This window comes from Rhinichthys klamathensis, unplaced genomic scaffold, assembly GCF_029890125.1.
Source record: "Rhinichthys klamathensis goyatoka isolate OS25496 unplaced genomic scaffold, OSU_Roscu_1.1 h1tg000111l_1, whole genome shotgun sequence".
Taxonomy (NCBI): Eukaryota; Metazoa; Chordata; class Actinopteri; order Cypriniformes; family Leuciscidae; genus Rhinichthys; species Rhinichthys klamathensis.
Window position 1 is genome coordinate 3,832,301 of NW_026606649.1, and position 72,089 is coordinate 3,904,389.

Sequence of the window (72,089 nt, forward strand, 5' to 3'; positions counted from 1 at the left end):
CTTATTTGTTTCTTTCCTTTTTTCTTCCTCCCATCCCCCACCTCCATTAAATGAAAAAGAAATGCAGGCAGGTCAAACCAACAGGGAATCATTTACTATGAAGGTGGAAAAACTTAATTCCTCCACAGCTCTGGAGCCAGCTGTAGGCCTGCATTTAATCAGTGGGGCCTACTATGAATCCTCTTGTGTTTGGATAGAAGTGCTGCAATGCATTACAACAATAAATAGAAGTTATGTTATTTAATTCACAATGATGCTGGATGTTATCGTGACACTATGAGAAAGATGTACTGAAAATAATCATGAAGACTTCTGATCATGTCATAAATCCAGCACTGACTACCTTAGATATATAAATGACCTGCATATCAGAGGTCATTTTACATGCTGAGAATGCGACTGAATGCCTGCCTTTCACTGACAGGCTTTGTTACAAATAGGTTATGAGAAAATCAGTCAAATAGAAAAATCTGAATAAACTGTGTCACTCTCTTCCTTTCATCTCTCACACACACTCAACAGAGTCTTTCCTCACCCTCTTCGCTGCTCTTTCTCTGTTTTTCTCTCTCTCCTTTTCTCCGTATTTCACTCTTCTCTCGGAGTGAAGTAACTAATTCTGACATGTCTAATAACTCACTGATCAGACAAGATACAGACGAGGGAGGGGAAAAGGAGACGTGCAGACTGTTGTGAAATCTGGAGGAGGAGGGGAGACATCATCCCGTTTAGAGAACAAAGTGTCTGAAAGAATGTAAGATTTGACACTTATACTAATGACAAATATTAATGCATACTGAATAAATAAAGGGCCTTAAAGATACCGATTGAGACTGATATAGAAAAAATTATTTTTTTCTGACCCAGTGCAAATACACCCTCCTTTTCTGAACGTTGCTATATATCAGTGCACCTGATCACAATGTTTTACTACCAGGCAATTAACCCGGCTTCAGAAAAGTAAACATCCCATCCTCCCTGTGTTTTGTCATTTTTTGTTAGTGGAAGACTGTTATGGGTGGAGCACATGTACTTATGTTTGCTCGAAACTCACATCTCACAGTCTGCACAGTTTACAATGTATGTTCTCTTACGAGAGGTTCTCTCGTATTGCGTAAGCTAGCTTACGCTACGGGAAAGATTCATCTTTTATGAGATATTGAAGCCAAAAAATTATCCTTAATTTTGTATCCATTGTCAACGCAGTGCAGCAGCTGCAGACCTTGAGCGGGATAGCTAGCGAGCTCATTGGTTGCTCTGCAGCAAACTGCTGCAGCCTATAGACGAACTTGAGTGAACTCGCGTCCAATGAGTGGCCCTCGTGCCTTCATCGCATCATGGCCCGCCAGAATGGGCGTGGCTAGAGTGTAAGCGAGGTTCGTAGGCTGCATCCCTGGATTTTCATCTCTTCAGCGAAGCTCTTCGCATCTCTGAACTGCAGAAGCCGTGTCGCCGTTCGAGGGGCATCTAGCAAGCTTGGACAGCGCTTGAAGAAGCCGGCCGTCTTCACCACCTTCAGCCATCCGGCGAGCTACGCTATCCGGCGACATATCCTTTTAAGCTCTATATTCTGTATTCTGTGTTCTACACTTCCTAAAAGAGCAGTGAGACGTCTTTTTCAAGATGTCTCGCACTTCCTGTGGCTCGTGCAGAGCCGCTCAGCGTTGGAGACCGTCATCTGCGCTCTCTGCCTGGGCCAGGAACACGCAGCCCTCGCCCTCTCGTGGAGGATGCGAGCACTGCGAGGAACTTCCGATGTCGACCCTGCTGGCTCGAATCCAAGTCTTTAACCACACCACCATGTGGCTAGCTCTCTTTACGTTACAAGAGAGCTACCCCGCCCTCACGCCCCCGTTTCGCGCGTCATGCAGAGCCCTCTCGAGCTCTCTGCATGACCCGGACGGGCATCATCTGTGTCACATGTAGGTCCCGTGCCCACTACTAGTGCGCGCGCCCTCATACAAACACTATTCCCAGTAACTGCTCGACCAACGGGCACGCGGCTAGCTCTCTTTACGTTACAAGAGAGCTACACCGCCCTCGCGTCCCCGTTTCGCGCGTCATGCAGAGCCCTCTCGAGCTCTCTGCATGACCCGGATGGGCTTGCGCGCCGCCGTCGAAATGTCTCGCCCCGTCAGTCCCCTTAGAAAAGGCTACTGCAGCGGTGTATTCGGCAGCCAACGAGCCGGTAATGCAACCCGCTCGCCTGCACACATCCGCCGTTTTCGCGGCGACCCAGAGAAATCTCAAAGTGAGTATAATGTCTGGTTATCCGGCTCACGCCGTTGGTGTCTTGAGTGTAGAAAATGTGCCCACATCTCGGTGTTCACCCCTACACACAAGCACGATACCCCCCGTGTCTCTCGCAGAGCCCACTCTCATAAAGCTGGCAAATGCCGCTCGAGTTCTAGATGTAGGAAACGTGCCCACCACTCTGTGCTCACGCCTATTTTCTGCCCGCTCTGTCACGGCCAGAACAGCCTCATACATGTCAGGTTAAGAATGTAAGTCACGTGCCCGCTCACGAGCGCACACGCTTACTAACAGACACATCGCCTTCGGCGCTGCTCGCACATTACAATGTTTTCACAAAACGTTCCCAGTTCAAGCAACCGGGACGTCACATGTAAAACAGCCAGCTGTCGCTGTCAGCGAGCCGCCGTACTCAAGTGCTCATAACTGGTCGGGCTGTGAATGTAAGTCACGTGTCCGCTCACGAGCGCGCACGCTTACTGGCAACGCTCACACGGCCATTAAAGACTCATATCAGTCAAGTTAAGAATGTAAGTCACGTGCCCGCCCACGAGCGTTCACGCTTACTAACACATACCTCTCCCCGAGCGCCTTTTATCTAGGAGTGACTATAAAACGCCGCCCATCCCAAGCGATAACTGTCACTTATAACTGTAAGTCCTGTGCCCGCTCAGAAGCACTCACGCTTACTAGTAAACACTCTGCCCATAGCGCCGCGCTCGCGTCTCAAGGCGATCATAAAAAACGCTCCCCATCCAAAGCGATCGGGGCGTCACACTCATATGTAAGTCTCGTGCCCGCACACAAGCGCTCACGCTTACTAATAGACAATTACACTCCCCGTGTCCCTATCAGAGCCCACTCCCATAAAGCGGGCACAGCCCGCTCGAGTGTTAGAGTCAATAAACGCGCCCACGAGCCCGTGCGCGCGCCCCTTCTCTGCCCGCTCTGTCACACGGCCAGCAATCAACTCTCTGTATGTAAGTCCCGTGCCCGTGACTATGCTCGCGCATCACTTAACAGATGTGACTCTTTCCCCATTCACTTCAATCGGGAAGTCACTCACAGAACAGCCTGTCCATGCTGTTTGCGAGCCATCATGCATAAGCACAGTAAGCGCGCTCACACATTCTGTTCAGCTCGCTGTGTGCGGCAATCAGGGCGTTTTGGCCATTCACCCTCTAGCGTTACGCTTCAAAGCGTGGGAAGCTATCCCAGGGATATCCAAATGGATGTTAAGCACGATAAAACAGGGCTATTTGCTACAGTTCGATCGCCGCCCTCCCCGCTTCCGAGCACAGCTCGAAACTACAGTGAACACGGAAGCAGCCTGCATGCTTCGTTCAGAAATAGCAAACCTCATGTGCAAAAGGGCCATAGAGAGAGTGCCGCCTTCTCTGAGCGAGTCGGGGTTTTACAGCCGTTATTTTCTTGTCCCCAAGAAAGACGGCGGCCTCAGACCAATTTTGGATCTCCGATTTTTGAACAAAGTGCTTGCAAAAAGACTTACAGTCAGGAAACTCCTCGCGCACGTGCGCCAGGGGGACTGGTTTATTTCTCTCGATCTGAAAGATGCCTACTTTCAGATTCAGATAAATCCCCGTCACAGGCCATTCTTGAGATTCGCCTTCGACGGCCAGGTTTATCAATACACCGTCCTTCCGTTCGGCCTGTCCCTAGCACCCCGTACTTTCACGAAGTGCATGGATGCGGCGCTCGCACCCCTGCCGAAAAGTCATCTCGACAGACGCGTCCAACACGGGTTTAGGGCGCGGTCTGTGAGGGCTCGCCGGTTTTTGGCCTATGGTCAGTTCAGGAAAAGCTCCTTCACATAAATTGTCTGGAAATGATAGCGGTCGAGTACGCGCTCGTGCGCTTCCTCCCGATCATTCAGGGTCACCACGTCCTGGTCGGCTCGGACAACAGATCTGTGGTATCCTAACTAAACCGTCAGGGCGGTGTCAGATCCAGGAAACTCTTCCATCTGACAGAACGCATACTGAGTTGGTCCCAGTGCCATCTGCGCTCGCTGAGGGCGACGCACGTGCCAGGCCACCTGAACGACGGTCCAGACAGACTGTCCAGAGACAATATTCCCCCAAGGGAATGGTCCCTGCACGCTCAAACAGTCCAGAAGTTATGGCGCATATTCGGCAGAGCAGAGATAGACCTCTTTGCGTCAGAGGAGAACTCTCACTGCCCAGTATTTTTCTCGAAAAGCGAGGACGCGCTGGCCCAGGACTGGCCCAACCGCCCGCTTTAAGCCTTCCCTCCCGTCTCGCTATTGCCACAGGTAATACAGAGGATCAGGGAAACGCGCCACTCGGTGCTCCTCATAGCCCCACGCTGGGAGAATCAGACATGGTTCCCGGAGCTCACGCAGCTGTCACTGACAGCCCCGTGGCCCATTCCAGTGAGAGCAGATCTCCTCTCTCAAGCTCGCGGCACGATCTGGCATCCCCACCCAGAGCGCTGGGCGCTGCACGCGTGGGTGATCAACGACTACCCGTCGCTTTGCCAGAAGGAGTAATAAACACTATCATACACGCTAGAGCTCCTTCCACAAGAAGACTCTACGCGTCCAAATGGTCTGTGTTTTCTAAATGGTGCACCGACAGAGATCTGGACCCACGGACATGTAGGGTGTCATCACTGCTCGTGTTTTTACAAGAGCTGTTGGATAAGGGCAGGTCCCCATCCACGCTCAAAGTATATGTGGCGGCCGTCGCGCCGTTCGCTGAACCCCTGCACGGCCAGTCACGGGGAAAAAACGAGCTGGTCATCCGCTTCCTCAGGGGAGCTAGAAGGATGAACCCCCGCGCCCCCCATCGGTTCCTATCTGGGATCTTTATATAGTTCTCGAAGCTATGGAAGCCCCCCCTTTCGAACTGCTTCAATCCGTGGACCTTAAATACCTTTCACTCAAAACCGTTTTTCTGACTGCCCGGTCATCAGTTAAACGTGTGGGAGACCTTCACGCGCTGTCTGTCAGCGCTGCGTGTCTTGAGTTTGGACCAAATGACTCCAAGGTCATTTTAAAGCCTAGACACGGCTATGTCCCCAAAGTGATTGGTACTCTTTTCAGAGCACAGATCCTTTCCCTATCGGCTCTGCCAGCATCCGATAGTGAATGCGACGCCAATCTCCTCTGCCCAGTTAGAGCACTGAGATTGTATACTGCGCGCTCTGCCTCTTTCAGACGCTCTGAGCAGCTTTTCGTTTTGTTCGGAGGGCGCACTAAGGGTATCGCCGCCTCGAAACAGACACTGTCTAAATGGATAGCGTATTGCTGCTGCGTACGCGTCAAAAGACCTGCCATGCCCGTTAGGCATTAGGGCTCACTCCTCTAGAGGCATGGCCATTCACGACATATGTGTGGCAGCGGGCTGGGCTTTCCCCTCCACCTTTGTCAGATTTTACAATCTGGAAGTGCCCGCCCTGCAGGCAAAATTACTAGCGGTTTAATACGCTACAGCTCTCCTGGTGAGCTGCACTGATGGGACACATTCCACACAGACCGGCACCGCCGCTCTGTCTTCTCTTCCCACTATGTGCTTATGTATTACATACACACTGGCCCGCACTCTTGCCGGCCAAATATTATTCCCCCACTCATAGGGCTCCCCGGGGTCCCCCCGGGGCTCATGCAGTGGATGCTTGGCGCGCACGGCGTTGACAATGGGTTCCCGTAGCGTAAGCTAGCTCACGCAATACGAGAGAACCTCTCGTAAGAGAACAAATCGGTTACCTAACGTAACCTCGGTTCTCTCTAGATGAGGGAACGAGTATTGCGTAGCCGGCCGTGCTCGCGCCACAAGCGCCTTTCGCTTCATTCAATGAAAACCAGGGATGCAGCCTACGAACCTCGCTTATATACACTCTAGCCACGCCCATTCTGGCGGGCTATGATGCGATGAAGGCGCGAGCGCCTCTCATTGGACGCGAGTTCACTCAAGTTCGTCTATAGGCTGCAGCAGTTTGCCGCAGAGCAACCAATGAGCTCACTAGCTATCCCGCTCAAGGTCTGCAGCTGCTGCACTGCGTTGACAATGGATACAAAATTAAGGATAATTTTAGGATTTTTGGCTTCAATATCTCAGAAAAGATTAATCTTTCCCGTAGCGTAAGCTAGCTTACGCAATACTCGTTAGGCAACCGATTCGTTATCATGTACCTAAACTATTGCTATTTTCTATTATATAAATAATCTTGTAAATAAACGATTATGTGATAAACATGAAACAATATAGCATAATTCTACAGATTACAGAACCCAAAAATAAGTATATTTTGGATGCAATACCCCTTACAAGATGTAAGCAAAATAAAAACATGCAAATAGCCTTAAAAGAGAAATAATGGATAACATGCTGAATAATGACAACCGTGGAATTAACATGAAATATTTGCACCAAATTTTGTGATTGCTCAATTCCCTATCAACCCAACCTAAACAAGACTTGTTCCAGTCAAAACAAACAGGGTTTTCCCTTGGTGAGGGTTAAGACTGAATGTTCATTTGGAAGAATGCGTTAATGTTTTTGTCAGATGTTTTGTTTTTCTGCAGGATACAAGCATGGACAACCATTTGAGATACACCTTTATAGAGGCAGGGAATGGTATCATAAACCATACGAGTATCAGAGTACAAATATCAGGCTAACAGTAGCCAACAGTTATTGTCATTCACTGGGCCCAAAGCCTGAGCAATGAGTTGAGTAACTTTCAGCATTTTTTTTCTCTTTCACTCAAGATCACGCTCAAAGTAGCAGGGCTTCAGCCCACCCCTCCCCCCTCCGCCTGCAGAGAGTAACCCTTTCTCATTCCGTCCGCTGTGCAGAGTCTTACGCTGTCTCACTTTATCTGCCTGCGAGAGTCTAACCTTGTCTCACTCTGTCTGCCTGAAGGAGCAGAAGCCTGTCTCTATGTGTCTGCCTGTGAAGATTTTTAAACCACATTGTCTTCCTCATGGCCCTGTCTTGCTCTCACTTAAAGGGACAGTTCACCCAAAAATAAAATTTCTGTCATCATTTACTTACCGTCATGTCATTACAAACCTGTATGCATTTATTTCTTCAGGTACACTTTATTTTGAGATGTTCTTGTTACAGTGTAATTACACAAATGAGTAGCCTACTGGCTGAGTAATATTAATTAACAACATGTACTTACTATAAGATTAGGGTTTGGGCTAATTATGCATAATTTACTTTTATTACTATGTAATATGTGTAACAAGGACACTGTAAAATGAAGTGTTACCCTTTCTTCTTTGAAAAAAAATATATATATATTTTGAAGAATGTTGGTAACCAAAAAGTGTTGGTGACCATTTATTTGATAAACATTTTTGCCATTTGGAAAAGAGGCTGTGGAACGTTGATGTTGTAATCTGTGACACTGATTCTAATGGTAAGAGGGGTATCCATGTTCTCACACTTAACAGCATCAACTACAACAATGGATTTTCCCTGGTCTTAATCAGGGACAAAATCTAGGGCTAACTATGGGATAAATTAGTCTTATCTCAGTTAATAAGTTTAAAGTCCACAGCATTTTTCCACCACATAGATGTGTAAGCACACTCTTATAGTCATTTATAATATTGGGACAGAGACATAAAATACACCTAAACTGTGTAATACAAAACTAGTAATTGGTCACGTTATTTGTTTATGGCATCATATTTAGAACAAGATGAGTAGAATATCATAACAAATAACAAAAAGGCAGTGTTCTTACATTTCTCATAAATATTTGAGGTTATAAAAAAAAAAAAAAAAAGGAAATGTTCATCAAAGACCCATATAGCTAGACCCAGGAGGAAATGAGACCAGTGTTAAAATAATCTGCAGGAAATAAATGGTGTGCTCTTTTGTCTGAAGATTGCTGCAGAATGTAACTCAAGCGGAAAGGTCATGCCATTTCATAGCTGTACGAATATATGTACTTCTGCAAGTGCAGGCGTGTCAATACATGCTACCCTTTGTAGTGGAATGTACAACAGCTTTGTTGATATCAGCATAGAATTTAGTTTGTAGACATCTGTTCCTAGATCACTTATAAACCAACCTCTGCCTGGAATACCACATGAGAGCAAGCAGGAAATGACAGTATTTATTTTATTTCCTTCTGATTCTGAACACAGAACCATGGACAAAAGCTAAGGTTTGATCCCCCTCTTGTGGTATATGAACTAAATAACAGAACAAAGCTCTGTAAATTTCCATTCAGTCTCTAGAAATCAAAGTTGAGTTTAAGTAAATAAATACCAACAACAGTGGGACCCCATTTTGCAATCTGTTAAGGAACCTCAGACTTAAGAAGACTCTCCCTCTCTAGGCAGATTTGGAATGCCTGGGAGTTGGTGCAGCCCCACCCAAAAGTCTAAATAGATAGGAACACTGGGTGGGAAGTAACAAAGAAAACAAGTTTGAAAGACTTCAAATTCTTCGTTTTAAAGCTTTGTACTCTCAGGTTACACCTGTTGTAGGAATAATTTGTGGCTATGAACCAAAAGACTGTCCTATCCTATTACGTGAGCATCCAGTTCTGAGCCATTCCGGATATCACAAAACTCCTGTGAGAGTTTTCATTACTTTTTTTTTTTTGGTGGCCTGTGACCATTTTGTGAAAAGAATACGCTCAATCATATATAAGGTGAATGGTGTCAAAGAAAATGTGCATTCCACATCTCGTTTAGACGGAGCCACAAGTTAAAATCTTGTTAGTTAATCTATTTTAATAAAAGGGGTGAAAATGACCCTGTAAAGAGTAAAATCCTGTGTAGCTGTTCCATCAGATCTAAGCCAGTCATTAAGCCTCCATCTTGATTATACAAGCGCAAGGTGGTGAGAATTTTTTGGAACACCCAATTTATGATAAACTTGGACTAGCAAATTACCGTTTTAGACTAGCTTAAACCAGATAACATATTACATACATATGAGACACAAATACTGGTGTGGGACCATGGATGAGAGTAACTGTCACCGTCCTGCTATCGGGACGCTTGTCACATTTTCTTTATTGCCTTTTTTTTTTCGTATTCAAATAGGCCTGTTTTAGTATTCATCAAAATTAGATATCATTCAAAAGCTTAAACACTCTATAAATCATGTGAAAATCGTTATGAAAATGGAAATTGCATTACCATGGAAAGTGTAGGCCTACTGTAAAAAAAACTATTTAGCGGGCTAACACAGCTGTTTTGTGATAGAAGTGATGTTGTGACAGAAATGTATTAATTTGTTACAGGAGAACACATCAAAAAAACATTCAATGGAATGTAGATGACACTAGGTGGCTATTTTTGGTATGGCGCCTAAATAAAATCTCATAGGAGCTTTAATTTTTGTGATTTCAACTTCAGATTTGGGCACACCTTGGTTAGACATATGTCTTTGATTTTATAGCAATGTTTTGTATAAAATATAAAATGTTTAGTACAGGATATTTGCTTAACAGTAAACATAAACTTCTATAACTTTTTTACACCTTTATATTTTTCATATTGTTTTTCTTCAGCAATAATCTGCTGAGTGTCTTCTATGAAAAGAGACCAGGTTTGTAGTCCAAAGCATTCATGAATTACTTACAACCGTTTAATTTTGGATAGTGCATTTTCAGGTCATTCAGGCATTATGCAACTCCCGGAAATGAGAATAAACTTGCAGTCCAAACAGCATCAAAGGCCCGACTTTCATCTGAGAAATATCTGCATTCATTGATTTGTTATCTATTCCTATATACAAAGGTCATTTATCAGAAACATAGATAGCCTAATCCAAGCATATTTGTTTTTAAATGTAATCTTCTTTTAACTTTACAGTACGTGAGAGGTAGGTCTACAGCAGACATGATTTTTTACGTTACCATTTGCTCCTATAGCAGAAAAATAAAAACAGCATTTACAGAATTTTCCAAAAGAGGGGGCAAACCAAACAAATAGATTGCGGTAATGAGAAAAGAGAAATATAAATCCATCAAAAACCCTCAGCTTTGTTTTAGAAACTCCCTTGCAGGCAGCACTGAGTTTTTTAATTAGCTACCTTTGTAATTGAATGCGAATGTAGCCTACAATACATAGTGTTATAAATGTAGCTACGTTTAAAAAATGAAAATATACTTTAAAAGTTTTTTGTTTTTTTTTAAATACGACGTTAATAACTGTGGGAAAGTGTCCACTGAATGTGTTTCATGACTGCAGTTTAAACGGCAAAATGTTATATTGAAAAAAGTTGAGCAATTACGCCCTCTTTAGGACGGTTTTGCTATGTGTACAATCATGTTATTGGATTATTTCAGACATGGCGGAAGGAGTGCGAATTCTCCATTTTAAAAGGCTTTTACTGCTGAATATTTTACCAAGAAGATACTTGTTTGGTTGAAGGTGAATGCGTTGCGTTTGTCTACGATTTAGAAATTGATTACTGTATTCATATTTTGCAGCAGTTTATTCTTCGAATGCGTGCATGTAGGCTAAATGCTGTTGAAGCCAACATTTTTTTTTTTGCACTAGTTTTAAGTAATTTCCATTGCTTAGGCTACTTGTTAGTTCAATAGTATATAAGAGACCATGAATACTAAAGAGATAATTCATTATGCTATACAAATAGAAAAGTTGCACAATGATGGCAGCTATGAAGATATTGTATCATTACTGACAGATCTGAATAACATTCCTGTCACTTTAGAGCAGATTCAGACTACAGAAATTGTGAAGGTTCTTTATAAGCTACTTAATTTCTGTCCAACTGTGAGTGCTAAAACAATAGCAAAGAGCTTGCTCTCAAAATGGAAGAAGTTGTACAAGCTGTCACCTATGCTGAAAAATAATAACAAAGACCCACAGGAGAACAAGGAACTAGAGACACATAACCTGCCTAATGTTGAGGAGTGTTTGGAAATTCCCTCTGTTACCAGTGGATCTGAGCACTTAAATGAAAGGGGGAATGAGAATCAAGCATGTACATGCAACACAGAGCAACATGACATAACAAAGGATGTAAAACAAGACAAATGTGAAGACAGTAGTGTGTGCTCAGATAAGTTGTCTTCAGAAAAGCCTTGTCCAGCAAATGACACTGCAGAATATGTTCAGTTACAACATGAGGAAGAAAGATCTGTCCGAGAGGAAGATTTTAGAACCTCAGTTCCTCAAAACACAAATCAGCCCAGCACTTCCTCTGAGTCCACGGCATTGAGATGCAAATGTATCTTGCTGATTCTCCAGGCTCTTACCCCAAATCAGCAAAAAGACTCAGATCATATGGACAAACACAAAGCCCTTGCTCAAGACATTGAAGCACATGTTCATGCTCTTTATGGAAGAACCCAGCTTAAGTACAAGTCCTGCATCAGGAGCAAGGTGGCCAACCTAAAGAACCCAAAGAACTCTCATCTACGCCAAGGTCTTATGTCAGGACACCTGACTCCAGAGGCATTTGCCCAGATGTCTGCAGAGGAAATGGCAGGGGCAGAACTTCGACAGCTCAGGGAAGGTTACACCACTTTGGGCATCAGTGAGCATCAGTTACCAGAGGTGGTGGAAGGGACACCCACCAGTAAAGTTCGCTGCAGGCGCTGTGGCAGTTTGGACTGCAGGGTAACACAGATCTCACGAGGGATGCTGTTCTTGCCCTCGTGGGTACGGAGTGGCAGTGCAGATAATGATTCAATGACTTTTATGACCTGTGCTAATTGTGGAGAGCAGTGGTACCACAGCAACTGGGTTTGCCTTTGAGCAAGTGTATATGTATTGATAACTGCAATAATGATGAATAGCAGTATTGTTCTGCACTATTTGAGCTTTCAGTGGACAGTTAAATCAAGTAAAGATTTTTCAGTCAGATTAACTTGCTTGTGGCTTTCAGTTTGGTGCAATGAATCCTCATAATGCATTTTGTTCGGAAATGCATTTGGTCCGTTTTGATTTGGAAAAGATTTTTTGAAAAGGTTAAGAAATATTAGCCATTAAAACAAAGTAATTGCATGTCCATTTTGACCCTGGCTTTATTTACTTTTTTCTCAAAAACACTTTTGGGTCATTCCGTGTCAGCTCAACCAGAGGTCCTCGGCTAAAAAAAAATGTTGATTTTGAAAAAAATAAATAATCTGCTATAAGAAATACATAAATGTCATGGATGCATATTAACTAAGTAATCTGATGTTTTGCGGGGGGGGGGGGGGGGGGGGGGGGGGGGGGGGTGGTGTTCACCTGATATTTGGAGCCAGATTACAGGGGTGTAAAATTACTTTAGAAAGATGACAGTATCATTATTTTATTTTTCCACAGAGAGATTTGTAGGTCTGTTAGTAAATCCTGTTGACTTTAGCAATCTTTGTTGCATCATATGCCAACATATTCTTGTTCCTATATGAAACTTTTTTTGTGGAATCTTAATTTTTATGGCCCTATATGGTTCAGTCACAGAGAAATTGGGATGTCAATGCGGTAACATGTAGTTACGACACTACGTATTGGAACTCTTGGCAGCTTCAAAAGCTATTAAAATGAACAAAATCCCTTCTTTCAAATAGGCCTATTCCTGAAACTACGGAGCCCCCCTAGTCCCACTTTGTCAAAAAAATGTATTATAACTATCTCGTGGCCTCAAGATAAGTAACTCGTGGCCTCAAGATAAGTAACTCGTGGCCTCAAGATACTATCTCGTGGCCTCAAGATACTATCTCGTGGCCTCAAGATAGTAACTCGTGGCCTCAAGATAGTATCTCTATCTTGAGGCCACGAGATAGTATCTTGAGGCCACGAGTAGTATAGTATCTCTATCTTGAGGCCACAAGATAGTATCTTGAGGCCACGAGTTACTATCTTGAGGCCACGAGTTATTATCTTGAGGCCACGAGATACTATCTTGAGGCCACGAGTTATTATCTTGAGGCCACGAGATACTATCTTGAGGCCACGAGATAGTATCTTGAGGCCACGAGTAGTATAGTATCTCTATCTTGAGGCCACAAGATAGTATCTTGAGGCCACGAGATACTATCTTGAGGCCACGACATATTATCTTGAGGCCACGAGTTACTATCTTGAGGCCACGAGATACTATCTTGAGGCCACGAGATAGTATCTTGAGGCCACGAGATACTATCTTGAGGCCACAAGATAGTATCTTGAGGCCACGAGTTACTCTCTTGAGGTCACGAGATACTATCTTGAGGCCACGAGATAGTATCTTGAGGCCACGAGTTACTATCTTGAGGCCACGACATAGTATCTTGAGGTCACGAGATACTATCTTGAGGCCACGAGATAGTATCTTGAGGCCACGAGTTACTATCTTGAGGCCACGAGATACTATCTTGAGGCCACGAGTTACTATCTTGAGGCCACGAGATAGTATCTTGAGGCCACGAGTTACTCTCTTGAGGCCACGAGTTACTTATCTTGAGGCCACAAGATAGTTATAATAAATTTTTTTGACAAAGTGGGACTAGGGGGGCTCCGTATTCAAGTGACTCACATTTGGTTTTCGTCCATTGAATAAAGGTAAAATTCAACAATTTTAAAATGGACCCGCATTGAGATCTCCATATCAATGGAATTGAACCATAACAGGGCCTTGAAATTTAAGATTTCAAAATAAATGTTTGTTAATAACCAGAATCTAAAATCATATTAAGATATCTTTGATACCTTTTGAGTTACAGGCACACAAACTTTGGAAAAACAACAGATATGTTATTTACAATTGTTTTGATAGAAAAACCAGATACATTTTCAACATTATTTGTTCTTCAGCAATTGTCCAGTTTACAATTAGAGCCATATTGAGATCCCAATATCTCTGGAATTGAACCATAGGCCTTGAAAATATGGATACCAAAAGAAAAGTTTGTTAAAAAACTTTTTAACAAACTATTATTAAGAGATATTTGAGTTACAGGCATGCAAACTTTAGGCAAAAAAACACAAGAAGTGCTTTTTCTAATTTTTTTAACTGTATCTGTTGGCATATAATGCAACAAAGATTGCTAAAGTCAACAGATTTTACTTATAAACCTACTAATCTTTGTGTGAAAAATAAAATAATGATGCATCTTTTTAAAGTCATTTTTACAACCCTGCAATTTGGGTCTAAATCTTCAAATGTTAGCGAAATCTAAAATTTGAGCTGGGTAAGTTTCTGAAATTTGGATAATTTGACACAGAATGACCCTTTTGTAAAATATATTCAGCCTCTTATACGTATGCACACCTGTTGATGAACCATTGCATGAAATAATGTATGTTTTTTATCTGAAAGTGAAGGTTTATGCAGGTAAAATAAATATATATTCTAAAGTAATATTTATGATGTTTTGTTAGGAAAAGTAAGCCTGTTTTCCCCCTCAATCATCTATTTCAGAGGTCAGGAGTTTGGTCTTTGCTTCTCTAATGACTTTGACCACAGTTTTAAACTAAATTAATGCATCTGAAACAGATCGCCAAAAAAAGGAGAAGCACAATGAATGCAGTATTCTAAATGTGTTCTTGTGTCTAAGCTCAGCAAACATGTGACAGAAAGTGTGCCGCATGCAGAGAGCATGTGACCTGTTAATCTGCCCAAGATAGGGTCCAAAGGCTAAAGGCTGAATGTTTCAGTCAAAAAAAGAAGAAGAAAAAAGCAGTCAGATGTCTCACTTAAAAACATTGTTAATCTATGTGTTGTTTTCTGGTTTAATGTGCACATTTAATTAAATAGACAGGTCTTGAATGTGGAAAGATTCACATGGAAATTATATTTTTTAGCCTGTATATTATGTTGTTAGCCCTTTTTTTCTTTTCTTTCTTTTTTACAGCTATTTATCAACAGGAATTGACTCTTGATTATGTTTTAAGAGCTAATTACAAATTTAACCTCATCTTAAACTTTCTATTTGGTTTTGTGATTCAAACAAGTTAGACATTTAACTTAGGGTAAACTGTTATCAAGGTAGCCTATGTGTAAAGCTGTTCATCGCAACATTCCATGATGTGGCAAACATTGATTGTAATCTTTAAGATTACGTTATGTAGGCCTACTCTTGCATAAGTTCTAACGAGATCAAAAAGCTCCAAGCTTGATGATGTAATCTGACATATGTTGATTTAATATTGCTGTGCGTTTGTGTTTGTGATCAAGTGACATCAGATCATGTGTGCTGTAGAACTAGCAGGGATAGTATTTGGTTAGTGACTCGCTGATAATGCTGTCGTCAATCAAAGACAGTTAATAATTAATGTCCTATGCCAACCAAATATTAGAGGAATAAGGCACTTCAAAGAGAATATTTTACACAGAAGGATGTTTACTGTGTCAGGCTGGCCTCAGTTATGAAACCAATTCAATTCATTTCCGTGTTGTTTTATTAATTGATTTCATGTTAACTTAAATGTCTTATAAATGAGCACTCGGTCATATGAGCTTCAGCAGCTTGTTTGGCCAGCCTAGGGGCGCCATGTCTTGAGACGCTCCATACAGTGGAGGATGCTGCTTCTACTTTAAGGAATGGCGCTGCTAACACAGCACTTCACTCATTGCTGAATTCTCAACGGTATGTATCCTAACTGTCTGTTCCTCGCGCAACACATGTTTTAAATGTACGAAATGCCAAGTGTATAATTTGACAGGACCTTTAAAGCAATGGTGGCGTAGAGCGTCCCAATCTGCCGGTTTGATCATGCGATTGAATGGAATGCCACCACTTAAATTTATCTTACACTAAAGCGACGTCTTGCCACAATATTACGTTTCCTTTGATCATTTGCTTTATTACGATAAAACAGTCGCTTGTAACAGTCCTTCAGTTTGCCATTGATTAACTTCGATATCGAGTAAAAATGGGCTTGACTTCTAGAACCTACGTCGTATTCTAAGAGGTTTTCTGTTGTAAATGCATGAGCAGCGCTGTCGGGGTTTTTAAATGATTGCTATGAAAACACGTCACGAATAGCCCAGGCTTGCCTTTCGTTTAGCTTTACACTGTAAATATTTATTTGCTACAATTCTTCAAAATGTTCAGACTTGTTCGTTTTCAGACTCATGTGATCTGTTATCAAAAGTATACGGTTATATGTAACCTTGCATTAGCCTATGAGTTAGATTTTAGTTTTCTTCTATTTATTTTTCATATAGCACTAGGCTAAGTTATGAGGACAGGACGATCCGTGAAGATCTGTCTCACATGATCGGCGCTTCCGGGGCTCAGATGAATGCACTCCTGTCACAGGACAGTTAAGACTAGTAGCCTACGAACTCTATTTTTTGACGAACAATGTCTTGGGCTAAGGGGTTCATCAGAACTTCAAATTAAAGATACCATTATTTATGACTCGAGCTGTGCTGATTTTAAGTCACACTGGCTTTCAAATGTATTTCTATTTGAGCCAGAAGTCTGCTCTGAAACTGAGGCAGAACTATACCTCACCTCTCACAAAAAAATATCTATTATATCAGTATATCTATTTATGGGTCATTCCTGGTATGCGGTGACTTTTCCTGTCCCAATGATTTATTTACTCATATTTTCTCTAAAATGAGTCGCATATTTATAGTAAATGGCTTAAATTGTAGATTTAAGTATTCTTTACCATTTAAACAGAGATAATAGACATTAAAAATACTATTTTGTATTTTACACAATTTTAATTGATGTATGCATTCAATTATATCATGTCCTCAGTGCACAGTAATCAACTTCTGCAAGAAATATAAACTATGAAATGACAAAAACCCTCAAAATATTTTTTTATTATGTTATAGACTAGGCTAAATTGCCTCTAGTCATACATATAAACCATGTGAAAATATAGGTCTTTTTCTTAAAATTTTCTTCAATTACTGCGTCCCTGAAGTAGTCTTCCACCCTGTTAGTATGTACTTTTTTGCCTTCCAAATCCGACTGCAATTTCATTGAGACCATTTTCAAGAAGTGACTTAATTTCTTTTACCTGCTGGAATTCAACTGTACAAACTGAAGTAAGCTTCAACTCTCACGCCTAACTTTTTTTTTTAGTTTTTGAAATGTTATCCTGCTTGTCCCACCCTTAAAGTTCCACCCTGTTAGGCTATGTTATGGAGAATGTTTGTCCTATCAAAAAAATGTAAAAACAAATCTGACATAGTTATAAAAGTTATATTTATCTGTAGAAGGTTAGCTAGCTAAATGTTGATCACTCAAAGAGCTATGGCTAATTTAGCTCAAAATTGTCCACCCTGTTAGATTCCACCCTGTTAGGTCTATAAACCTAACAGGGTGGAATGTGAAACATATTCTATTCATCAAAAATTGTTTTGCTTGTTTCAAGAAGAAAAGGAAAATCTAAGATGGCATAAGGGACATATACTATCCAAGAAAAGCTCATTATTGTTTAACATTTACATTATTAACATGTTGTGATAACTATGTATATGTCCCTAACAGGGTGGAATATTTTCATGGACAGTGTCTGAACAAACTACCCATAATTATTATTATAGAGTCCCTGAGCTTGACCAATATGTATTCCTTCTAGTTAAACATGTCACTATTTTGGTAGAATGCTAAAAACATGAAAATCATGTTCTTCTTTTTTTCAACACTTATGAAGCCGAAATGTCACCGCATACCAGGAATGACCCTTATACTGGCTTTTTATTGGCCTACTACCACCTTTAACAAAAACTGATCTATTCAGACTGTCAACTTCAATATGTTACATATTGAAAGTGAGAAGTTGTGCTTTTTTTTATTTTTTAAACTTGCTAATTCTGATTTTCATTTTAGGTCTGTAGGTGAGGTAACCTATGAAAGTTCTTGATAATGACCACCAAATCATCTTTGCTGAAGGTGATTCTGCTGGGGGATGGTGGCGTAGGAAAGTCATCCCTCATGAACCGCTATGTCTCTAACAAGTTTGATTCACACCTATTCCACACAATCGGTGTGGAGTTTCTTAACAAAGAGCTGGAGGTGGATGGTCACATGGTTACCCTACAGATCTGGGACACAGCAGGCCAGGAGAGGTTCCGAAGTCTCCGAACGCCCTTTTACCGTGGCTCTGACTGCTGTCTGCTTACATTTAGCGTGGACGATAATCAAAGTTTCCTGAACCTCAACAACTGGACGAAAGAGTTTGCATTTTATGCAGATGTCAGGAACCCAGAGAAATTTCCTTTTGTTGTTCTAGGAAATAAAGTAGATGTGACGGAGCGTCAGGTGTCAATGGAAGAAGCTCAAAAGTGGTGTCAAGAGAATGGTGGATATCCATACTTTGAAACAAGCGCAAAAGATGCCACTAATGTCTCAGCTGCTTTTGAGGAAGCAGTTAGGCATGTGCTCGCATCTGAAGATCGCGCAGAACATCTGCTGCCCACAGACACCGTTGACATACGCAGAAAGCCGCGTTCTAACGGCTTGTGCTGTTGATGCTTTTTAATGAAATGGACACAACTGAAGTACTCCTTGTTATGTGCTAGCAAATAAATGTATACTCTTCAACTCAAAACAGCAGATGCCAGAAATAACTTCTTGTGTGCTGTGCAATATGCTTACTTTGATACAGCAGAGCTATATAATCTCAAACACTTGTCCAGCTCTGAATAATTAACATGAATGAAGAGACTTTTAGAATTACATGTCTTGTTTAGTTTAAAATAATCTCTTTGATTCACATTCATTTGTCATCCCTTCAAAGCACTGGATTACCTTCCTGTGTGATTTAGGTGGTCTAAATTATCAATGTTGGTAAACCAAACCGGGATCAGTGAGATCCTCCAGGCAACAAATTCTAATGCAGTTTACAGTTGAGAAATAAACATCAGCTATTACATTTATGAACACTAGAATGTGTTTTTATCTCATTTTCCTTGTGCACTATGTAATGTACAAGCTGTGTTACTTTAAGTGCCTTTAGCACAGGTTTGTTTGTTTGTTTGTCTTATTTTAACAATCGTTCATCATAAGACGTTTTAGAATGTTTTAAGAGTCATGAAGTGTGATTTTTGTAAATGTATTTTGTATAATAAACGGAGCAATTCCAATAGGGTCCTCACACCATCGGTGATCGGGCCCTAATTAATTATCACTTTAGTTTGAATGGGCTAACAATTTATTTTTTGAATATGCCTGAATGTGAAAACTTATACCATTCCAAGACATTTAGTTGTGAATTTCCTTTTACATAGACATCTGTGCATAATTTCTGTCACAAAATGATTCTCATAATGATCCTGCATGCTCATCCGAGTTTGCAAATAATATTTCACTGAACTATTACTGAATTAAAAGTATTTGATTATAGATTATAGGTTTTTATTGTCTTTTACCATGTTTTTTTTTTTTTTTTCAATCAAAAGTTCAGGGTAAAGTTGAGATGTTTTTAATAATAAAAATAAGGGCACAATGTTCTCATTTCTACACCAGGTGGCGCAAAATACACATTTTATATGCACAAACTGCAGGAGGACTAAATAGAAATGATGATAGTTACCTTGCAATGCAGTGAAGTTATAAGACAGTATGGCAAATAAGGTGCTCCTCTATCTTTTGCACAGGTTTTTTTTTTAATAACACAAAACAGTTCATATAGATCATAGAAATTTTTTTACTAGAGAAGGTTACAAAAATCACTATACAGGATTCATAAAACATCTGACTTCAAATAAAATCGACTATGAAACATCTAAGACTACAATTTCCATCAAGATACAGTGAATTGTTTTGGGGGGAGGACACTGTGAATTGTAGTTCATTAGAACAATGGACTACACATCACTTAAAGTACTGCAAAACAAAACAAAATATCTTTCCTTCATGCAATAATGAGGGAACAATAGAACATCCAGGCACACCTTTTCTTTTTCAAAACCAGGGTAAATAGATTAATGGACATTAATGGATCTATTAATAAATAATGGACATTAATAGATTAATTCCTGAAAGCTCACTTTAACAGAATTTAACATACAGCAAGAAATGGCATATAATTGGTAGTAAAACAATTGTATATGTGGACAATACTAACATGCTTATATTTACATTACAGAGAGTAATTATTTCAGTTAAAAGAGAGATCAATAAAAAGAGAGTCATATTGTAAAAGTAGTAATAGAAAGAGAGAGAAACCAGTTAGGAAAAGATACACTGCAAAAACAAGGCGGCGTTATTTGACTGTAAATTCAAACTATTTTCAGAGTTCCACATCCACATAGCAATAACTCACACAGAGGAGTCACTACCATTTCATAAATCTCATGGTAAACATTGATCTTGCCATATTATCAAATTCTAGAAGACTGAAAAATACCTAGATTTAGCAACGAAACTGAAGGAAAGTATTAAACCTGTATGGCTGACGATGGCAGTTTCTGTTATACATTAATAGGAAATCATTTTTTCTTTTTTTTTTCTTTCATAAAACAAATACATATAAATTGTTCTGCCTCACAGATATATATCAGTCAAATGCTGTTTTCTGGATATAATTTTGAGGGTTGAGTACTAGATAATACCCAAGACTGACAGGTTTGAGAAAATGTCCTGTAAAGAGAAATATTTTGACGGGTGTGTGTGTGTGTGTGTGTGTGTTAATATATCTGCTTTCTATTACAAGATTAGTGTAATTTGTCAAGTACCGGCATTATTCCCCCAACCCTCAAAAAAAAAAATAAAAAAAATAAGAGAGTTGGAAAAAGAGGTGAATTCAGATATCTAAGATAGAGAGAGCCCAGAGAAAGATTCTAAATAAACAGACATTTTCAATACACAACCTGGCACCCATAATAATAATTAAAAAAAACAACAACATTCATTCACTTTCACACATTTATATATATTTATATATGTATAAAACACCAAAAAGGAAGTTCCTGCAAAATGTTTGTGAGGAGTTAGTGCAGACAATCTATCATGTAAGCAGCGCTTCACCAAGACAATGCATCATAATTCCAAATATAACCCAGTTGTAACCATGACTACACTTGAACATACAGTTTCTACCAATTCGAAAAATTGTCAATGCAAAATGACAGTACAATACTAGTATACATACACTTTTATACCAGTGGTCTTTTATACCATGAAGTGGATGAGCAAAACACATCATATCACTATTAACTGTATCATGGATGATTCCACTTATCATTTGTTACAGATGTTAAACAACTTGCCTGAACGTGTTTCATCATGATTATAGCCAACTTATACCACTGTTATGATGTATAGTCAGGATAGCGCACCGCTTAGCAGTGTTAGTTTGTGCAATGTTCCATCTGAAAGTGGCAGGTCATTGCAGCGGCTGTGTGTTTGTGTATGGGTGTTTTTGGTGTGGTCTAGAGAGCAGGTTAGGTAGAGGTGGGGTAGAACAGAGTAGAGCAGAGAGAACTGTTTATGAGTACGAGTTTAGACCCTCCTTGGAGCGTGACTGCACATCCTGCAATTCTTGATCATCCCTGGTCTTGATGTCCTGGTAGTCATGAGTCTGCTGACATGCTCCCTTTAGGTAGGCCCAGTTCGCTGCCAGGATCATCAGGTAGTGGATCTGTGAACAGTAGAGATGGGAAAGAAGACAAACAAAATAGACAGAGAGATGGAGAGGTAGAAAGACAGAGGAAGAAACAGGTGGAGGGAAGGATTAGTCATAGTGGGTTAGTTAGCCAAAGCCAGCTATAAGAGTAAAGACAGTATTAATTGGTTGCTCTAAGAACCTATTAACTTAATCTCAGTGAATTATTATAGCTGCACCACACAGAAATCAATATTAGTTGATCAGAATACACTGAAAAAATATCTTTTTATTGTGTCACTGTAACGTGTAGTTCTGTGTCTGTTTTGTTTCATTGTGTTTTGTTTCTGTTTTCCCTGTTCTGGTTTGCCTGAGTTCCCTGTGGTTATTAGTTTTCATATTTCCTTATTTTCCTTCATTACTCAGTCTATTTAAGCCTTCAGGTCATTCAAGTTCTTTGTTCGGTCTCGTTTACGTCTTTGTGTGGTTGTTATACTATACTCCTGAAATCTCTTGTTGGATTATTATTAAATACTGTTTTTGTTGTTTGCTCTGTCGTGCGCTTTATTGCAGCCACTTCACCCATTGAAGTTACATCCAAATTTGTATTTTTTTCCTCAAATTATATTTATATATATTTTTTATGTAATATTAGAGCTGCATGATTCTGGATAAACTGAAAATCTTTTTTTAAATTTTTTTTTAAAGAGAGATCATGATTCTCCCAGAATTCTGAATAGGCAACTAAACAAAATAACATGTTATGTACTAGAGGTTCTGACAAAATGTTAATTGCAGCATAAAAATATTTAATTATTATTAATAAAAAAAATGTAATCTGTTTAAAAAATGAATGATTCAATGACTAACTCTAAAAGACTTGACTTGTTTTATTGCTGGATGAATCAGCGTTTTTGAACAAATCTCTTGAATGACTGATTCAATGACAAAGTCACTTGTTGCCACTTACTGATGTAATGATGTAATTGTGCATTATTGTAACAAATAATGATATTGTGCATTTGAAAAGAATGAAGCTGTTTCATACCTATACATGACAGACAACTGTTCTCTCTGGGTCAGCAACAGCGTCAACGCAGATTTAAATGTTTCGCTGTGATCATACTTGTCAAAGGTTTAATAGCCTGGGAGTTTAAATCGAGATTACGATCTTTTAACGATAAAACGTGCAGCTCTATTTATTATTATTATAATATGAAAGTAAAATTTTCACTTGAGATGAAACTAAAAACATTTTGTTAGTTCATGTTTAATTTAGTTTACTATTATGTCTTTTTAAAATATGCATCATATTTTCTGTTATGCACCTGCAAAAATGAATAAAACCCACAATAATTTCAGCAGTCAGTAAAGCTAGCCAATATGTTTTCTGCACATCAATACACGAAAATACTATTTAAACAAAATTGTGTCTTTTAATTGTTTTATGGGTAGTGTTATTTGCTTTTAGACAAACTGAACGAAACAGGTTTAAACCCAGAAACCATGATTTTCGATTAGACCAATATTGAAATGCACTTTAAATAAATGACAGTCATTTAACTTTTTTCAGTGTATCCAGCATCACATGAATTATTATTATTTCAGGTGTTAGCATTTAGCAAATAAAAGATGATGTAAAAACTACTGGTGGTATCCAAAGAAAGGTAAAAAAAAGATGAGCTGATCTATCAAATAAAAAGAAATGAACTTCTCAACAATTCTTGTTTATTTCTTCTTTCAGAAAACAGGAACTATCCTGGTTTGAGAATGATACAAAAGGCACAGAATCTATATACTGTTTTAATTCTATAATAAACAGAATACTAAAGTAAGTAGTAGTTGGATGAATCTAACAATAAAGGCTCTGAAAGATATTGTAATTTTTTTGTCATTTCCATGAATGCAAAACATCACACGAGGAGTTAAAAAGTACAGTCACACCCTTCACAGGTACATGAAGCATAAGTAAATGTTTCATTTTTGAGCATTAACACAACATTCATATTAGCTTTCATAGCAGCAATAACTATGCTCTTCTCATCTACTGTACTTGCCTTGTCTTTTCTATCTGACTGAATTATGGACTATTGGTGCCTCAGAGCGAATATAATCCAATGGAGACATAATTATCAAATACTATGTTTTTTCTAGTTTTAATCCTGTCCATTAGGTGTTGTTGGACTGAGAGAAGAGTTACATTCTCACTAAGCCTACTTAAATGTAATTTTCTCATTAACTGTAAATAAAATCCATTATTGTACTTGATGAATTTGGTCCTAGTAACACAGGTAAAAATGTATGGAAAACATTAAGTGAGTGAAATATTGTACTTGTTTTGTCAAAAGATCACACTTTGTCAAACTAGTACAGAAACATTAGACCATAACATTATGCACTACATTGTCTATACAATAAGTCCAATGCTATTAGAATTAACAATTCTCTATTTATTCTCTACCTTACCTTTTTCCTGACCTCTTTTACACTCTATCTCTTTTTCTCTCTATCTTTGAGAACAACTTTCACAGACTTTGCAGTTGCCCTCGTACAAAAAGCTCAAAATTTAGTGGTGTGACTGTGGTCGTAGCTCTTAAACTTCAACACAGCAAAGTTATACGTTGTGGCCATCACATAGATGAGCTGAATGGAAGAGAGACAAACCAGTGGGTGAGACCAAACATTGTTTTATATGTACAGTAGCAACTTTACAACAGAAGTTGCACCACTTCCCCATAAAAGCATGTACGGCTAGGTCAATCTGTGCCTAAAGATCCTGAACTGATGACAGAATATTGCAAAATAGCACCATAGCACTATATTGTACCATTTTCTCTACACATAAACGCAATTCTTTACTAAGCAATTTTAGACTATTTTCAACTATTATTCTTGATATAAACAAGTTACTTAAGAAAACAATTAGAAGAACATTTAACATGAAATCTTACCAGTGCGATCACAGTGGCACCAGCTCCAGCACAGGCAACAATATAAAGATGGTAGGACAGATAGAACTGCAATGAAATGTTATGAAATCCATTACTAGCATTACTATGAAAAAACATAACTAACACAAGACTACAGACCTATAGCCACACAAAATGTGATATTACTCATTTAAAATAAAACGACATTGCCGGAGAAATTTGAAACATATTCCTTAAGGCAGCACACAAATGTCAGGCTTTTACACTTTACTATGAATCCTACTTTATAGTCTCTTTTTGCTGTGAAAAATGTGATAATAAACAACTTCATGTTACAAATGTATACTGTATCAAATGATTCAACAGGCTTCTAAGGAATGTACATTCCTCCTGTACATATATCATTTTTACATCTCTTAAACATTGTTGTATTGTATTGTATTATATGTTTTGGCCCCACAATAAAAATGACAGAGCTTTGATCTTAAAACTAAGCATTTCAATATCATCTTACTAAGATGTATTATTGGGAGATATTAGAGCTGCACAATTCTGGATAAATTGAGAATCACAATTTTTTTTGTTTCAAACAGAGATCACGATTCTTCTGAACAGACAATTAAACAAAATAACATGTAATTTACTAGAGGTTCTGACAAAATGTTAATTGCTGCAGTCTATTTAGAATGTTTAATCTGAATGAATTTTTTTAAATACGTTTGAATGAATGATTCAATGACTCACTCATAAATACTTAGTTTTCAGAGTTTTTGAACAAATCTCTTGAATGAATGATTCAATGACAAATACATTTGTTTAGAAGTCCTGTAACAATGTAATCTATACAACTGCTGAAGCGTCAAGTTACTTTCAAAAGGTGATTTGCTGTATTTTTATCGCTTCCGTAGATATCAGTGTTTATATCCGAACTATAATCTTGTATCTTTTATCCTAGTACTTTTGTGATAATAAAAATATTTATAACACAGAAATAATACTGTGTTGTTGAAAAGAAAAATGGAGAAACATCCTGGAGTGTTTTCCTCAAAAACCTTAATTTATTTTCGACTGAAGAAAGAAAGACATGAATATCTTGGATGACGTGGGGGTGAATAAATTATCAGGACATTTTCACTAATCCTTTAATAGAGACAGGCTAATCGTTGTCATTTAGGAATGAGATCATGATTTTTTTTAACGATGAATCGTGCAGCTCTAGGAGATAAACAGTAGTGACAACTGATATTTACATGCATTTTATGTCAATAGTCTGCTATACTGTTATAAAAATGTACTGTTATTAATTTACATTACAATCAATCAGAATTTCATCTTATTTTTTGGCCATAGCCTATAAATAACATCAACTGCATTTTTTTGTTTGTTTTTTTGTTCAGTAAACAGTTTTCTGACTATTATTTCATGTCAGGCTTCACAGGGTAAATAACGTCCTTCCAGTACATACTGTATGTGATGATCTTCAGGGACAAATGAGGTAAATCTTTACCTCACTAGTATTGCAGATGTCGCTTAGTGTGGACCCACAGGCTTTACCAGGGCTCGCGTTCCATGGAATGATTCCTGAAAATGATTACATGTATTAGATACATTCATCTAAAAGTTATAAAGAATACCAAAGCAATACACTTGAATAATTACATATTATTAAATGGAACGAATGGTTACATAGTTTGCCACTGGTAGGGCTTTCAGTAAATGCCAGGTAAGGAAATGGCTGATTGTATTTGTAAAAGGAAGTATACACTACACTGTAAAAAATATTTTAGCAATTTAGTTATTTCAACTTATTTTTTTTGTGTAGAGATAACTAGATTGTCCAGACAACAAGAAATTTTAAGTTTTCTTGTCCTCAACTTATCGAAATAAAAAAAAAACCATGCAAAAAGATAACACAAAATAATGAGTTAAGTTTTTTTACAGTGTAGTTAACATTCTATTAAAATCAAATCTTACATTGTAAATTGATGTTGATTTTGCAAATCAATATAACCAAGTATTATCTAATGATTCAATCTCAATCTTTTTTTTTACCATACTGCCGCACATCGACACAGATGTTGTCCACAGAGGTGAGATTGGCAATAGGGGACTTCATGGCACCACACGTGGTCCACATGTTATAAAAGAGGAAAACAGGCACCGCAGAGAAGCCAAAGATGCCTAGCCATCCCAATCCCAGAATGTAGGTGAGGAACACAAACTTCAAAAAAGAAAAAAGAAAAAAGAGAAGTCTTGTTTAGGTTGTTGCAGTTAGACTCGCATGCTAAATATCCACTCAATATCCATATATCTAATATCATAATGACTAGAATAATCTCATAGTTTTAATCCTGTTTAAATCCTGCAGTGTATAAAGCATGAATGTGACCCAGAATGATGACCTATTTACCGCTGAATCACCTTGTATCTGTCGCAACTAGATTATCACAATCACTCATGTGAACATACACACATGATTCCCAGCTTAAAAAACATCACAAGAGTACACATACATACAAAGACACATCCATACATGGCCTGAAGGCTTTAAAGATGAATCCTACTGGACATCTGCAGCAATTATAGGAATTAGGGTACACTGCACTGCTCGCGCCAGATCTGTCCTCAAGAGTTTAATGTTTATGGAGGGGGGTAAATGTATTTGAATGAGCTCGTATATGTTTATGGAAAGCGTATTTGCCAACCCACGCTCATTGGGAAACCTTGCCTGTGGCGACATTTCCGCAAAATGTTATTACGTTGCTTCTTGCATGTTTCATGACACATTTCACAAAGTGAAATGTCTAATGAGTGCCGCTAAAAGTGCATTCAGTTTTATCTGAAACTGATGATGTGGCAGCCTTGTATTGAATCTGAATCTGGCAGTATTGTATTTCATTGGTTGGGTCTATATCACAGCAGTTCGGAAATTAATTGTCTGGTGAACTAAAAGGTTAATGCTCTATCAAGTGGGGCTGGTTATGTTATGCAAACATCAAAATGTATTAGTTTACAACCATGCACTATGGCAAAAGTGTTTGGAGGTCAAAACATAGTATTATCCAAGGAACGCTGGAAACTGAAACTCAATTGTATGTATGGGTACGTCTTTGGAGTTTTGCAGAAATGTAGGTAGAGGCATGTTTTTCTGCTGTGCCTTGTTTTGTATGTCCATGCTTGTATGTGCGTGCTGGCATTACCATGGCACTGATGCAGCGTCCACACACAGTCGTCTTGAACTCGCTGTGCATCTCTTTGACAGCACTGGTGGTGTAGAAGCCCTCGGCCAACAGGATGATGCCATACAGGAAGAAGAAGCAGGCGATTCCATAGATGATGTACTGCAAAATCTGAACCCTTCATAACAAAGGAAACATTTCTCTATATTGAATGTGTTAATGTGAGAGGTGGGCAACAATCCCTCAAAATTGTCAAATATTTATATGGAGAAACCGAGATTATTCAATTTCAACTCCTTAGTTCTAACTCGCATACATAAAAACAGATCAGTTTAGATTGAATGATACCAAAACATAAAGACATGGTTTATTTAAGATCACATTTGCCAGAGTTCCTGCTCTGTAAACAATTGTGGCTATGGTTACTTGTATTTTGGTGTGGGGGCTCCACATGAACTCTTGGCAGATTTTAGGTACTGTGTATACTGCACACTGACACTGTGTATGTACACAGGAAATCAAAGGCCATTTACTCCCAGTAAAGCTCAAGATGACATGATGGTACAGAAAGTACAGCCAGTTATTTGCTAGGACTCTAGAGGTCATTTCTCACCACATACTCACTCTTGAGCATAACACTGTGTTCTTACATATGGACATGAATTCAAACAGGTAGAAAATGATAAACTATAACACTTTACAATAAGGTTGTGCTAGTTAACGCACAGACTTAAGGTTGGTCTCTTTTTAAATAAGACACCCAGCAGATGCTTGTAGAAGTTAAAGCAAAAATTCAAAAGTTCAAGTGTAAAAAAGCTATAAAAAAATATACTTTAAAGCAAATGTACTGAACTAAACAGTTTTAATTTTATACAAAATATATTTTACAAAATAATTTGGACTCTTTTTCTAGAAAATCAAAGGCATACAGGAACATGTACAATAACCAAAGTTGTATTCCAAATTTGAAGTTGAAAAATGTTGTCCGCTAAAAGGATTTAGAATACCATTTCCAAGGTAAAGCGATGTCCAATTTCAAAGCGTTTTTTAAAGGATGAAAGTATTTAAGCTTTCAAATGATATCTAATTCTTGATGATTACTAAAATACATGACATGGGGAAAAAATCAATAAAAAGCACACAAAGTGTCCCGCTACCGGAACAATGACAATTGACAGGCTATCTAACATAAACTAACAACGAGTAATACATTTTTGACGGTATTTTTTAATCTTTGTTCAAGTAAAAGTTTAGAAAAACAATTGTTCATTGAAAGATCATGGTAGCAGGTCCATTAAATAATATTAACAGATTCAACTTTCGATTCTAATAATGTATAAGTAAATGTTGAAATGAACATTAACTACGATTAATAAATGCCTTAGAAGTATTTTTAATTGTTAGTTTATGTTAACTAATATTAACAAATGGAACCTTATTGTAAAGTGTTACCAGATAAACAAGATCAAGATTTGCTTTCTTTCATCTCTTTATACCTTAATGTAACAATAATAACACCTCAAGCACCGCACAGTATCAATCTAAATATATGGACACAGCTATCATTGGGGAGTTACTGTATCTGTGGTATTTGAATTATCATGGCCATTTATACGAGCACACTTACACATCAATAAGGGTAGCATGGTCGGAGGTGATGCGAGAAAAGTGGTTTTCCACCATGGTCACAGTGCCCGTAAGTGCCACATGCCCACAGCCGCAGAACAGAGCCACACCTGAAAAGCACAAGATGGTGGCCACCAAAGAGGCATAGGGGACACCGCCAAGACACTTGATGCAACACTCGAAGCAGCCTGTAGGGGGAGAAAAAGACATTTTGTGTTTTGTCGGAATTCGCTCCAGCAAATGCTACTTCCTAGTATGTGTTACTTTGAATTTTTTTTGATGTGCTAATTAATCACGCATATATTTTAAGTATTGTTTTTGAACACTGAACAACATATTGAGAGTGGGTTGTATTACTCTTATTGGTATGGAGCGAATTATGTGCCAAAACCTCACACACACACAAAACGTGTTTTACTCACACCCAATGATTCACAAACAAACTCAATGTGGTTTGTAAATACGAAACATCACTCACAAACTAATGCATATTGTTCTGCAAATAAAAAACGTACCTATCAAACAAATACAGTATGTTTTACATATACATAGAAACGTATTTCTTCAATGACAAAAATATCATCCAAGTACAAACTAAAATCTTTCAAGTACAAAACAAAATTCTACAAGTACGAAACAAAAATCTTCAAGTACAAGGCAAAATTCTACAAGTACAAAACAAAATTCTACAAGTACAAAGCAAAATTCTACAAGTACAAAACAAAATTCTACAAGTACAAAACAAAATTCTACAAGTACAAAACAAAATTCTACAAGTACGAAAAACTGTCACGTGATTTTTGACACTATTTTTCCGTGTCCAGGCAGATTTTCTCACAAATGCAGTTGAGCAACTTCCTCTTCTAGAACAGTAGATGGCGCTAAGATAGGGGATCAATTTCGCGCTAGTCTCTGGGGAGAAACACTGATGTGAAACGCGTGCTTGCCTTTGCCCATGGGAAAATGAGCGGTGAACAGGGGTGTTTCTGTCTTACTTTATCTATAATTTACCTTATTGAGGTTTTGGTAAATGTTTATTATATAGACAGAAATCCACATCACTTAGTAGCACTCCACTCTAGGATAAGGGAATCTATAAACTGAAAGCTCTGCCATCATGTTGCTTTTTACATTTTTGTAAAAAACGTTTCATTTACTGAATGAGTCTATTTCTTTCGTTCTCCATAAATTAATGAGAACATTTAATTTAATTGAAAGGGTCCCACTTATTCATTAATTTAGTTGGAATTCAGTCAGCGTAACTGTTAATGTAATAAAATAATGAATGAACAAAACAAACAATATACAATTGTTTCTTAACTTCCCTGTGACGTATTGCTCAAATTATTATTTTGGACAGACAAATGAAACCCTCCTTTCAATTAAATTAAATGTTCTCATTAATTTATGGAGAACGAAAGAAATAGATTCGTTCAGTGTACATAATCACTAATTTAGTAATTTCACACGCGTCTTATGTGGATTTTTTTTTTTAAAGCAACATATGATCGAGCTTTCAGCTTAGATTCCCCTAGAGAGAGTGAAGTGCTACTAGCGGTAATGGATTTAGATGTAATAAACATTTTGCAAAAGAAAACCTCAATAACGTTAATTAGATAAAGTAAGACAGAAACACACCTGTTAACCGCTCATTTTCCTCAGCTGTAGGCAGTGTTCTATTTCGTTACAGAATACATGCCCAAAAATGTAATTTGTAACGTATTCCGTTACATTACTCAATCTACAAACTATATAGCCTCTCTCACAGACATGTCTACTTTTAAACGAACAATTCAAAACGAAAGAAAAAAGACTACAGACTGCTCTCTGCTTATGTAATCCTGGCGCGTTCACTGCAAGGATCGCGAGTCAGCATCGTCAACTTCATGTTTTCAGCCGACACACTGACAAAGAATACACTTGTTTATTAATAAACAATTAAAATATCTCCTTGCTATATTTTACATATTCATAATCTTTTGCCGGTTCTTTGTGACAGCTTTAAGGTACTTTATTGGCAGTGCCACCCTACATGGTACACGCGTCACCACCGCACCCACCAGAATAGGCCTGTTTAGTAAGCAGGATAAGATTGCCGCATTCTTACATTTATAAAAGGCAATTCAATGCGGACGTAATCCCTCAGATTGAGTAATGTAAAGGAATACGTTACAAATTACATTTTTGGGCATGTATTCTGTAACGAAATAGCCTATGTTTTCCCAACACTGCCTACAGCTGAGGAAAATGAGCGGTGAACAGGTGTGTTTCTGTCTTACTTTATCTAATTAACCTTATTGAGGTTTTCTTTTGCAAAATGTTTATTACATCTAGACAAAAATCCATATTACCGCTAGTAGCACTTCACTCTCTCTAGGGGAATCTAAGCTGAAAGCTCGATCATATGTTGCTTTTAAAAAAAAAATCCACATAAGACGCGTGTGAAATTACTAAATTAGTGATTATGTACACTGAACGAATCTATTTCTTTCGTTCTCCATAAATTAATGAGAACATTTAATTTAATTGAAAGGAGGGTTTCATTTGTCTGTCCAAAATAATAGTTTGAGCAATACGTCACAGGGAAGTTAAGAAACAATTGTATATTGTTTGTTTTGTTCATTCATTATTTTATTACATTAACAGTTACGCTGACTGAATTCCAACTAAATTAATGAATAAGTGGGACCCTTTCAATTAAATGAAATGTTCTCATTAATTTATGGAGAACGAAAGAAATAGACTCATTCAGTAAATGAAACGTTTTTACAAAAATGTAAAAAGCAACATGATGGCAGAGCTTTCAGTTTATAGATTCCCTTATCCTAGTGGAGTGCTACTAAGTGATGTGGATTTCTGTCTATATAATAAACATTTACCAAAACCTCAATAAGGTAAATTATAGATAAAGTAAGACAGAAACACCCCTGTTCACCGCTCATTTTCCCATGGGCAAAGGCAAGCACGCGTTTCACATCAGTGTTTCTCCCCAGAGACTAGCGCGAAATTGATCCCCTATCTTAGCGCCATCTACTGTTCTAGAAGAGGAAGTTGCTCAACTGCATTTGTGAGAAAATCTGCCTGGACACGGAAAAATAGTGTCAAAAATCACGTGACAGTTTTTCGTACTTGTAGAATTTTGTTTTGTACTTGTAGAATTTTGTTTTGTACTTGTAGAATTTTGTTTTGTACTTGTAGAATTTTGCTTTGTACTTGTAGAATTTTGTTTTGTACTTGTAGAATTTTGCTTTGTAGGCTACTTGAAGATTTTTGTTTCGTACTTGTAGAATTTTGTTTTGTACTTGAAAGATTTTAGTTTGTACTTGGATGATATTTTTGTCATTGAAGAAATACGTTTCTATGTATATGTAAAACACACTGTATTTGTTTGATAGGTACGTTTTTTATTTGCAGAACAATATGCATTAGTTTGTGAGTGATGTTTCGTATTTACAAACCACATTGAGTTTGTTTGTGAATCATTGGGTGTGAGTAAAACACGTTTTGTGTGTGTGTGAGGTTTTGGCACATAATTCGCTCCATATTATTGATACAGATTTAGATTTCTAAGACCACATGAAATTTATCAGACAGATCTTTTTTTTTTTTTTGCTTTAGCGACATTGCCTTTGACACCAGAGAGGTGTAGTTCATGTATTTGGTGTTTGATTACACCTCATTGAGACAAAATCATGTTATATGAAATCAGATGGCCATCGGTGACAATCCATCTTCACGCTCACGTCATATGACATGGGGTGAGACTGTTACTGTAAGATGAAGAGTTTAATTACAGACACTTCCAAATGCATTTCAATGATCAGATTTTAGCCAAAATTGAATGGAAATTTGAAACAGGATTTGTATCTATAGTGGCACTTTCTGACAAATGGGAAAAAAAATTCTCTTTTAGAACAGGCGAAATACAACATTTAGAATGAGGATTCTAATAGAAGGATTTAAAGTTTGTCGATCGTGTGTCTCAACAAGTGACAGCTAAACTGTCCTGTTTCGCACGGACCGACCATCACGCACAGAGTAGGCCTACACATTTACAAATGCACACTTCAGATGATCTGACAGCTGGATTCGACTAAGTCTGCAAGGTTTTTGTAATTAAAAGTTTATTAGATATTCAAACACTTGTTTAAATTATATAAATGTGTATTTGCTGAATGCTGACCGTAGATGAGATAGAAAGGCACTATAATACTTTAGTGTTTGCCTTTCTATTGTTAATAATTAGGGTTGTAGTCACCAAGTCAAGACCAAGACCAGTGTGTGTTGAGAGCAAAACAACCTTATCTTAAATGATCTTATTTATCTAAATTATTATTAGTCAACATTACTAATAATGAAAAAGGAAAAACAATACAATACTTATGTCATACAGTAATAACATATAATAGGTATAATAACGTGTAATATAATAACTTATAAGACAGAACTGTTAAACAGAGAATGTAAACTAAAGAAGACGGAGATTAATCACGGCTGTCAAAATAAAAGTTTCACTTTCGACATATTGGCAAAACAGAAAAACTTATCAGTCGATGGCGATAAGCAAATGTAAAATATCAGCTGATATGTTGGCCATGGCGATATATCGGTCGACCACTACTCCCCTTTTAATACGTGAACATGTAATGTTTCATGTACTCTATTCATATCTTCTGAAAAGGGTTCTGTGCACAGTGAAGTCCCTGCCGATTCATTTTGTTCTCTGCCTATGTATCTTCTTCCAAAGACATTAAACAACTCAAACTCCCCCACATACATTAAGAATGCATCATCTCATGCTTAAGAGATGGACTGCAACTTATGATCTGTAGACATCTATGTTATGAAAAAAAGAGTGTTGAGTGTGTGCCTGAGAAACTTCATTCCCCAGTGGTACCCAATGGTAATATTTTAATGAATCAATAATGCATTTATTTGCATAGAAATGTTTGCAGTTATACTTTGATATATACCATAGTACTGAATGTTTACCATATTAATACCATATTACCATGGTATTTGTTCAGAACCCTTTTTTTATTTTTTGCAAGTGTACTAAATTTCAGGGGCTAAATGTATTTACAGATGTTGGTCATACTTTGGTTTACAATACTGCCTGTTACTGTTTCCAAATGTTCAAAACTGTACAAAAATGCAATTAATAGGGATTTTGACTGAACGGGGGTCCTTGGAAAGTCATGAAGAGCACACCAGCAGGGTCATTCCTGACATCAATGGGCCTTCTGACCCTCCTGTCACACACTCACATTAGAGATGCTAATTCCTTTTTACAGTGAACAGAACTTGTCTGAATATGCATAACCATCTGTTCCACACTGCACACTGCTATACCTACTACAACAGCTGCCGCTCAGTTCATAACAGACCATTTAAAGAGAGGTAAAACGGTTTCTCAACATGAAGAGGATGATTGTAGCAGTAATCTGGCAGCAATATGAAATTTCATTTAATGTGTGCCATGACTGGTTAGATCAGGAGCGGTCGTAAAAGAACATATGGCTACTGTAGTTAAGTTTGTGAATGAGGAGCCCGATCTCATGAAAGTGCGTATCTATACCACGAATGTCATTTCTCGTGCCATTTATACGCCAAAAATGTTTTTTGCGTCTATATGATACGCAGTTTTCGCGTGCATATGATACGCACTTTATGGCGTGTAATACGCACGCACTCCCCACCCCCCTCCCCCCTAAACCTACCCAAGGGGTTTTCAGTGCGTAGCATATGCACGCAAAAACCATTTTTGGCGTATAAATGGCACGAGAAATGACATTCGTGGTATAGATACGCACTTTCACGAGACTGTGTTGGAATGAGACATGACAGGTTAAGATAGGAACAATTATTTTAATCTCTTTAACCCTTATCTTTCCCAGGCTTAGTAGGAAACAGTGCCACTTGTTATTTGTGTTCTCATGCTTTACTGCTGATTTTGTCAACAAGACAAATCACATACTAAATTTTAAAATAAAATAAAAGTTTTTCATTGTCATTTCTGCAAACCTGACGTGATGTGACATTCATGGCATAACATTCCTCACATTATACTTTAATGACATCAAAATACTTAATGAATTATAGCGGAGTTTTACTTTTAATTAAATTAAAATGCTTTCACTGAAGTTTTTGTTCTCTGAAAAGGCACAAAAAAAAATTCTACAATTTCTGTTCACTGGTATTATTGTTACACTTTATTTTATTTTTTAGTTTATTTGATAGGGACCATATTCATGAACATTGTTGTATGATAATACACCATGTAAATATGCCAGAATTAGTCAAAAGATACAACTTTTCATCTGCAGTAGGCCGGTAACATAAAAAAACTAACAAAAAGATAACCAACTGTCATACAGCATTCATTCACTATAACAACAATACACATGGATAAGACTATACATTGATATTACAAACAACGCATAAATACAAACAAAAAATACATGATAACAAAGACATTATACATTCACCACTATACTACATTTAATTTAACAATGAATGTGTATGGCTGCAAAATGTGTGACAGTTAAAAATGAGTACATCTAAGAGCCACTTTTTTAAGTGAGTTTTGAAGGTGTCGAATGTAGGACACTCTCGTATCGAAAGGGGCAAGTTATTCCAAAGCTTACCACCTATTATTGATAATATATTTTGGCCAAAGGTGGTACGTCTAAATGGTATCATACAGTCCCCTTTTGCCGAGGCCCGTGTACTACCTCCGCTAGCAAGTTTTTGAAAGAAGACATGCAGCGGAGGCGGGGCAAGATTGTTTAACACTTTATATACCAGACAAACATACTTGATACTTTTAAAATTGTCAAAACTTAGAAAATTATGTCTCTCTAAAATATTGCAATGGTGAAATGACAAGGCTTTTTTATCAAAACTTTTTATGCCTTTCTTAAATAGAGATTCAATATTTTTAAGAGTAGATATGCTCAATGACCAATTTATAAAACAATACTCAATATGTGAAAAAATCATAGTGTATAAGAAAAACTTAGCATCTTTGGTATTAAGAAATGGCCTGACTTGTTTAAAGTTCTGCAAACTGAATTCAACTTTATTTGCCACCTTTTTTACATGACGTTTAAATGTTAAGGTGGAGTCATATATAACTCCTAAATATACTTGAATTCATTAACAATGTCAAGCTCCTGTCCTCTAAAGAATACATTAGAATGTGACACCTTCATGCTTTGTTTGGTGAACGCCATACAGACTGTTTTTTTTTGGTGTTTAGATGGAGACATGACTTAGTGAGCCAGTCATCAATGTGAGCCATTGCCGATGTGAGTGTGGATGCTATCTCCAGATAGTTTAAAAAAATGCCTTTTAAAGGAATAGTTCAAAAATGAGACTTCTGTCATTGTTATGACGTTCCAAACCTGTATGACATTCTTTAGAACATAAAAGAAGATTTATTCAAGATTTCTTTTTGTCCATACTTTTTTTGTCCATTTTCAATGGTCACTAAAACTGTTTGGTTGCCGACATTTTTTTTAATATCAATACTGAAGAAAGAAATCCATACAGGTTTGCCACAACATGCGGGTGAATAAATGATCACAGAAATTTCATTTTTATGTGAATCTCTTTAACAACAATCTTTCTATTAGATTTGTGGGTGTGACATAAAAGTCTACATGGTCCAAACAGGAGTAATTCTCTGTATTATTTCTATATTTCATTAATGTTTACACGAATATTGACTTATGATGGGACAATCACAGTGACTAGAGTGTTTTTTTATTTATAGATTTCATTTCTTGGCACAAGGTACAAAAACGTAATGTTGAATGGGTAACACTTTACAATAAGGTTCATTACTTAACATTAGTTAATGTATTAATTAACATGAACTAACAATGAGCAATACATTTGTTACAGTATTTATTAATCTTTGTTAATGTTAGTTAATAAAAAATACAGCTGTTCATTGTTTGTTCATGTTAGTTCACAGTGCATTAACTAATGTTAACAAATACAACCTTTGATTGTAATAACGTCTTAGTAAATGTTGAACTAATGAACCTTATTGTAAAGTGTTACCGTTGAATGATGTGGTAATATTTGCTCGGTTTAATTTAGTTTTTTTTTTTTAAGAAAATATATTTTTTGAGGGTTGTCCATTTCATGGGTTATTACTATTCCTTGTTTGTGTGATTTATTATGAGCCAGAATTTACCTCAGACTTTACCCAGTACATATTAAAATAATGATTGGTATTTTGAATTCAGGATTGGTGGTAATAGTCAACGGAGAGAAAAAAAAGAAGCTCATCTCAATATTTGTTGAGTCTCTCTGTGGTCTGTGGACACCCCACAATGTCAGGGTTATGTTTATGTCTGTTTAGTTGTGTTGTGTTTTGGTTTCGTTTCCATTGTGTTCCCTGTCCCTATTAGACTGAGCGCTGTTCACTAGTTTGTTCCCTAAGTAAGTTCACCTGTTGTTAATTATTTCCCTCGTTATCTGTGTATATTTAAGCCCTTGGTTTCCTCTGTTCTTGGTTTGGTCTAGTTTATGTTTGATGGATGCATTCTATGATTTTCTCCTATTAAATACTGTTTGTTTCTCTGAATCTCCTGCTTCTTGCATAATACTGCAGCCAAACGTTACAGTCCATGCTTACCATCATAATTGGGCATAAGCAAGAATATGATGAATTTTCAAAATAATAATAATGAAAATTCTTGATAATTTCAGGCATAAATGGCACTTTTTCCTGATAATGGGAAATGTTACACATGCCAAAGATTTGGATATGTAATATTCTTCAACCAATCACATTTGCTATTATTCTTAATGCTCATGCAAACTCATTTCTATGAGTTAACTGCTTAATTAAACAGTAGTGTTATAGTCGTACGTCAGGCAAACAGAATAGAGACAATAGATAAAGGGAAGATACAAGCTGCTTGTGACTTACAGTGCTTATATAATGCTTGTTAAAAATAGCTTCAAACACACACACACACACAGAGAGGAAAAAAGAAGACCGTAAAATTGCACGCTCTTGCATGTGCCACTGGTGTTTCCATGGCAACCTTGTGCAATTGGTCTCCTCAACACCTCATAATTGCAGCCATGTGAAAATCTTTGGGATATCTTACTGCTTTAGAAATCTTCTCCATAAAATAAAAAAAACTGCAAAATCTTTTCCTTTTCTTTCCAAAAAAAGAGAGAGTTTTTAGTTTACTGACTTACTTCTTTGTATTTTGTATGCAATGTACACTGTTACTGATTATTCCATTGCAGTTATCAAAACCATTTACGCTATAGTGATAATTCTGAGTATGCCCATCAAATATACAAATGTAAATGGTCTGTTTTGACAGTCAGCTCAAACCTGGAGGTTCTGCAGAAATAAGTTGGTCAGGAACTTATTTCTGGTTTGCCAGGGAGTTCTGAAAGAGGAGATGAAGCTCTGAGAGAAGCAGCTGTGCAATCGTGTTGCATAATAAATCTATCCCATTAATGTTAATGAGCTAATGACGTCAACCCAGAGGTGTTGAAATGCTGCCTGACACTGTAGATAAAATCTGGACTACACTAAAGCTTCTAGTGGAGCTGACAGAAGCTTCAGTATGATATGGTCAGACTGAATACAAATAAAGAAATTAAGTGAACCACCAAAGCTTTTGACTTTTCAAAACTCACTGGGCTAAAAAAGTGCACTCACTCGGAGCTTCTTGAAAGCCTGTGTTGAGGACCTCCAGTGGGCATATGACAGTGCCCGAACCATTCTCCATTTATCAACAGTGTTTAAGAGCTTTAATGGGCCATAGACAGGCAAAACAGGGCAGCCATAAAGGAAATCAATGAGCTATTCATTAGTGTAGAATTTAGAACGCAAAGATTACGCAGGTCATCGCTCTCCTTCTCTCCACTTATCTTTCTCCCTCATCTCAGAAAATAAATTTTACAACTTCATAGAAAAGTCATAAAGCTTTGCACAACATAATTTTATTGTGTTTGACTAACATTGCAAACATGTAACTTAAAAAAAGCGGTAGCAGCTGGGGATTTGAGAACCCTGCATGATGAAACTGAAAGATGATGTTCTATTGAAATGAGCTCCTTACTGATTATTACAAATTATACTTTGGACCAATTTACTGTAATTTGTTAAGGGGCAAAGATATTACTTTTTCTCAAATTATATTTATGTTTTTGTTCAAACCTTAAATTAAAATCTGATTTAATATTCATCAAACATATGTCTTTTCCCAAAGACAATAACATTCATACAAAGTAAAAAATAGTATTTATTAAAATCTGCTTAATCAATATATTTTCTTAAGTTATAAGCCAAAATGTTACTTAAAACTGTTAAACTAAAAACATTTTGTAAGTCCATGTTTAATTTAGTTTTACTTAATATAAAAAAAGTATTTTTAAATGCTTAATATTTGCATCATAATGCATCATATTTTCTGTATTGTACTAAAAAACCACAGAAAAATTAATTAAACCCACTATAATTTCTGCAGTTAGTAAAGTTAGAAAGTATGTTCTGCACATCAACACTGGTGTAAAGCGAAAATACAATTTGAACAAAATGGTTTCTTAGGAAACCATGATTTCCAAATCTATAAAAATAAATGACATAGTCGTTCCACTTTTTTCAGTGAAGACACCCAAAACCAATCATGTTTTTCATCTATAAAACATTCTGGTCAACAGTATAAAAATGCCAAATACCAAGTTATAAATCTTTTTTTTTAAAGAGCCCTCTCCTCTTGAGACTAACAGGAGTAAAGAGGCCAGATTTGAAGCTCTGACAACTGGTTCAGGATCATAGAGCAGGTTAGGTTTTATCTGTGCTTGATATCAAGCAGTAAATGACTTAAAAGTGAGCACCAATGCTCATTTAGCATTTGGCATTGCTGCATTTGGTAAGTCAGGTCAGATTATGATCTGTCAGTGAATCAGTGCATTTCAGTGGAGAGAGAGAGAGAGAGAGAGAGAGAGAGAGAGAGAGAGAGAGAGAGAGAGAGAGAGAGAGAGAGAGAGAGAGAGAGAGAGAGAGAGAGAGAGAGAGGCAGGAGTTTCACGAGTTGAACAGACCTAGATGGGTAATGGTTTGGAATTGCTTTGGTCCACCCCCACCTCAGTGGCCACACCACTGCCAGATACAGCTGCTATGACTGCAATTTGTTATATGAATTTATACATGTAGCTGGAAGGCAGCAACAGCTGTTAAAAACCAAGACTGGCCCTACATGATAGGCTTCAAATATAAAACCTGCCAAACCTTGATGTGTATATGGTCCAATAATAAATCAGTAAATTATTAGAAAGTGGCTTAATGCAGTGTTGCTCATTCTGAGCATGCAATCGCATCAAATCCATGAATTATTCGGGTAAATAGGTTTTACACCCTTTTTCCAGAAATGTCCAAAGATGCAAATGACATTACAATGTGATATACAATTAAAGATAAAGCAGCAAACCCCTACATAGTTTCAGAATAAATCAAAAGGCTCTCTGCTCTCCAAAACATGCATGTGTATGTGTAGTGAATGGGTTGTTGCAGTGATGAGCAATCAGAGTGAGCGCTTTCCTCACAACCTCTTTTCAGAACAGTACAGTAGATCCTCTGCCAGAGAGTTTAGCAAGGTTTTCTCAAATGAAACAGGGAGTGAGAGAGATGGAGAGATGGAAGACAGAAAATAAAGAATGAACACTTTTTTTTTTGGGCCCGGGGGCTGGTGAAAAGTGGTTGCTATGGCAGCATGCTACCCACGACCCAGTTGAGTGCACCCACATCTGACTGTCTCCGCATTGCCACGGTTTCTACACGCTTCCCACTCATACACTACCCTAGGGGAAAGTGTGTGTGTGTGTGTGTGTGTGTGTGTGTGTGTGTGTGTGTGTGTGTGTGTGTGTGTGTGTGTGTGTGTGTGTGTGAAAAAGAAAAGAAGAAAAAAAGAAAAGAAAATGCTTGAATGTATTTCTTTTGTGCAACACAAAAATGTTATTTTGAAAAAATGTCTCAGTGATTTTTGATCACAATTAAAGCCAGTGGGGTTCAATGTTGTGATAAAAACAGTTAAAACATTAAATGTTCAAATATGAAAGAAATCATACAGATTTGGAACGAAATATGATTTCTGAATGAAGTATTTTCATAAAATGTAACGATTAATAATAGACTAAATCTTGCGAAACCCACTATCTCTGTCCTTCAAGTAATCACAGTTCAGGTCAGGTTTATTCACACACACACACACACACACACACACACACACACACACACACACACACACACACACACACACACACACACACACACACACACACACACACACACACACACACACACACACACACACACACACACACACACACACACACACACACACACACACACACACACTCTCTGTCTCCTTTTCTGTTAAATGTGGAATATATAAAGAGATTCAATTTGTATTCATAGCCAACAAAGTCACACAGGAAGAGCTACAGCCCATGCTTTGTAATGTATTAAAGAGTGCTTTCCTAGATTCAACTGCTCTTTAAACAGCAAAGCAACTTAGTTAAATGTAATCTTAATATTTAAGCATTGATATCCCAAGCATATTAATTAACAGCACATTGTGTGAAAAAAATGTAGAACAAGAATCCGAATATCTTTATTTAAACATTGGTGAATATTTAAAGGGTCATGTGCAAATTTCTGCTATAGGCCATTCCTTTTTAGGAGTGGCATATTAATTTGTAGGCCAATGTTCTGTGCACTCTGAGAATAATTCTCTCTCAAGCGAGAAAAACACTGACACAATGTCAGTTTCGGTAGAGACACAGCCGATCTATTCAAGCTGTTGGAGCCCTGCCATCTCTCTCTGCCCTTATGGCTCATTATACATTCCTCTTTAATGTTTGCCACTGGCAAAATGTTCCATATTTGCCCCATGTGCAAAGACTATACTGTACGCCTGTATATTCACTCACTGCATTAAAGATCTTTAGATCGAATGATGCACATGCTCAAACAAAGCACCAGAGAACAGATCTATCATGTTATAGCTTGAATAACAATAAGCTTAAGGTTACACATAATTCCAGGTCCTTTCAGTTAGAATTTAAGTGTAGTTAAATATCATATATTTCATATTCGGATCACATGAATGACCAGGCAAAGTTGTATTTACAATACAAACTATGAATTTTAGCCTTGAGTGGGAATTTATTAAATGAGGAATATTGTGATGTGTACATTCCCAGAAGAAACCTCAAGACTACAATCAAGGCGTTTCAGGGAGTTGAAAAATAGTGCTTACTGATAATAACTCACTTTGGAGTGGACTTTGTGCTTTGTAACTTTGCAGACCGTTTTCATGCTCAAACAGCAACGTTACACACTAAAAATGTAAAAAAAAAAAAAAAAAAAACATAATAGGACCCCTATAATGTTGGATAATATTTTGGCTTGATTGCATGGCATACAATAATAACGAATGCACTTAGAAGTAGAAAGCCCTTAAAGGGAGTATAAGAACATCCAGGTTAACAGAGTAACCAATGAAAATGCTGTTCCAATGGACAGACACCTCACGCAACCAATTACATTGATTATAATTCTTTACATTTATATAGCGCCTTTCTTGTTACTCAAAGCGCTTCACATATGGAAGGGGGAAATCTCCTCAACCACCACCAATGTGCAGCATCCACCTGGATGATGCGAAGGCAGCCATATTGCGCCAGAACGCCCAACACACACCAGCTTATTGGTGGAGAGGAGACAGTGATGAAGCCAATCAGTAAATGGGGATAATTAGGAGGCCATGATGGACATGAAGGCTAATGGGCAAATTTTGGCCAGGATCTAGGATTATATGAATTAAATTTGCAAAGCCCCTGTCAAAAAAGTATCATCTCCCACACATATTCATTCTTCTACCAACCTATTATGTGGGATACCGTTTGAATTGAGCTTGTTTTAGAGACTGATCAGAAATCAGTTTAGATATCTTATGATAGTTAAGCAAGGGTTTTTGAGTGGAGGAGGTTAGGTAGGACTGTTGTGAGACCCTGCTGAGAGATAGACAGTGTTTAGTGTGAGTAAATGGCCATTATTAAATGGACAGCTTTTAAGGTTGCCCCTCCTCTCAGCACCAACAGACTGTGTTGATCAATGCTCGATGCTGTGAGTTTTAGACCCAGTTCTAAAGTGAGTGCATGTGTTTTTGTGTGTATGTGTGGTAGTCCATTCACATCCATCAGGGATGCCTGAAGTGAAAAGAATTCATAGCGTTTTGCCTTGACCTCACCCCTGTCATTTTTAACAAACTCAAATGCTGGTGTACACATATACAAACATTCACACACACACATAAAACATATAGATGGCACACATTTTCACTATTCTATCTTTTTCGTCAAAGTATAACTCATAGCACACACCCACTCTGAACTCAAGCCTACACTACTACGATTATAATGTGAACTCAACAGTTGCAACAAACATAACAGCTTGTCTGTTCCTAAGCATACAGGGTGAGAAAGAAATGTACTGTTCAGTGATGCTTTACTTTACAGTGGTACTGTACATATTACACGTTACTATAATTAATTAAAATACTAATAACAAGAACTAAAGATGCATTCGAGCCATGTCGTAATTACCGCAATGATTCTAAACTGTAAAAAGCTTTCACATGCTTGTAGAATTTGTCATTTTCTGAGAGCTACGATTTGCACCACGTGGCTGCCTTACCACCTGACCACTACAGATTTAAGGTGTGTTCGACTTGAACTGGCGCTGTGCAGACCAATCGGTGTATGACATCAAAGTACGGGAGAATGATTCGAAAGCATACGGAGCTTTATTTACAACATGTAAATTTAATTACAACATGGTGTGAATGCAGCATATTGTGTAATTACAAGCAGTTTCAAAAACAATGGCAGACAGTTAGAATTATAATTAATCTGTAATTATTTATGTAAATACATGGCATCCTGAACTATGACCTACTGTTCCTGTGCTGATACGTAAACAACTTGAAATTGCACTAAAAATAGATTTGTGCTGCTCGTTCAGTACAATTAATTAAAATGAGCTAATGCTTCTCTGTGTTTTGCTCCTCACACACACACACACACATTTACATTTTAAAACATTTAATTGCATGCAATATGTTTAAAATAATAAAATGGAAGTTTACTTTATCTATTTGCGTTGAGACCACATAAATAATTATCATTCCCTCTTAAAAAAAAAAGGATCTTTCATCAATGGTTCCATGAAGAACCTTTAACATCCGTGGAAACTTTCAATTCCACAAATTTGTGGAAAAAGGAGTTTTCATTTTCATTTTCAATTTAATTAAGTTCAATAAACATTTTAGTTTTTTCGTTGTATATAGATTTTGTCCAAGATGAAGCTCCTCTCATCTTCACTAGTCTGAGAGATGGCAGAGGTGGAACTCGCAATGAAACACACAGCATGGGGTCATAACATGAGGAATCAAACTGTCCTTGATCCTTTAAGGTAAATGATAAAGACAAAAGCGGTTGATGAAATATGTTGTATACTGTCAAAAATGACTCATTTTGAACTTAACTTTGCACAGCAACTTCAGCACTTCCGACTTCTCTCAGGTGAATGCATCAACAATGACCATGTTTACACACTTATTGGGTGCTAACGGGATAGCTCACCCAAAAATGAAAATTCTGTCATCATTCACCTTGTTCCAAACTTGTATGCATTTCTTATCTTCTCTGGAACACAAAGAAGATATCTGGAAAAACGCTTGGGTCCAAACAACATTGGACCACATTGATTTTATATCCCAAAACAAAATACAAAACAAATACAAATGGAATTTTTCTAAATGTATTCTTTTGTGTTACATGATTAACGAACAATTAAGCCAAATTTTTCCTTTTTGAGTGAACTGTCTCTTTAGGAAACTTACCACACCCAATCAAGGTGAGATAATAAGTAACAAGCAGGATGGATACTATTATTCCTTAACAACAAAAGAACTGAGTAACATGATGTTCAAACCTACTATTACTGGCTGATAAATCACCTGATGCTCTGTATATCTTTCTTAAGGATCCTAATGTTAGGGGGGGGGACAACCTGTCACTCACATGAGACCGCAGCAAAAGCAAACCATAACAAATCAATTTCCGATAGACAAAAGCAAGTCAAAAAGCAAAGAAACATTTTTTCTCGTCCGAGAAGCCGTTTCACTTGGATTTAGATTAGATTAGTTTAGATAGATGAGGAAAATATATGTTTATTCAGGGCCGGCGATTGCTATAGGCGAACTAGGTCTAGGTGATCGCCTAGGGCGACAAATGTGTTGGGGGCGCAGGCGACCTCTAGTGTCGCCCTTTGCCTACTTCCCATTAATCATAGAATTAGAATGACAAGCAAAATAAAACATGTTTATTAAACATGATCATCATAAGGCTACCGTCAGCCACACGTTTAATTACTTGTCAACTTGATTATTAGATTGAATTGATGATTATTGTCGATCATTTCCTAATGGGGGGGAGGGGGGAGTTGCGTTACGTTACGTTAGGTTAGGCAAGGCAAGTGCGGTCTAAACTAGAGTCCTGCGCGGGACTGTTTTCTTCATCCCGCTCCCGCCCGCCGAATTTTTGACCATTACCGCCCGCTCCCGCAACGTATGTGTTACACTCCCGCCCGCTCCCGCAATATGTATGTCCACTCCCGCCCGCACCCGCAAAACTCGGATAATTTATTCCCGCACAATAATAGAGATGCACTGACTTTGTGTCTTCTCCCGTCCCGCAGGAAAAAAAACGCGTATTTGTATTGCTATTGTTAAAGAGATTCATGGGGTTGTTGGTTTCGTTTCCCTGGCCTGCATGTATTCTGACGCACTGATCAGGAAGATGAATAGTAAATGTCAGACTTGCCTTGCTCAGGTTTTGTGCTGTAAATACCTCGTTTAAGGTTCGTTTCCACATCATTGACATCTCCATCATGTCGTTAGGCTACCTCCCAATCCCGCAGGGGTTTTATTTGTCCGCCCATTCCCGCCCGCAGCAAAGTTCAAACCGCCCGCTCCCGCGAGATTTGCGTTGGGTCCCGCGGGACCCGGCGGGACTCAATCCCAATGCAGCCCTCTAAACCCTCTGGTGCACAGGGAAGAAAAGGAGAAAGGAACAAGATAAAAAGAAAGCCCAGTATAGAGGTAAGTCTTCTCATCTCAGCCATTAAGGTGTCAAACGAAATAAATTTACTTGGTATTGTGCAAATGTACTGGCCATCAGGACTACCGGGATATTCCCGGTGGGCCGACGTGCTTTTTGGGCCGATACATCTCGAATACTTTTATTTATTTATTTATTTTTTGTAAAACTCGTACATCGGCGGCCCATTCGTTTTGTTTTGTTTAATTGGTGGCGCTGGGTTATAACTTGCTTTCAAGTATAGAAATGTGTACAAAACTTATTAAGCTATGAAAGTTTCCTTTATTTTTCATTGCATTTGTTTTACAACATATGGCTATTACTGTCATGGGATTAATATTATAACTATTATTATGCAGTAGTGTAATGTAGACAGACACTGTAACAAAATAATAATAATAACCTTTATTTTATAAAGCGCCTTTAAAAGCAGCTTCTCAAAGCGCTGTATAGGCCTACACAATGGGCAATTGTTAAAAAAAACACATCAACAAGTGAATGCAAGTTTAAAAAAGTATGTCTTAAGTTGACCTTTAAAAATGGCATAAGACTGGGCTTCCCTAAGTTCAAGAGGCAGAGAATTCCAAAGGACAGGTGCATAGAAGGAAAAAGCCCTGTCACCCATAGACTTTAAGCGAGTTTTAGGAACAACCAGCATGCTTGATTGTGAGGAGCGCAATCTGCAAGAGGTTTGAATTTTTCTTTGTTAAATTTGCACACTGAATATGGGTTGGAGCTTTTAATTTTGAACTCTCAAAGTGCACCAGATTGATGAATTTAACATTAAAATGCACAAAATTTTCTTAAACCCCCATAGCCTTGTAGCAGCCCATTAGATTAGTAATAATAGTAGTGGTGGTAGAAATTGTAATTTATCTACTACAAGTTACATGGTCAGATAAAATGTATTTGTACAATGCAACTGGGGGGAGGGGGCGCAAAACTTAATCTCGCCTAGCCAAAGGGCTAGAGCCGGCCCTGTGTTTATTGTTATTGTGGCTTCAAATATTCCTCTAAAACTAGTTTAATGCTTTAAAGTTTTATAATTTAAATTATAAATAAAGTATGAGGCATCACTATGAATACATGTTTTCTCTCTCTGATAGAGAGATGATAAAGAAAGAATGAGACAACAGCAGATTGCGCACCAGTGGGCAGAGTGGACAAGATCCATATACAGGAGGATGAATGACATTATGCAGGAACAGGACATGCTGTGCCAACCTGCCTGTTAGTGTTGTTCATACCTATACACAACACACACACACACACACACACACACACACACACATTAACACAAGCACCAGCCAATGTTCATGTCAACACACAGAAACATGAATGCACAAGCACACTTCTACATGCTTATGAAAGCACTCTCCCACACACTCTTACACAAAAGTGTCTTAACAGACTTGAGTTTGTGGTGGCAGATGGAGGCTGTCAGCATGCCCTGAGTGAGTTGTTCCAAATGAGAGGCACATGAGGTTGTCTTCCTTCTCTGTGATTACTCTCACATGCTCACAGTACTCTGCAATCTTGAGAAAGGCTAAGCTCACATATCAGTGTTTGGAATTGAGAACCGTATTATTGTAGGCCAAAAATTGTCCAATTCAACAACACAGGAGCCTCAAGCCCCTTTTTATTGTCACAGTAGCTCTGAATAACAGCTGCAACTACACTGACAGTAACGAAAGACTGAAGTGTCAAAATGGACTCAATATTATGTAATAAATGATTTCAATCCAGGTCCAAGTAAAATCCCAATTAACAGACAACATCTCTGAATGGTTCAAATGAAATGTTTAGGCTACTACAAACCTCATGGTAGCAGCTCCGCTGGAAGACAGAGGCTGAATCTAAAACCTTCAAATAACAAACTGCTCTGTGAGCTACTGGAAGTACCTGGAACTCCCGATGAAACAACAGTGTACACTTAACAGACAATTAGTTTTGCAGTTTTTTATGATTCTGTTCACAATGCATAGGATAACCTAAATTTAGTTTATTTGAACATGCGGACATGCTGAAAATGAAAGATCAGAGCAGATCAGTTATAGAATGTGGCGGTCACTCTTATTTAAAAAATTGTGGGTGAATGAAACCATATGAAACAGGACTGACAGAGAGAGGAAGGGGGAATTTAAATGGGGAGAGATGGAGGCAGAGATAAATAGAGAGAATGAAAGTGGGAAGTAGTATGGGAACAGAGATCAGGTTAACTGATACTGTGTAATGAAAAGCCCACTGTATAGACTACAGACAGCACACATACACACAGCCCTCATACTCCAGAAGAAAGTTGTTTAAAATACACTGGATAAAAAAAATAGAAAGAAGAATGACCTGAATCAGTCAGAACCAAATAAAACCAAAGTCTTATTTCAATTTTAACTTAAATATGAAAAAATGTGTATCTATATAAATATTACCAAAATCAAAGAGATCTGTGTATATTTAACCAGTATAAATTGTTCAAAGTGACAATTGATATTTTGCTGTGCAAGGTTAGTTATTGAACTGATTACGCATAAACATTAGCATAACAATTTTTGTTCTAAATTCCTGTAATTGGATACAGTTACTGATTTTCAATTACATTTTAATTATATTACCTGGTTTACACATATTTGTAAAAAAAAATATTTATAAAATGTAAAGTATTTTGTGTGTTAAATTAGATACAAATTACTTTGTAATCGGTTTGTTTTGGTAGCTCTGAAATGTATGCACCTTATTGTATATGAGATATGCATGGTATTGTGGCTTGCATGCATAGATGAAAAGGAATTAAAACTTAAGCATTTTGAACAGAAAAATAAAAACTGTAAAAAGTTTACAAAAAATGTTAACTTTCCATTAAAGAACTTTCCACCACTGTAAGTTCAACAGTTCAACAGTTTATTGAAGACTCTCATCTCAGGTACTCACAAACATTAACACACACAACTGCACACATACACAGCCAATGTACATGCACACAAAAACAAACAGGTTTTACAGTAAATGCTAAGTTCTCTAGAATTTAAAAGTCTCACTATAGAGGTTTTAGACATTTTTAAAATACTTGAAAGACATCTAGTAATTTCTTTCTGAGTAACTTCCCCACACTGCTATTGAACACTGACACCAAATAAATGTGCCAAGTCCCAAGAAAATAAATGTACATAAACCTGAGAAAAATGCCTTTATCTGAGAGTATCCTTAACATCTATATCAGGCAATATTGGCCTAAAGGCTAAAAGCAGACCACAAAATGTATTTTCCATTATTGTACAGTAGACAATAATGGGAAAAAAGAATGTTATTTCCATCATGTGAGCCATTACTTTACTGCTCCCAGTCCTACATATTTCATGATTGCAAAAACAGATGTAAAAAATACAATGACTCTAACAGTGAAAATAGATTATTGCAATTTTCATTTTTATCTCCCCCACCTTTAGTCTATATGCCCCTCCCCTTTCATGTCACAGGAATGATGTAATCCTTTTGATGTGGAAAGTGCAGGAGTTATGTAAAAAGAGAAGAGGGTGCAAGCCGCCTCTTCTGTGCATGTGAGATTAAAAATTCTCATATTCTCATATGCATATTCTCTCATCATTGGCTTATGTTATTTACTCATTGAGAAACATAAAAAAGTATCCCATGCCCCATTAAAGGCAGAATGAATTGGTCAAATGATGAACAATACTCAGAAAGCTTTGAAGGAAATTGAACAAGGTGTACCAAATAAGGAATGAATAAAATTTCTGCATAATTCTGCTCTACAAAAAGACAAGCATATTAGCCTCGAAACCTCAGCAATGAGGCTTCAAAACACCTGTTCATCTGGTCTCTTCACATGCACAATTTTTGTTCATTCAGCCCATTGTGCATATTCTGATTTATTCAGCAATTAAGAAATATGCAACAGTATGCATGTTGTACTGTCTTCATGATTTATTTTACAGTAATGTAGGAATTATTGCTTACTGCAACTATAAGGCCAGTTGTTGTTTTTTTTTGTTCTAAACGTTTTAAGGCATTTAATTGCGACCGAATTTACTTCTGTATTGTGACACATTTTGGTGTAAAATAGCTTGTTGAAAATTTTAAAATGAAATTTAGGGTGGGACTTGAATTTATCCAATGGTTGTTGATTGGATTGTGATAAGACGGTGTTGCGTACCATTATTAAGTAAAATAATTGACAATTATTTTTATGCAATATTGCAGTATTATAAATGATTTATCTGTGCACATAATTATTATTTTTTAATTAATGTGCCCTTACAATCTTTAATCAAAATAACTTCCCCTCGCCTGCAGAAACATCTCTTCTCTTCTTTGATGATGTGTTTATGGCCAATTGCAAACCACAACGATCCAATCAATAGAGTGGTGCAGGGGATGACATATTTTTGTAGGCCAAAACCGAGAAGAGTTAGCATTTTAGCACTTCTAGTTCCATCGTCCTGAAGTTAGGTTTTTTTTAATGGGTTTTTGGTTAAACGCTTGAAATAAGGTCTCTGGTGAATAAGAGCTCAAGATGTTTTCACGTTTTATTCTGCGATACATCAGTAATTCCCTCTTTTTTAAAGCTGTTACTTTTTTTAAAAAAAGTGGTTGCTAACAAGTGGCTAAATGGAACTACAGAAGCTGTCGGGGACATTAAAAATCATCAGCCAAACAGGTAAACTCATCTACTCACTAGACCACTTTCCACAGTCTCGTTGTGATTATAATGGTGCGCTTGCAAACTATTATAACTCAAACTTTCAGTTTCACTTTCAGCTTAGTGACGTTGAAGTCATTCGACTGTGGTGTAGTTTGTTTATAGCCTACATTTAGCTTTTGACTTTTTTCATTTGTGAAGATTATCTTGATGAACAAAACATGTAAGAATCATAAGATTTTGTTAGAGACCTTATTTTCTGCAATAGTCCAAAAATCTTATTGGGTTTTTGTCGAGGGAACCAAGGGTGATGCAAACTTCCGGGTTGGTCTACAAAAATATGTCATCCCTGCACCACTCTATTCCTGATTAACAAAATTTCTTTTTTTTTCTTGTTCGGGAAGTTCGGGTATGCATAACAACAAGGAAGAAAAAACAATCGCAACTTCCGTTTCATGCCGACTTTAACTACAGAGCAGTTACATCAAAGGAAGGACAAGGAGTCACATCATAGGAAGAGCAAGTTGTGACTACTAGAGCAAAAAAGTTATATAAAAATGTTATTGCTACCTTAAAGTGAGAATTCACAACTGGCAAGATGGGCTTTTAATAAAAGTAGAAACGTGAATTGGTGTGACATGAGTAGAGAAAACGGAGAAAAGGGGCTGTGGGATTCCCTTAATGTACCCATAATGCACTTTTTGATTTTGGAGCCACCCCTGTTGATCTGACTGTCGGTGGGATGGAATAGACCAGTTTGCATCATCCGGCAGACTTTTGCTGGCAAATAAACAGGGATATCTGGGTACAGGTAACAGAGAAAGAGTACTAATTGTTCATTTGCATATATTTCAAACAGTGGTAACAATACAAAGCCGGTTGAAAATAGGTGAACTCATTCTTTAAAGGTGCTCTATGTAACTTTTCTACTAAAATGAATCCTTTTTTTATTGCCTGTGTGTGAAGGGGTTGTAATCACACATTAAAATGATCCACTTGTCGAGTTTTGCTATTACCTCTGAAGGCCAGTATTCCTATTTCTATGTGAAGTCTCCGGGTCGGATTTACCGCGAAATCCAACGGATGTGACGTGCATGCGCGCTCCCGAGCCTCTCTCCTTATATACAGTCTATTGTAGACGGTCAGGGAGTTACGTCCGGTTAAAGGCGCACGTTTTTTGGCTTATATCTCGGTCAATCTTTGATCAATATTCCCAAGACTCTAATCGTTCGTAGTGCTGGACAGGGCCTTTCGAACGAGCCCACCGGCTCCCCGAGTTATAGCCGTTCGAAATCGGGGGTCCCAGCGAACGGCGATCCGGTAGGGGGCATCCCCGAGGCCCGCCACTCTAGCGTTCGGGCAAGGGTTCCCCTGGGATCCTCCCCCGAATTTGAGCTCTCTGGGTCTTTGCGTTCCAGAGATACGAGCGATTTTCTTCTGAGATCGTGACGTCACCGGCGTCCGCAATTTTGCAGCGCGCCCGATGGTTTTCTGCTAATATCTCCGCGAAAACACCACCAAAAACTATGGAACTTATATGGTTCTTTTCAGCTCGACTAGATGGTCCCAACGAGCTCGGTGCTCGCCGAATCCGTCAAGTATTCGCCGAGATATTTGCGTAATAGACGGTATGGTCTATGAGTTCGAGCACGAGCGCTCTTGTAAAATTTGGTTGCAATCTGAAACATCACCACTAGAGGCCGCTAAAAGTTACGTAGAGTCTACGTAACTTTTAGCGGCCTCTAGTGCATAGAGCACCTTTAAGTGAACAAATTATGTGTACTCTGCCTCCAAAGCTCAACCTCTCACCGAAGGACCAGAGAGAGCATCTGATGACCTGACAGAGACCAACAGTTCTTGGAAATGCATACAATTTTCATAAAGACTACTTTTCTCTGTATATTTTAGTTGCAAAACATATGGTACCATTAGGTCTCCCTTTCCATAATGTATTAATCTAATCATGCTAGGGGCAAAATTGGTCAAAATTTTATATGAAAGAGAGGATAAGAATGCGGTAAAGAATAAAGGCATATGGAATTATCTGCTTGAATGTCATCATTTTATGAGCAGTGAATATTAACAAAGATGGATTAGATCTCTGATCATTCAATGGTTGAAACATATATGACATAACCAGTGGGTGGAGTGGAGGAGCAGCCTCCTTGTTGCTTTGATGCTTGTGGAGAACTTGGACTTAACTGCAAATCCATAACTCAGTCAACATAAAAGTATTATGCCTACACAAAAATAGTCCAGAAGCATGTAAAATGTCAATTCTGGTGGGGGTCAAGTGGGAGGCAGGGATAGTCTTCTTTAGAGCACAGCTTATGATAAGATGTTTTTATTATCATAAATCCTGAACCAATATTATCGCTTAACTCAGAAATCACAAATAACCTGTATTACACGATTTATGTAGAGTGCTTTGATTACATGTTTTTTTTTTTCAGGGGATCAGGTGCTAGGTTACACTAAAGTGCTCAGCCTTTACATATTCAAAGCATGCATTCTATTTTCGTATCTGATGCTTTTATTTTATACTGTAAGCTGTAAAAAAAAATTATAATGTTTTTGGATTTTGTCAAAAATGTTCAGGCTATGTAGCGCAACGTTGAACAGCAAATTAATTCATCAAATTTGTTTATCAAATTAGGAAAATATAATATAAGAAAAATAGGAATTCGTCAATTGGTTTTAGCAGCGAACACTACAGCAATGTAAACAACACCTTCAATAGCCTACAATAGCCTACAATGCGACACCTCCACCTCGTCACCATCAACTATCTACTATCGACACTAAGACAACACAACATTTAGAATATGCTCGAAATTTAATGATATATAGGCTAGTATAATAGTATTTCATATGGATGAATCCATATGGTCCAAAAACAAAGAAATGTTTTTCTTCTTTTTTGCTTAAGGGACATCGCTAAGGTAAGAGGAGCAGCTCTTATTCAAATCATCATCATCACTCGCAGCGATGGGCACGGCTCTCCAAAGACGCAGAGGAAAGATTTGACATCACCAGCGCTCCAAAGGTGCCTAGATAAAACATGCGCATTCCCTAATCGAATTAACGAATTAATTTTAATGATTAGTGAATGACACGATGAGGATCACAAGTACTTCAATCAATAAAATATTCGATCCATTCACAATGAACGGCGCGCAAGCGAAGCCTTCGCAAATAGGTTAAGCCGCTCTCTAAAACATCTAGCACAATAATCCGAGTCGAAGTACAAAACAGAAAACGATTACACACAGTTACAAACCTTTGCTTTCTTCCCTTTCATCTTGATTCTCCTCAGCCGTCGATTCTGGCTTCATCCCATCCATTTGGAAAAGAGTATTTTGAATATATATTCCCTTTGCCTGGTCTCTCTCGCTCCAATACAGGAGTATATCACAGCCACCTCAAATATTTTGTCAGATCGGATATCGCTTAGATAACTTGTTCATAAACGATAAGAGCTCAGCCGAAGAGGGTCTCACGTAAAGGCTTAGAGAAGACTACAGCTATAGCTAAGCAGATACGCTGAGGAGAGAGAATCCGTAAGGAGGAGAGGAAAAACAGCCACTCCACTGCCAGTCAGTTTGACATAAACAGATCGTCCCAGCTGTAAACAGTCACACATGCTCTCTCTCTCTCTCTCTCTCTCTCTCTCTCTCTCTCTCTCTCTCTCTCTCTCTCTCTCTCTCTCTCTCTCTCTCTCTCTCTCTCTCTCTCTCTCTCTCTCTCTCTCTCTCTCTCTCTCTCTCTCTCTCTCTCTCTCTCTCTCTCTCTCTCTCTCTCTCTCTCTCTCTCTCTCTCTCTCTCTCTCTCTCTCTCTCTCTCTCTCTCTCTCCTCCCTCTCCGAAATGATGGGAGGACAGAAATGAATAAACAGTACTCATTAGGACAGGGGTCACAAAGATGAAATTGATGAATTCATCAAAGTGATGTGTGCTAAGAGGCACAAAGACGCTTCAACAATTATTTTATTCCAAACATCCACATTTAGATGGTATGCTTGGGTTTTCTAATAATAATAATAAAAAAGAATACAATGCTCCAACAAAGAAATACCATCTGTCTGGAATCCTCTTAAACAGTATTAATTCTCATGCATGACCTTCTGCTGCATTCAGCTAAACAAAAGACTTGTACATACTGGTAAAATACAACTGTCTGGGAAAGAGAGCACACTAAATACCATCTCTATCATTACCATTTAAGGATCGAGTCTTAAAAACCCAGAGAGTATGAGGTCGTATTTCAACAGTCCACTTGGTAAAAAGCAGACACGAGGAGTATCACATCCTGATTCTGAAAGAGGTGTCACCGCATAGATTATAATAATGAGCGTATGCTTGATTGGACACAAGATGATTTTACTTTTGTGATATATGCAGTAAAATGACTTGACCCTTGAAATGTCTCTAATGCTGGATTTTGATGTATCAACCAAGATTTTACACGTTGCTCCTATGCTGTGTTTGTTAAACATTTAATCTTCAGTTTTATCTTAATGGTTATTTATTTTACAGTATTTTGGAACCAAATGGTTTTAGTTGTCTCATACTGATGTAGGACGCATTATGCTTTTAAACACTTTCCCAGACCATTACCATAAAAAAAGTGAACTGAAAAAGGCGTAAAGAGATTACTATCCACCCCATTCAAACACATACCCTTCCCCGCAGGCATCAAACACAGAGCAAGTAAAGGAATGCAAGTAGTAGTGAATGTGCTGTAAACAATCTCATACTTCTGGAAGCAATTTAGAGTTCTGACCTCCTTTAAAGTGTCACCAATATTAGGATGAAATATACAGTTTGTGTTAACAAATTTGAGCCCAGAAAGTTAATCTTTAACTTCCTGGAGGGAAACAACAAACGATCCGCCAGGTTTGGTGGATGAGAAAAGAAGATCTTTATCTATGCCTCTGACTGACATAGTGTATAGTGTATAATGTACTGTGTTGCATTATGGGAACAAATCAGAAAATGAACTGTGTATTTCACATTTTCACTGAAAAATATGTGCCATAACATGATTTTGTTTCAACAATAGTTTTTAGATTTGCACCAAATGTAAAATCTCAAAGGTGTCCTTCTTTTATTTATTATATGTCATCACAAGTAACATTTAAGACTATTTGGGGGTGGAGCCAAATAGAAACAAATGGAACACACTGGACCTTGTCATGAGGCGGAGCTCTCTTAAGAATCTCAGTGATGGTTTTTCTCTGACATACTACAATAATCTCAAAATTTGTAGGTCACCGTCACAGATTAAGTGTTTGTCTGGTAGATGAGAGATGGTGTCTGGCACAGTTTATCTTCTTATTGCAAATAAATAAATAAATAAATAAACAAACAAACAAACAAATAATAATAATTCAGCTGTTTCTACAAACACAAACTTAAAGCTATTATTTGTGTCAGAGATACAGTATCTGATAATTATAATTTTTTATTTAGCAGATGGCAACCACAACACACTTTGGCCTAACTGGTCCCTAAACCACATAATAAGCACAAAATCATTAGACAGTTGCAATGACAGTTGTCATTCACAAACATAATTACATAGTTCTGGCATGAAACTTTGAATGGTGCAGCCTGATAGGTCTTTAGCTTAATGGCAGCAATCATGTTGTTATCTACTTAGCACAGCTGATTGGTTGCTGTTGCATCAGCGGCCAATGAGCTTGCTGCTCAAACATTCAAATACTTGGCATTGTTTCCTGTTAACAGTTTGCAGCGCACTTTCAGAACCCTCCCCCTTACAGCTCCACCTGTATAGATCTGCTACGGGGTTAATTTATGTGTTACTTGTGCAGCAGCAGCAGCATGACTTGCATGCTCACAGCAATGTCTGTGAATGTATTCGCAGTAGCAAGTCTCAGCAGCAGCAGCGTAGCAGATCTATTCCGTCAAGACCAAAATACATTAACATTGTCATATCCATTACCATGCCAATCTCTATTACCATACCAATCTCCCGAGAGTTGTCATGACAGTATAATAATTATTTATATTCTGACCTTTTCCTTTTGGATGATGTTGTGGCGAGCAGGACGAGGTCGAGGGCCGTGAGAGAATGGCGCGAGGCCGGTGCCGTGATTGCTGATGAGCGACACCTGCGCGAAGCACCGGTCTCGTATCTCTCACGGAGGAGCGGAAACAAACAACACAACATAAATCCAGGCCTGGCCTCTCTCGTCCTTCACCGTCGTCGCTCCTCCTTTTATGCTTCTGCTCCTCCGTGAGAGATACGAGATCGGTGCGTGAGTTGGCAGCAGTGCTTTCCCGGGCAGTCGTGAGCGTTGTGCTTGAGTGGTCTCCTCCACCCTGTCCCAAGCGTGACGTTGACTTGACTTGTTGACAAGACTTGTAAGGTTACCTTGTCTCTCATGGCGAGGGCTCACAATGCCGCTGGCCTGGCTGCATCCGCGTAGCACGCTATGCTATCCTGCAAGTCTACCATGCGTCCAAAACATTGAAAGACCTGCATGAGGGTAGTCGTGACTCGGAGGTAATGCAGGAACTGCTTTTGGCCACTGACTATGCCCTCTGGGCTACGAAGGTGATGGCGCAGGCCGTTAGTGGTCCAGAAGCGCCACCTTTGGCTCAACCTGGCAGAGATGTGGGAAGTGGAGAAAATGCGCTTTCTCGATGCCCCCATCTCCCAAGGTGGCCGGTTCGGCAACACTGTTGAGGACTTCTCAATGCAGTTCTCGGCACTGAAGAAGCAGACAGAGGCGATTAAACACATCTTGCATCGGCGCAGGTTCTTTCTCTAGACCCCCTAGAGCCGCACTCCCATCGTAGAGGGCAGTGAATTTTACATGGTCATCAAAAGAGCAATTTCACACACACACACACACACACACATAATGCTCATGGACTTCGTCTTCTCGATGGCCAGACATCGAACACTCACACCAGAACCTCGGTGGTCACAAGCATGTCCCCTCCCCACGTTCTGCTGCAACGGGTCTGGACACAGTAGGTAAGTGTGGCGAGGACCGAGAAGGCTAGACAGTCACCAGTCACCTCCACAGCGGACCTGAGGAGCAAGGTAGGTGTTTCATCGCATTGTCTGCCATGAGTAACAAGGGATGGAGAGCCTCCCGCCGTGGCTTCCCTTGCTCCCTCTCGCTGCGAACCCACCACCTTGGGAACAGCGTATATCCTTCCTTTGGTGCTGCTTGTATTGAGTCTAAACACATGGCTAGTGCTGCCCGGCCCATTACGCAGGCTCATCAGAATGATCCGGTTCACAATTCAGCTCTTCAGGCACCCGCCCAGGTACAGTGTAGTGTTTCCACCTCTGTACGAGGCAATAATGCTCCTGATGAACGTTCTTGCCTGGAAAGGCATCTGTCTGCCTCCACCCTTAAAGTCTACATGGCCGCAATAGCGGCTAAACAACAACGAAAGTGACCGACAGAAAGGGAACATCTCGGTTACTAGTGAAGCCCACCTGTTGTGTTCCTCCTGCCACAACGTGAACTGCCTCTGAGGAGTCTCGGCTCCTCAGAACAAACCCGAAGTGTGTGTGCAGACGGCCTGCCTTATATGCCCGTATGTCCTGGCATGACGCCAGTTCTATTGGCCTTTTCTGAATATGTCAGAGGTGTTTGGGGCTCTCAAGGGCAACCCCTAGTGTCGTATTTCGGCCCAATGGCTCCATTCCCTCCATCAGGGAACGAGAGTTACACTAGTAACCGAGACGATTTTCATGGAAAAAAGACCCTCTTTCATTTGATGACTGTCACTGAAAAGTGCACATCCCAGTACTGCATGGACAAGACAACTACAGTAGAACAGTAGAAAGCACAAAAAATAACACTAGATTACATGGAGAGGTAAACATCGAACACTAAATCAGTGGTGTGTTTTCCAAAAGCAATGTTAGCCAACTATGGTCACAAGTTCCGTCATTACAAATATAGTTCAATGATTCTGCATTTCCCAAAACCATAGTTCCAAGTCAGTATTGCAGTAGACCTTACACCATAAAGAAAAAAAGTAGTTAAAAAGCACAAGGCATGAATACAAGAAGATTAACATTGAACACTTAAAACTAAATCAGTGGTACGATTCCCAAAAGCAATGTTAGCCAACTGGTCGCAAGTTCCATCATTAAACATATTTCAACGATTCTGTATTTCCCAAAACCATAGTTTCAATGAACATTAGGAAACAGCATCACAAACTTGTGTGATTGGAATTACAGCTATAGCTCTCGACCTGTGAACTACAGCTCTCGACCTGTGGTTTGTATAATTTAATGTTATTATAATAAGTACATGTGTAACTACGTCACTAATAAAGTGTTAGCAGATGGATGTTTGTTGCCTGTGTGAAAACGTTCATAGGAATAAAATGTTTCTATTCAAAATGTTGCCTCCAGCACATATATGTGTTTAGTTTATTCACACAGACACAATGCATTGGAGAGGTCTGTTTACACCAGGGATGGGCAACCAGCTGGACCATATCAGATCAGGATGTTAATTCTCCAACCAGAAGAGGGCACTAGTTCCTGCTGAACACCATAGTAATAATTGTAGGATTGTGCACGCTAATGTGAACGTTTGCAAAAATGAGTAAAAAGAAAAGAAAAATTGACAATGAAAATCGTGTTTTCCAGTCAAAACGGGAGACCGATTATCTTTTAACTGAGTTTAGGGGGACACCAATGTAGCAAATTAGCTCATAAGGAAAATATAAATAATTATTCATAACTTGTTATGATTAATTATGAATATTTGGATCAGTTAATCGGATTAACTTGATGTAGCTACATTAACATTACAACCAATTAATCAGTTCATCCTGTGAACCCTCAATATTGATTATTAATTGATTAATAGAAATGTTAATTTCCGGGGTTGGGAAATAACTTTCTTCCTGTACAGTACTACAAAGAGCATTTAGTCAGAATCTGGAATCATTAAATAGACTTTGTTCGCAGGGCAGATAATCAGAACCAAATACATAATGTGCACAAGTTTTATTAACTAAATCATAAACACAACTAATCTAATCTAAACTAAACTAATCTAAACACATATACACACAATCACGTATACATAGAAAAAGTTGACGAATCAAAGATAATTCCATTACTTTTTGTCACCATGATCTGAAGATAATCTTGTTCAAAAAGATTTGGCCTTAATCGATTGCTCCTGTTTGCCTTGTAGCTGAGTGGTTTGCGTCTGTAAGCACGGACTATCATTCCGTGTTGTTTATATTGCTAATTATATATCTTACTCATCACCACACATTAATCTGACATCGCTAACTTCTATCTAAATCGCTATCACTAGCACAACACGCTAGTAATTTCGCTAGCCTGAAAAACGCGCTAGTAACTCGCTAACCTGTAAACGCGACATCCGTGCCTGTCGTCTTTATTTATTTATTTTTATTTTCTCTCACACGCTCGCGCCATCCGTGCCTGCCATCTTTATTATTTTTTCTCTCGCGCCTTTTAAATCCATCAAATAACTATTGTAAGTATAGGATCAGTCAACAAACACGATGAATTATGTCTTCTCCTGTATTGTCACTTGCACTTCATGTCACATGTATAGTCCCTTACGAAAGGAAAATATTACTTGAAATATATTGTAATATATTATTTTCCAATATATTATATATTGGAAATACATGGAATAATATATTAATGACAAATATTTTATACAATATATTATATATTCATGTAATATATTGCAATATATTGCAAAATATACTAATGATTGCCGCTTTCCATATATTGCAATATATTGAGCATGAATATATAATATATGTGTTTATATATCGTAAAATATATGCAATTTTATATTTATAAATATCCAAATGTATTCCGATTTATATGGCAAAATGTATTGATAATATATGTAAAGATATAGTGTCACATGTATGTTTAATATATGGTAGAATATATTTTATAACCAATATATTTATATTTTGCTGGCTAATGGTAATCATAAATTCTCTAAGATTATTATTCACGTCGGCACTAATGTTCGACTTCGCCAGTCGGAGATCACTAAAATTAACGTTTAAAGAGGTGTGTGAACCCGCAAGTACGATGTCAGGCACTGTAATTTGCTCTGGCCACCTTCCTGTTCGCAGGAGTGATGAGATACTTTGTAGATTGTCCTCACTCAATGGTGGCTGTCTAAGTGGTGTCCGCAAAATAATATAGAATTCATAGACAATTGGAAAAGTTTTTGGGGAAGACCTGGGGCCTCATTTATAAAACTGTGCTTAGGATCCTTACTAAAAGTGTACGTGCGCCCGAAAGCCAAAAATGGCGTACGCAAAAAAATATTCAGATTTATAAAACCGTGCGTACGCCAGAACCTGCGCAGAATTCACTTTATAAATCCCGATTAATCTCAGTCAGCGGAAGATTGTGCGCACACGCGTCTCCTCCCCGAAATAACCATATATGGAGCTTACAATGCCTAGTTTTACTATGCATATCCTCATCTGCATATCATTTGCATATGATTATTCATCCACGTGATAACATGTTTAACGGTACAAGACATTAGGAAAATATGAAATAGCCTAATACGGATGTGACGTCACATTAGCCTACATTAATAAAAAATAATTTAGTAGCCTATCCTTGCCTTGTTTTTGAATAAATAAATCAAATAGTGTAAAATACATTTCAGAGAAAGTTTTCACAATCTTTTCCACTGACCAAATAGTATTTTTTATTGATTTATATTTTTAATGGAAACAGATAGACTGTTGTGCATTATTTGCACGAAACTATTTTCTCAGACAATCTGCAATTATCTCTTTAGTTAAAACATTAAAACACAGCATGCCAGAGGAAAAGTGTTCAAAAGCATTGCATCCACAACAAATATTTATATTTATTGAATATAAAAAATGTTGTAACTTCTCAGTAATGATTTCATGTTTAAGTGTTTAACTCCATGACAATGGCATTTTTAATCTAAATGTTTATATCAGAAGTAAAACAGTTTAAATCATTCTTTTATTTATTTAAACTGTTATTGTGAACATGCACTGTTTTTATGATTAGGACTCTGTCGTTAGATATGCGTTAGTTTCACTAAACTGCACAATGCGCTCGCTGGCGCGGACATTTAAGAAGGGATGAATATTTGCCTCAAGTGATATGCTTGGTGAGTTAAATTATATTTGTATTATCTTTCTGTATAGCCTATGTATAATTTTCTTTAGATTTTCTGTCTAAAAGTGACCAAAAAGACATTTAACTCGAGCTCACCATCGGTGTCGCCAAACTGCTCCGTCTCCAAAACGTTCGTACGCATGGGTCAGAGTTTGCGTGCAGGTGCGCACATTTTTCCGTCAAGTTTGTTTTTATAAATCACAACTTATGCGTCGGAAGTGGCGTACGCCTCTTTCAGGGCCTGTTTTGTGCGTACGCAACGGTTATAAATGAGGCCCCTGACCTGTTGAAAAGAGATGGTATTCATCCCTCCTGGGATGGTTCTGCTCTTCTCTCTAGTAATATGGCACATAGTCTTAGAGCTCAAACATGAATTGGGGCTCAGGTCAGGAAGCAGACAGACTGGCTAAACCGACTGTCTGCTAGCTGTCTCACGTCACTGAGGTCAGATATATCCCATCACATAGAGACCCTTTCACCTAGATATCATCATATAGAGACTGTGTCTGTTCCCTGAATTAGGACATACAAAAAAATCCTAAACCCATTTAAGTGTAAAAATGTAATTGATGTTCAACAAATAAAAAAACAGATATAATAAAGATGAACAAATGATAAAGCTCGGGTTGCTGAATATTCTATCCCTTACTTCAAAAGCACTTATTTTTAATGATATGATTACAGATTATAACCTAGATGTGCTGTGTTTGACAGAAACCTGGCTAAAACCAGACGATTACATTACTTTAAATGAGTCCACCCCCCAAAATTACTGTTATAAACATTAGCCTCGTCTGAAAGGCAAAGGGAGAGGTGCTGCTGTAATTTATAGTAATATCTTCAGAATTACTGAGAAGTCTAGTTTTAAATATAATTCTTTTGAAGTGTTGGTGCTTAATGTCGTTAAATCACGTTTGAGATTTGTGGTGGCTACTGTATACAGCCACCAGGGCACCATACAGACTTTATCAAAAAATGTGCTGATTTTCTATCAGAGTTAGTACTGGCTGCAGATAAAGTCCTAATTGTTGGTGATTTTAATATACATGTAGATAACGAAAACGATGCATTGGGATTGGCATTTAAAGACATTCTGAACCCTATTAGAGTTAGACAACACGTGTCAGGACCTACTCATTGTCATAATCATACTCTAGATCAAATATTATCACATGGAATCAATGTTGATGCCGTTGAAACTCTACAGCAGAGTGATGACATCTCAGATCATTATCTAGTCTCGTGTATACTTCATTTAGCCAAGGCTGCAAAGTCGACTCCGTGTTACAAATATGTTAGACCTATCACTTCTGCCACTAAAGATTGCTTTATTAATAATATTCCTGATCAGTTTCATCTCCTCAGCTAGCAAATAGCTTAGAAGAACTCAATATTGCGACAGAAACTTTTGATTCTCTCTTTTCCAGCACTTTAGACACAGTTGCTCCTTTGCGCTTAAAGAAGATTAAAGAAAATAGTCCAACGCCGTGGTACAACGAGCACACAGGCTCTTAAGAGAGCAGCCAGAAAAATGGAGCGCAACTGGAAGAAAACAAAACTAGAGTTTTTCGCATTTCATGGAAAGATTGTGTACAGAGAGGCCTTAGCTAGATCTGCTTATTTTTCAACCCTATTAGAAGAAATGTTTTTATTTGTAGTCTCCTTGAGGAACAATTTTATTCATTCATTGCTATAGGAGAAGAAGAATTTTCCAAACTCGTTAAATCATCTAAATCGACAACATTTATGCTAGACCCTATACCGACTAAGTTATTGAAAGATATGCTTCCAAAGGTCATAGATCCTCTTCTTAATATCATTAATTCATCTTTGTCATTAGGATACGTACCAAAAACTTTTAAAGGGGTCATATAATGGTACATGCACTTTTTCAAGTTGATTGTACTGAAATGTGTGTTGGCAGTGCCTGTACACAACCATCATATAATGGTTAAAAATCCATCCAGTGTTTTTGTTTTAATCTCCTTATATGTTTTCCCCTGCCTCAAATCGAGCCGTTCAACCGTGTGACGTCACACGGTCGGACGCCCCTCCCGCGATTGTTGATTGACAGCCGGGTTTCAACACAGACCCGCCCTCGCTCGTGAGCCAGCTGTCAATCATAGTCTGCGCGGACCGGCGCGGTCATTGTTGATATGCTGGAGCACTGTCTATGAGCAGAATGGCGTCTAAGCGATTGGTGTTCTGTTCTTGGGTGCAATAACGAACACAGCAGTAATTTTGATGTTCCTAAATTCGAACCGCTGAAGGACGCAGTGGCTGAGTTTTGTTTTCGAAGGGAATATTCCCCACGAGCAACGTCAATGCGTTCATGTTTGCGCGAATCATTTCTCAGCAGACTGCTTTATAAACGAGGGTCAGTATAAAGCTGGTTTTGCTAAGAAGCTGCTCCTGAATAAAGGATCGGTACCAGCTATTCATGTTCCTACTGAACCTCTAGAACAACTGAAGTGAGTGTAACGTTTTATTAACCTTTATATTAATATTTATATCTTTGCAAATCGCTTGCACGCTTCACGATGAATGAGTCTAAGGTTTACACTCAGGGTACATTACGGCATGTTTTCTATGTACGACGTTCTCAATATAATTCATAATCCCACGTTTATAATGAACAACGCGTTATGGTTATTGTGTTACAAACGTGTACGCACAGAACAGAGGGGCGGGGTGAGCAAAGCTCATGATCATTTAAAGGCATATGCACTGAAACGGCGTGCTGAAAACAGAGCTGTTTTTGACCAGATAATATAACTGTTTTCTTACAATACTAATGAGAATTTTTAATTAAAGTATATTACAAACTTTTAATTTAGACCCTAAAGAATCCTATTAGCTTGTACAAAAATGGCATTATATGACCCCTTTAAGCTGGCTATGATTAAACCGCTTGTTAAAAAAACGCAACTTGATCCTACTCAGAATCAAGTACCTGCTCAGTACTAGGACCGCTGCTGTTCACTCTGTACATGCTACCCTTAGGAGATATCATTAGGAAGCATGGCATTATTTTTCACTGTTATGCTGACGATACTCAGCTCTATATTTCTCATTTCAATATGGAACTAGGCAAAGCTAGACAGACTTTCTTCTCAAATATTATAAACAGCAACTTAAACAACACACGCACTCTTTTTGCTACTGTAGAGAGACTGACAAACCCCCCAAGCCAGATTCCCAATGAATTGCTCTCAGACAGAAAGTGCAGGGAGTTTGCTTCGTTCTTCTCTGAGAAAATCAATAATATCAGAAAGGTGATCAGCACATCATTGAGCCGCACTGGGGTCAGACAGATCAGACCACAACCGGAGAAAGCAGCTACTATGTCTGATTTTGATGAAATTGATGGCAAAATTTTAGAAGAAACCGTACAGCACCTTAAAACATCAACCTGCGCCCTTGACGCACTTCCCACATCTTTCTTCAAAAGTGTGTTAAACTGTTTAGAAGCTGATCTCCTAGAAGTGGTAAATGCCTCACTTATCTCTGGGAATTTTCCAAACTCCCTGAAAACTGCAGTTGTCAAGCCCCTCCTGAAAAAGAGCAATCTGGATAAGACCATATTAAGCAACTATAGACCGATCTCAAATCTTCCTTTCATAGGCAAGATCATTGAAAAAGTTGTCTTCAATCAGCTGAACAAATTCTTAATCTCGAATGGATACTTTGACAATTTTCAATCTGGTTTCAGATCGCATCACAGCACAGAGACAGCGCTCATAAAGATAATAAATGATATTCGCTTAAACACTGATAACGGCAAATTATCAGTGCTGGTACTACTCGACCTCAGTGCTGCATTTGACACTGTCGATCACGACATACTTCTTGACAGGCTGGAAAACTGGGTGGGGCTTTCTGGGATAGTCCTAAAATGGTTCAGGTCATACTTAGAAGGGAGAGGTTATTATGTGAGTATAGGAGACCATAAGTCTGAGTGGACATCCATGACATGCGGAGTCCCTCAAGGCTCAATTCTTGCGCCACTCCTATTCAACCTGTACATGCTCCCAATGAGCCAAATAATGAGAAAGAACCGAATCTCTTACCACAGCTATGCAGACGACACACAGCTCTACTTAGCCCTATCGCCTAACGACTACAGCCCCATTGACTCCCTGTGCCAATGCATTGAGGAAGTAAACAATTGGATGTGCCAAAACTTTCTTCAGTTAAACAAAGACAAAACTGAAGTCATTGCGTTTGGCAACAAAGATGAAGTTCTCAAGGTGAATGCATACCTTGACGCTAGGGGTCTAACAACTAAAAATCAAGTGAGGAATCTGGGTGTGTCTCTAGAGTCAGACCTTAGTTTCAGTAGTCATATCAAATCAATAACTAAATCAGCATACTATCATCTGAAAAATATTGCAAGAATTAGATGCTTTGTTTCCAGTCAAGACTTAGAGAAACTTGTGCATGCTTTCATCACTAGCAGGGTGGATTACTGTAATGGACTCCTCACTGGCCTTCCTAAAAAGACCATAAGACATTTGCAGCTCATACAGAACGCTGCTGCCAGGATTCTGAGCAGAACCAGAAAATATGAACACATCACACCAGTCCTCAGGTCTTTACACTGGCTCCCAGTTACATTTAGGATTGATTTTAAAGTATTATTACTGGTATATAAATCATTTAATGGCCTAGGACCTAAATACATTGCAGATATGCTCACTGAATATAAACCCAACAGATCACTCAGATCATTAGGATCACATCAGCTAGAAATACCAAGGGTTCACTCTAAGCATGGTGAGTCTGCTTTTAGCTACTATGCCAGCCGCAGCTGGAACCAGCTTCCAGAGGAGATCAGATGTGCTCCTACAGTAGTCACATTCAAATCCAGACTCAAGACACTTCTGTTTAGCTATGCATTTACTGAATGAGCACTGTGCCACTGTGTCCGACTGTTTGTACTGTATTTTATTTAATTTTTATTCTAAACTGCTTTAATTATTCTTATTTCTTTTGATTATTTTAATCTCTTTATTCTTAACTGTTTTAATTATTCCTATTTCTTTTGATTTTTTTTATGTAAAGCACTTTGAATTGCCATTGTGTATGAAATGTGCTATATAAATAAACTTGCCTTGCCTTGCCTTGCCTTGCCTTGCCTTCATGCCCTGACGAAACTTACCAATTCACAAAATTAACGGAATGCATAGCTGATATATAAAACTGGATGACTAGTAATTTCTTACTACTTAATTCTGAAAAAAACAGAGATTCTAATTATTGGACAAAAAACTTCCTCACGTAATAACCTAGAATACTGTCTAACAATTGATGGCTGCTCTGTCAAGTCTTGATCGTCGGTTAGGAACCTGGGTTTGCTTTTTGATACCAATCTTTCATTTGAAAGTCACGTGTCTATCTGCAAAAAAACACAATTTTTTTCCATCTTAAAAATATATCTAAATTACGTCATATGCTCTCAATGACAAATGCAGAACAATTAGTTCATGCGTTCATGACACCAAGGCTAGATTATTGTAATGCTATTATGGGTGGTTTCCCTGCAGACTTAATAAACAAACTACAGCTGGTCCAAAACGCAGCAGCTCCAGTTCTTACCAGAACCAGGTAGTATGACCATATTAGCCCAGTTCTGTCAACACTAGAGATGCGTGGATGGGCTATTATTTCATCCGCAACCGCATCACAAAACTCATCATACATCCGGCATCTATCCGCATTCCGCACCAACATTTTTTTACCAATTTTCAAAGCCGCACCCGCCCGCCCTCCGCTGATTGTTTTAACGGTGCATATATCCACTACAGGAACATTCTATTTACATTCGGAAATAGACATGCTTTGTTTCCAAATGCCCCAAGCCAAGATATCCTGTAAATTTTACAAACTTTTATAAACCCAGCCAGTATAATCACACTGAACACATCCAAAATTAAATATTTAACATATATAGGCTATAACAACTGTCTTGAGAGTTTAAAAATATGCAGATTGTGCCGGAGTTTATGCTGGATTTCATGCATGAATCATTTTGTTTACAAATTAGACGCTTTGCAGTTTTTATATATCTTAAATATTTTATTTTATTTTAATTATATTTTATGTTCATTGTGATTATATTGGCTGGTTTTATAAAAGTTTATAAAATTGACAGGATATCTTTGCTTGGTGGATTTGGAAACAAGGTTTGTCTATTTCTAAACGTAATCGCGTGCATCTCTGATGATGATATTGTATGTGTGTTAAAAAAAAAAAAACAGATTAAACACACTCGCAACAGACACATAGGCCTACACCCCAAAGCGGAGGCGTTATAGCATTGCCAGCGACTGCATAAATTAGACTGCATAAATTAGGTCAGCCGGAACCGGGAACACTTCCTATAACACCTGATGTACGCTATATAATAAAAAGAATGGCATCTACGCTAATTTTAGTCTTTCTGTTTATTCAGAGGTTAATTGTAATCAGCCGGACCCGGGCCGTATCCAGATCAGATGGTGGACTTGTGCCTAGACACGACAACAACGCATCCCTGAAGTGTCAGCAGAGCTTGTGTCAACTAGACTCTCCCATGTGAAGGCCTCATCGACACGACAGCCATCGGCACTGATCCTCAACAAACTCGTCTCCATACGCGATCTTATGCCAAACTACAAAGTATCATACCCATACCAGATGACTCCGATCCAGGGCCGGCGCTATGGTGGGGCATTCGAGGGCCGTGCCCCCCCTAGCAGTCATTGATGCCCCTCCTACCACAGTTGCTAATACAATGCTAAATCATAAATCAGATGTAGGCTATACAATACCGATGTCCAGCAATCTATTTAAATAGTACATTGTGTTTAATTTGTTGTTTAATGAGATCTAATATGTGTTGGTGCCAAGAATTTTAACGTGAAGAAATAGATATATCCAATTGTAAGGATTCAGGGCGGATCTAATCCGTGGGGAATTTGCATATCATAATTAATAATTGGTAATTAATAATTATTCATACATGTTTGGATTAGATCAGTCTTACATGTTAATAAATCTCCCGATAAGGGAGGATCTGTCATTCTACCTGCATGCGTGCATGTGAATCCCTGAAATTAACCACAAGTTGATTGCAGTTAATTACACAGACCATGTTTCACAAACAGGTAAAATGAATTAGCTCAATTGTCAGGATAATATTTATGGGATCCACAATATCATCTTACTTTATAGGATTTCAGGAAACGCAATTCTCTGGCCAGAAGAATTGGGTTTCCCGCCCTATCAACACATACTCTTTAAAGTATCTTTAATTCGTAAAGCTTGTAGCATAAGTTAGGTCTTTGGCACTTAAGGGACTTGAAATTGAGCAAAGAGACAGCACATCAATCAAATGAATATATAATTAATTGAATAGAGGCATGACTACTTATGTATTTACTACGGTTACACGGGATATATGTATTTACAAACACATAGACATCAATGAACAATACAATAAGACATCAATGAACGAGAAATGCGTAAAGTTTGGACAATGGATAACTTACACGCGTGAGCGAGTAAGAGAGAGAGGAAAGGGGCTGGGGAGAGAGAGAACAGAGAAATTGGGAGAATTTCATTGGCAGGAAGACATTCACCTCTCCGATTACAACACGAAACATCATCTTAAAACTTCTTAGAAGCTCTATAAAGAGATTATACTTGCACAAGTTATGTTATGGTCTCTCTGTATGTCGAGGCATTCCTGTACGGCCCTGTCTGGCCGCGTGAGCTGAGTCCTTTGTGTGTGAGGAAGCGTCACGTGGGCTGCTTGGCGCGCGTGTTGAACGGAGGTTGAAAGTCTTTAGTGTAACATTTCCAAAGGGAAATAAAGATCTCTACGGGGAAATCACGCGGAGTTAACGTTACATCTTTGCATGGCTGGCGAAGAAGCGCGTGCTTCGCTCGGTCCGGCGCGTCACGCGGTCACGTGCGCGTGTTTCTCCTTCAAAGCGAGCGCGCGCTCGTTTAAAGGTCCCTTGTAGATGGATTTGCTGAAGAGATATGTCACGGGGTTTTCTTTTCAATCGTCGATTGGAATTAAACACAGAGACTTATCTACAACTGAAAAACACAAACTAAACTAGAAACAAATAAAAGAAAGGCGAAGAGCTCGCCCGGAGGCGAGACGTTACATTATGACACGAGGACAAGGGAGGAAGAGAGCGAGCGAAGGGGAGAAGCGTCATTTATCACTTTTGGAGAAATCCAGCCTCTTCCTGTTGGCTTGGCCAATTAGAGGGTTGGAAGTTTACAGGCGGGACTTTGGGTTTATGGCCCTTTGTCTCCAGAGAGAGACATTTGAAACCCTAATTTCGTCGGTTGTTTAAGAGAAGAATCTTCACAATTCTTATAATACTAATGTGTCACAAAGTTTAGCAAAATGTAATGTCAATTAACAAATGGGGAACGAAGATTGGAGTTTATCGAGACCAAACTTGCCACAAATGGATTTGGTTAAACATTAGTTGGCAAAGTTTGAAACATTATCCAATTAGAGTTGTCGAGAAACATAGACCAAACCACAGAAAGGCAACTCATGAAATAGGGAACTTAGATTTTGGTTCTTACTGTCCCAAAAAGCTGGTGCACATAGAATCATAACTTTTACTGTAATTTCTTGTATCTGATTAATTCCGCTGGATCATGAGAATTAAAACAAGACCAAGAACGATGTATAACAATACTGGGAATAGACAGTTAAATGTAAAAATGCATAATGATAAAGTCACAGTTATTCCAATGTGACATGGGCAAATGGACACACATAAAAACACATCAAATATATCTGGTTGAATGTCTTTTAAAGAAAAGAAGTTTCTTTTCGCTGTAGGATTCACTTCCTTTGGGACATTCCAAAAATGTCATAAAATGTCTTAATGTCTTGTAAGCGGACACCACGCTCTGTCCTGAGTGTGGGTGTCAGCTGTGGGGGAGGTGTGTGTGTGTGTGTGTGTTTGTGTGTGTTTTTTCAAGTTCCAGGCCTTTTGGGGCTAAAGGCTTTGGGATTTTAGCACGAAGGTATTTAGTTATTCAGATTCACCCTCGCCCAGTCCTTACACAATCCAACTTTTTTGAATGAGCTTTAATGGTCCAGTGGCAGAACTTTAGACAAGCATGTCAGAGATTCTGGGTTCTAATCCGCAGTCGTATAGTTTTTTTTTTCCTCATTAAAACCGATTATGTTTATCAGTGGTTGTATATCAAACAGGGACACGTTTGTGTGCATTTTACTTTGTGATTTCACCGGAACGAATAGAGATTTCCCCGCAACGGATTAAAACGCGCATCCGTGTGAAGACTGTGCGCGGAAGCGCGAGCCACAAGAGAACACTTTATCAGCACCACTGATCGCAGTCAGTCAACGAGCACTTTGATCACTTGATTTCAAAAACAATACATTTCAGCGTGCTAGATCGCCTCTTATTTAACAAATGAATGCTCTGCTATAACTAGAGATGTTTTGTTTATTTGTATTGGTACATCCGTGCCGCGAGATGTTTAAAAGTGGTGGGGACAATATCGACCCTGGCAAAAAGTGGTGGGGAAATTCGCAAATA

At 38.2% G+C, this 72,089-nt stretch overlaps 3 protein-coding genes across 5 annotated transcripts; 2 read left to right on the top strand and 1 right to left on the bottom strand.

Annotated features, from left to right (window-relative positions):
* Nucleotides 1-10,551: 10,551 nt before the first annotated feature.
* LOC130087805 (transcription elongation factor A N-terminal and central domain-containing protein) lies at nucleotides 10,552-12,103 on the top strand. The gene has a single exon (XM_056254284.1). The coding sequence runs from the start codon at nucleotides 10,829-10,831 to the stop codon at nucleotides 11,993-11,995; it is 1,167 nt and encodes a 388-aa protein (XP_056110259.1). The 5' UTR covers nucleotides 10,552-10,828; the 3' UTR covers nucleotides 11,996-12,103.
* A 3,307-nt stretch (nucleotides 12,104-15,410) lies between these two features.
* On the top strand, nucleotides 15,411-19,308 carry LOC130087807 (ras-related protein Rab-9A-like). Of its 3 annotated transcripts, none has more exons than XM_056254288.1 (2): nucleotides 15,411-15,792; nucleotides 18,004-19,308. In XM_056254288.1, the coding sequence occupies exon 2, from the start codon at nucleotides 18,040-18,042 to the stop codon at nucleotides 18,643-18,645; it is 606 nt and encodes a 201-aa protein (XP_056110263.1). In that variant the 5' UTR covers nucleotides 15,411-15,792; nucleotides 18,004-18,039; the 3' UTR covers nucleotides 18,646-19,308. The 3 variants fall into 3 exon arrangements, with proteins under 3 accessions (XP_056110263.1, XP_056110262.1, XP_056110264.1); XM_056254287.1 differs by having other exon boundaries at nucleotides 18,012-19,308; XM_056254289.1 differs by lacking the exon at nucleotides 15,411-15,792 and adding an exon at nucleotides 17,901-17,931 and having other exon boundaries at nucleotides 18,012-19,308.
* A 1,616-nt stretch (nucleotides 19,309-20,924) lies between these two features.
* Nucleotides 20,925-54,857, bottom strand: gpm6ba (glycoprotein M6Ba). Its single transcript, XM_056254285.1, has 7 exons — nucleotides 54,599-54,857; nucleotides 29,458-29,644; nucleotides 27,852-28,008; nucleotides 26,704-26,872; nucleotides 26,159-26,232; nucleotides 24,673-24,738; nucleotides 20,925-21,757 (listed from the first exon to the last, which is right to left on the bottom strand). Exons 1-7 carry the CDS (start codon nucleotides 54,660-54,662, stop codon nucleotides 21,605-21,607), a joined length of 870 nt encoding a protein of 289 aa, XP_056110260.1. The 5' UTR covers nucleotides 54,663-54,857; the 3' UTR covers nucleotides 20,925-21,604.
* Between the last annotated feature and the right edge of the window lie 17,232 nt (nucleotides 54,858-72,089).

Coding starts and splice junctions, on each gene's coding strand:
- LOC130087805 (XM_056254284.1), top strand. CDS start 10,829: ATGAATACTAAAGAGATAATTCATTATGCTATACAAATAGAAAAGTTG.
- LOC130087807 (XM_056254288.1), top strand. CDS start 18,040: ATGACCACCAAATCATCTTTGCTGAAGGTGATTCTGCTGGGGGATGGT.
- gpm6ba (XM_056254285.1), bottom strand. CDS start 54,662: ATGGATGGGATGAAGCCAGAATCGACGGCTGAGGAGAATCAAGATGAA. Junction 28,009..29,457: donor CATGCTACCCTTATTGATGT/GTAAGTGTGCTC, acceptor TTTGTTATGAAG/GGTTCAGATTTTGCAGTACA. Junction 21,758..24,672: donor GTGCCACTGTGATCGCACTG/GTAAGATTTCAT, acceptor TACTGTTCACAG/ATCCACTACCTGATGATCCT.